Source organism: Panthera pardus, unplaced genomic scaffold, assembly GCF_024362965.1.
Source record: "Panthera pardus isolate Hobbes unplaced genomic scaffold, ASM2436296v1 HiC_scaffold_23, whole genome shotgun sequence".
Taxonomy (NCBI): domain Eukaryota; kingdom Metazoa; phylum Chordata; class Mammalia; order Carnivora; family Felidae; genus Panthera; species Panthera pardus.
Genome location: NW_026526799.1, coordinates 2,070,073 through 2,140,111, shown reverse-complemented (window position 1 = coordinate 2,140,111; position 70,039 = coordinate 2,070,073). Strand labels below are relative to the sequence as shown.

At 54.2% G+C, this 70,039-nt stretch overlaps 1 protein-coding gene and 2 long non-coding RNA genes across 4 annotated transcripts in view; 1 reads left to right on the top strand and 2 right to left on the bottom strand.

Annotated features, from left to right (window-relative positions):
* Nucleotides 1–10,318, bottom strand: part of CFAP161 (cilia and flagella associated protein 161) — a 10,581-nt gene extending 263 nt beyond the window's left edge. Inside the window, exons 1-8 of the mRNA XM_019460433.2 lie at nucleotides 10,147–10,318; nucleotides 9,821–9,912; nucleotides 8,978–9,067; nucleotides 7,723–7,955; nucleotides 6,690–6,774; nucleotides 2,256–2,414; nucleotides 1,187–1,260; nucleotides 1–572 (exon numbers count right to left, since the gene is read on the bottom strand). The exon at nucleotides 1–572 is cut by the window's left edge and continues 263 nt beyond it. Of these exons, the coding sequence (XP_019315978.2) occupies nucleotides 377–572; nucleotides 1,187–1,260; nucleotides 2,256–2,414; nucleotides 6,690–6,774; nucleotides 7,723–7,955; nucleotides 8,978–9,067; nucleotides 9,821–9,889 (906 nt within the window). The 5' untranslated portion in view covers nucleotides 9,890–9,912; nucleotides 10,147–10,318 and the 3' untranslated portion in view covers nucleotides 1–376. The remainder of the gene's footprint in view (nucleotides 573–1,186; nucleotides 1,261–2,255; nucleotides 2,415–6,689; nucleotides 6,775–7,722; nucleotides 7,956–8,977; nucleotides 9,068–9,820; nucleotides 9,913–10,146) is intronic.
* Nucleotides 10,319–42,060: 31,742 nt separating this feature from the next.
* Nucleotides 42,061–53,036, bottom strand: LOC109273549 (uncharacterized). 2 transcript variants are annotated; one of them, XR_002083120.2, is made up of 4 exons: nucleotides 52,707–53,036; nucleotides 51,005–51,129; nucleotides 48,958–49,925; nucleotides 48,588–48,757 (listed from the first exon to the last, which is right to left on the bottom strand). It is a non-coding gene; the product is annotated as an uncharacterized LOC109273549 (long non-coding RNA). The 2 variants fall into 2 exon arrangements; XR_008416842.1 differs by lacking the exons at nucleotides 48,588–48,757; nucleotides 48,958–49,925 and adding an exon at nucleotides 42,061–42,203.
* Nucleotides 47,975–49,061, top strand: LOC128772687 (uncharacterized). Its single transcript, XR_008416843.1, has 3 exons — nucleotides 47,975–48,194; nucleotides 48,827–48,862; nucleotides 48,963–49,061. It is a non-coding gene; the product is annotated as an uncharacterized LOC128772687 (long non-coding RNA).
* Nucleotides 53,037–70,039: the final 17,003 nt, after the last annotated feature.

The following is a 70,039-nucleotide window of genomic DNA, read 5'->3' as shown; positions in this document are numbered from 1 at the left end:
GGGCCGGTGTTGGGGGTGGGGGGGCGGGTGACAAAGATCCCGTGTGGTTCTGATAGCTTTATCGCACACACATAGCTTTCAAAGGGAACACGCTGTCCTCGTAGAAGCTGCCGCTACATGGGATCTACAGTTCTTCAGGAACTAGTGATCAACAAAGAGTATCATCCGTCACCTTCAAATGCCACCTAGGAGCCATCTCCCCAGAGCCAGTTTCTTTCTGTGGCCCAGACCCCCACCACTAATTCAAGAATCTTCACACAGCCTTTGTTTTAATAGAGTGTTCAGGGACTTGTACGCCTTACTGAAAAATGGCTTAGGGCACGGCCAAGATCATCGATTTCCAGCAGAGCTACGTTTTTCCAGAGCGCGCCTGGAGTCACTGCGCCCCGGGGTCCGTGGCCTGCTCCAGGGCTGGGGGAGCCTCAGCCGGTGGCTTGGGCAGGTCCAACATGGCGGACGAGTCTTTCCTGGGATTCCCGGTCACCAACATCCAATGGTTGCTCGGCTTTTCGACTCTGTGTGAATCCAGATGCGTGTGGACGGCCACCTCAGCTTCCTTCCCGAAATAGGTACTGGGCCAAGAGAGAAGGGACACGGGTTGGAAACGGGGGTAACGGCCCTGGGTAAGCTGTCCACATCATCTTCCAAGCCCCTGGCTCAACAGCCTCCGCTCGGGGCTGCCTCTACCGTACGTCTTTGCTGGATGTTTGACCTGCTCGGGCAACGCCGAAGCGCCTGGGGTCCCATTATCGCTAAAATCCTCTTGGCAAAGGGGCGCCTGGTGGTTCAGGGTCCAACTCTTGGTTTGGGCTCAGGTCACGATCTCCCGGTTCGTGGGTTTGAGCCCCGCGTCGGGCTCTGTGCCGGCCGTGCGGGGCCTGCTTGGGATTCTCTGTCTCCCTCTCTCTCTGCCCCTTCCCCACGTGTGCTGTCTCTGTCTCTCTCGAAATCAGTAAATAAACTTGAAAACAAAATCCTCTTGTCAGGGAAAAGCTTGTGGGACACAAGGGGCTCCGGTAGGATTTGCCGCGCCACCAAGTGAGTCCTGGGTGACAATATTTCATCATCAAAGGACTTCTTGCGTCGGGGGGGCGGGCACCCTCGTTAAACCGAGCTGCTTTGCTCAGAGGCACAACCTCCACGCCCATCGTGGATGCGAAACCCTGCAGCAAAGTTCCTTCCGTACCTCAAGAAAAGATGCCTGTGGACTGCTAGCCCCCGATTCGTGCGGCAGTGATAGATGAGGATCTTTGCATTTGCCTTTAAAGAGGAAGAGACAGTGCTGTTTGCATTATGAATTAAGGCCTCCGAGTCCTGAAAAGCAAAAATTTTGGTAGCCCGGCCAGGGGTGAGGCGCCAAGCGGGGTCTGGGTCAGCAACGGGCCGGGCGCCCCGCTTTCACATGAGCACAGCCGGGACCGCGGCACGACCACGCGCGAGCCGCCGGCAGCCAGGCACTGCTCCCGCGAGCACAGGGGACGCACTGGCCACCTACTCCTCCCCACACCTCGTCAGGCAGCCGCCGTCTTCACCCGCGCTCCACGGGGAAGGAAAATGAGACGCTAACGGTTGAGATCATGGCAACGGCGAGCGATTTCAAGGAGAGCAAAGCCGGGCGGGGGGCGCGTCGCCGGGGACCCCGCGTGCATTCTCCGTGCCAGAGGAGAGACCCTGGTGAGCGCGGGTCCGCCTGCAGAGCCCCGCAGGGGGGGCGCACGGGGCCGGGCGGGCGCAGGTGGCCCGTAGCTGGGGGCCCCCTCCCGCGAGGCCACCCCGCTGGTCACCCCTTCGAGTCCCTGCCCGCTGGGGTTCCGCACGCTCCCAGCGACTCCCAGCAACCCCCACTCTGCGTCCGCGGGAAGCGTCAGGAGCCAGCAGCAAAGCGCCTGACCCAGCGGACTCGCCTTCCCGTCAGGCCCGTGCGTGGGGCCCCAGTCCCGCAGGGCCCGGGCTCCCGAGAAAACGTCAGCAGTGGGAACAGGAAGGATGGCCCTGCAGGACCCAAGCTTCCAGGCCCTGCAGAAATTTTCTTCCTGGAAGGAAGCAGGTCATGACCCTCACCGTCCCGGGTTGGGGGCTCTCAGCCTGACTCGGGGGCGGGCGCCCAGCCTGTGTGTGTCTACAGCTGGCAGGGGCTGGGCGGAGAGAGCACACAAGTCACTTTAGGCCCTGGCGCGCTGAGAAGCCCCGATGTACAGACGGGAGAAAATCGCATCCTCGGAACAGCGCCCGGGTCTCCCCCAGGCAGAGCTCACCGGAACGGGGGCGCCTTCGTATTCCAGGCGCAGCTGGGGGTCCAGGAAGGTGGCCTGCCAGCAGCTCAGGTAGGAGACCTCATCCGTCAGGTACGCCTCCTGGAGCAGAGATCTCTTGGACGACTTCTGGAGGGTCCTGTGGTCACTGGATAAATACAGCTGAAAAGGACAGCGCACAGATGAGCTACGTCACGCTGCTCGAAAGGCTGGGGACACGAGCAGCTCACTGGCCGATGTCAAGGGCGTTCAAAGGCAGCTTCGGAAAACCCCGTTCTTGCCGACTTTTGAGAATACTGTTTTCCTCTGCCGTCGAGACGCCATCTCAGAATGCTGAGGCCGCCCGCATCAGTTCCACTGCCTTTCCTTCCTTTGAATTTTGTTCGTGTTTATTGATTTTTGAGAGAGAAAGAGACAGCATGAGCAGGGAAGGGGCAGAGAGGGGGGAGACACAGAATCCGAAGCGGGCTCCAGGCTCCGAGCCGTCAGCACAGAGCCCGACGCGGGGCTCGAACTCACGGACCGCTAGATCACGGCCTGAGCTGAAGTCGGACGCTCAACCGACTGATCCGCCCGGGGTTTTCCTTCCTTTGAATACCAAACCCTCTGTCTCCTCCTGATCCGTCCCCCTCTCCTCACTCTCAGGACCTAGGCCTGGACCACTATTTTTCTTCTGAGAAATAATTATGCATGAAACTTGTCCCATGAAGCCAAGTGTCCTTAAAACCGTCACTGTCACAGCTACGTTTACTGTGAGCCTCGGAGGGGGGCCCACGCCCCCATGGAGCTGATGTCCACACTTGGGATTTATTTAGGCCGCTCTCTGGCCACCTGTAACTGGGTCAAGAAGCAAGCCATCCTGCAGAAAACTCCAAAACGTTAGTTGTTTGTTAGTCCTTTACTGATTCCCCTTGACCCTGAACCTGGAGGCCATCTCTGCAGATTTCGGTAGGTTTTCATGTGCAAAGCTGTGCCGTGAGGCGCTACGGGGAAGGCAGCAACGGGTTGCCATCGTGAAGGTGTTTCCTGACGAGCAGGAGAGGGGACGGAGGAGGTGAAGGGGAAGCACCCGTGAGGCGTGGTGGCCAGAAGGGACGTGCAGAGCTGTAGGCGGGCACACGTGGGGACACGTGCTCTCCCAGGGGCTCATGAGAGCTCTGAGGAGGAAGCAGTGTGGTGCCGGGAGCCCGCGGGCAAGGTTGACCGCGTGTGGACACGGGACATGTCACAGAGGGCCTTAAATGCCACCGTGGTGGCAGCACTTACCAAGCCCGAGCCCCTAAAGGATCAATCTGGCAGCATGCATCTACCGTGGTCTGAAGTCAGGACAGACCGGAGGGGTCAAGCCACAGGGGGCCTGGATTGAGGTCCCAGCACTGGGGATGAAAAGACAGGGCCAGGAGCACTGCAAAGGGAGAACCGTGGGCTTGACCACAAGCTAGATGTGGGCAGGGAAGCCGGCCGGGCCCACACAGGCAGACAATGCCGACGTCAAACCACAAACCCCGCTTTGTCAAAGAAAGATGATAACGACTCAGGAACAAGTCTAAAAGGTGGCGATTACCAGATTTTTTTAGGAACGCCCCGGAAATACTTGCTAATTCAAAGACAAGGTGCAGAAATATGAGAATTGAGGAAGAGAGGCAGTCATCATCCCTGGAAAGAGAAACAACTGTCTGCCCAGAAGTCATAAGAGAACCAACTGGGGGGCCCCTGGGGGGCTCAGTCGGTTGAGCGTCCGACTTCGGCTCAGCTCATGATCTCGCGGTTTTTGAGTTCGAGCCCCGCGTCGGGCTCTGCGCCGACAGCTCAGAGCCCGGAGCCCGCTTCGGATTCTGTGTCTCCCTCTCTCTCTGCCCCTCCCCTGCTCGAGCTCTGTCTCTCTCTGTCTCTCAATAATAAATAAACGTTTAAAAAAAGAGTAAGAAGAGAACCAACTGGAAAACCACTGGAAGCGATAGGAGTGAGTGATCTCATCAAAGGCGAGCATGAACATCAATGACTTGGTCACATTTTTGTTGCAACTACGGTAACACCCAGTGCGAGACACCAAGAGACAACCTTAACGGGGATAGGCGTCAGGTCCACTTGGGGAGAACCACAAAACTTCACTGAGAGATGAGAAGAATAAATGAGTACACGGTGGGGCATCTCAGAAGAGCATGCGTGTCATAGAGCTACTAAATCCGTGAACTTGCGCAGTTTTACAGGCCGATCAAAACCGCCGCGTGATCTTTCTCCCCATCCGGGGGGGGGGGGGGGGGAGGGGCAGAGAAACTTGCAACAGTAGCTGCATCTAACTGAGACGTTCATTCCTAATGCGATGCAGACGAAGAGGTGTGACGAGAGAGAGACAGCCCTAGAGCTGTCCGAAGGTAGAGTATAACCCTCGGACAAAAATACACAACTTGAGCTCAGAGCGTCCAGATAGGAAGCTGAGAGAGCTCGTGGACGTATGGGGACTTAACGGGCGCTACGCAAGGCATGTGTCAGTGAGGAAAGAGTAATTATTCAAGAAATAACACAAATGTGGCTCTTCAGTCACTGGGGGGGAAATCACATGTCTGCACGGAACCCTGTATCAGAATAAATCTCAAGCGGCTAAGGAGCACCTGGGGCGCCTGGGGGGATCAGTTGGTTGAGCCTCCAGCTCCGGGTTCTGGCTCAGGTCATGATCCCAGGGTTGTGGGATCGAGTCTCACGCGGGGCTCTGTCCTGAGCACGGAGCCTGCTTGGGATTCTCTGTCTCTGTCTCTGTCTCTGTCTCTCTCTCTCTCCTGACCCCTCCCCCACTCTCTCTCTCTCTAAAATAAAAATAAATCCATTAATTAAAGAAGAAAAAACTCCAGGGCACCTGGGAGGCTCAGTCAGTTGAGCATCGGACTTCAGATCAGGTCATGATCTCGCGGTTCGTGAGCTTGAACCCCACGTCGGGCTCTCTTCTGTCAACGCAGAGCCCGCTTCGGACCCTCTGCCCCCCTCTACCCACATGTTCTCTCTCTCTCTCTCTCTCAAAAACAAACCTTAAAAAAAACAAAGAGAAAAGCAAGAACAAATCCCAGCACAAGGTCAACTTGAGCCATCAAGAAGTCGATGCAAGTTTCTCTTTCTATAGTATCTCTGGGGCAGGGGCAGGAATTGCAAAGGGAAACACTGATCCGTTTATTCAAAAATACGGTAAAACAACTACCATTTCAAAGCCAAGTAGCCAAAAAAGATAGATAGATAGATAGATAGATAGATAGATAGATAGATAGATAGATAAAATAAAATAAAATAAAATAAAATAAAATAAAATAAAATAAAATAAAATAAAATAAAATAAAATAAAAATAAAAGTCACGTAGCAGGTGGCAGGAAACATTACCTGCAAAATGACAGAACGTTATCGTCTGTGGAAGGGCAGGTAATAAACTCAAATCAATGCACAGGCGGAGAAGAGATAATTTATAGGAGACAAAGGAGTTGGGAGAGTTAAGGAGAGAGTGGAGAGAGAGGTAGGGAACAAAGGAGGGAGGGAGGGAGGGAGGGAGGGAGGGAGAGAACAGACTATAAAAGAAAGTAAGCCAAAATGTTAGGAATGTTAATCTCTGCATAGGACAACTGTGACTTACTCCCCTCCTTCAACGATTTGGTATTTTCTCTACTTTCTACGTTTCAAATCAGGCTGCAGCTGACCATCTGTGCTGTAGGGGTTCGACTGGCAACGCTGATTTTTCTTGGTAGCAGAAGAGCCAGTAATGCTACACGATACAGTGATGGAAGCTGTGATTCGGTGAGAGACGGTGCGGAGTACCCAGTCCGCCCCTTAACGGCTGAGCGACCCGGGGCAAAATCACCTGACCTTGTGCCTCGGTGTCCCCATCAGTAAAATGGGCGTAAAACGGTCCCTAGCTCACAGACTTGTTTGGATATCGAAGTGAGTTCATACAAGTGAGGCAGTTAAGCATGTAGCAAGGTGCAACAATCCCATGTTATAGACGACAAAGACTCAAGAAAGGTCAACAACTTTACCCAAAGCCCCACCCCATAGATCGACATTTCAGCTGGAGTTAAACCCACATGTAGCTGGATCTAATCCCCAGGGGAAAGGGAAAAATCAAGTTTAAAAAAAAAAAAGGAAAAAAAAAAAAGTTATCAGATAACACGCCTTGCTGGCCTTGGTGACATTGACAGGTGTCAGATGATTATTGATTAATCCAATCATTTTTTGGTTTTGCGTCAGCTGCGTAGCAAAGGAGGGTTTTCTCCCTTCCTCCTTAGCGCCTGAGGGTATTCGCTTCGTAATTGGAAAAGCAACGAGGCAAGAAGTGACCCCCCCCCCCCCCCCCCGACACCACGTGTGCAAAGCTCCAGGCTGAGACCGGGACGAAGCCAGAGACGGAGCAGACGCCTGCAGCGTTCCCTGTCCCCTTCAGCCGGCGGGCCGCGACTCACCATTTTGTCTTCAAACCCTCCCGTGGTCGCGAGGCAGAAGTCCTGTCCGTACCTGAGGACCTGACCCGTGGCGTTTCCGTCGGCCCTGCACGTCAAGAATAAGCATCGCGTCAAGTCTCTGCAGTGCGATCCCTGCCACGTTCTAGTTCTGGCGCGTGCAACTCTGCTTATAACCCACGTTCTCGCTAATGCGTGTCCACACTTTCGAGATGGCCGTTTCCGTGGGCCCTCAGATCCGGCTGGCACCCTGTCCCTGTGTCCCGCCACAGCCAGAACGCACGACGCCCCTTTATCTGTGGGCCCAGAGCACGTCACGCTGCCCTGCCCTGAGGAATTCTGGTCAGGTGCGCGGACAACTTTAGAAAGATCCAGGGTAACACGTTGATTCGAACACACCTAACACAGCCTTCCCCCTCCACCCTCCGGGACGCGGAACTTGTGCGTCTCAACATGAATGAATTACCGGTATTCAAAAGAAATCTGAAGACTAAGAGGTCGGTCGGGCTACATTTTCGTAGTAGAAACATTGCTATCCTTATTTCACGAGCAAAGTGAAAGCAAGGCTTTCCTACTGTAATCGTGGCTCTGCTCTGAGGATTTAATCGCTCATTTTGAAAACGTCAGGCACATGTTTGGTAAACAGTTCATCACAAAAGAGCAACGCCCCTTGCACCGAGCTATCTAGTTTCGCTCTAAAAGCAACAGAGTGATTAAAAGCCACAGAAACACCCATAATGAGCTCCGAGCACCCCGAGAAGCTGTTAGGAAAACCCAGTCCAGGCAGAGTGTGAATTTAGTTCCTTGAATCCAATACCTCGGAAGGAAGCCTTTATCATCGAACACAAATTAGCAGTTGCCCTGAGGTTTAAGGTGAAGGGTGTGTAAAGGGCCCCAACGGCGTCCTCAGCGGGGGACGGCAAGGCGGGAATCCCAGAGAAGGTTCCCACCGCCTTGGCCTCCAGGCACCCTGAAGCTCTGCGCGCAAACATATTTATGGCAAAAACATTGGCGCGGACAACGGGAGCGTCTCTACCTCAAAATGGTGAAAGTGTTTCTGCCAACCGGGATCCTGGTTTGAGCTGCGCTCAGGCCACACGGCACCTCTAACTCGTCGCTCAGACGCGCTTTAATTTCATCGGGGGTCGCGCACAGGCTCAGGTCCCCGCCCAGAAACAGGCGGGCCTCCACCTCCGCGTGGGCGGGGTTCACGAGCATCACCTTGTCGCCACAGTGAACGTACCCATCCTCCGAAACGGAAAGCTGCATCTACAACGAAATGGGAGTTTTTCAGACTCACCTCACTGCCACCTGCACCCTCCTTCCTTCACTGTCTAGGACCCATTTCGTTGGCGGTGATACCACTCGGACCACTTGGGTAATAACCGCTCTGGCTCCCTCGAGTTTTCCATTTCCTTCCTTTTTCTGCCACCGATCCCCTCCCACGTCGCCAAAGTCTCCCCCCCCACCCAAATCCCCAGTGAGGTAGAAAAAGCCGATGAAAAACCACTCAGGCTGACTCCACCACTAATGGATTCAAACTCACTGGAAATGCCTTCAGCACCAACCAAAGGGCGTTTTACATATTCCTGCACTGATGTGTTCATTTCTTCGTTCGGAAAACGAGGGTAAACATAATTAAGGGCAGATTTCTCCTCTGTTCCTAAAATCTTAGGGAATTTTAAACTGTGGTTTTCAGATCTAAAGGAAAAAACACAACCTGATATTTTCCAAATGATAATTCATTTATGGAACGTTTGCTTGCCTGACTCACACTTAATTCAGTAGAATTTTGAAAACAGTGCTTGAGTCTAAAATTATCAGTCTCAGTAAGAGACTCTTTTTTTTAATTGTTTATTTATTTTTTGAGAGAGAGAGAGAGACAGAGTGCCAGTGGGGAAGGGGCAGAGAGAGAGAGGGAGACACAGAATCCGAAGCAGGCTCCGGGCTCCGAGCTGTCGGCACAGAGCCCGACGCAGGGCTCGAACTCACGATCGGTGAGATCATGACCTGAGCTGAAGTGGGACATTTAACCAACTAAGCCACCCAGGCGCCCCAATAAGAGACTCTTAAACACAGAGAACAAACTGAGGGCTGACTGGGAGCGGGGCGGGGAATATGGGGGATGGGCCTTGAGGAGGGCACCTGTTGGGATGAGCACTGGGTGTTTGTATGTAAGCGATGAACCATCTACCCCCAAAACCAAGAGCACATTTTATGCACTGTATGCTAGCCGACCTGACAATAAATTATATTTTTAAAAATTTTTTAATAAAATAAAATAAAATTACCGGTCTCAAGAGATTCTCTTTGAGTCTCCTGTTTCTCTGTATGAGAAGCTGTCCTTTAGCTCTCTTCTCCAAGAAGTCCTTCATGAGCTCCTGGTGAAAGAGGGAGAGAACGTGACCCAGAAGGACAACAGGCCTGAACGATGCAGATGGTGGTGGCCGGTAGGTCAGAAGCACATCCAGTTGAAAGGGCAAAATTTGACCAAAAGAAATGTGAGCATAATGGGGAAGGGTGGGAATTCTCTTAGCATTTTTTTTTTTATATTTTTGCTGCATTGTAGAATGTTTGAAAAAAATGAGAAAAGCACAAAACAGAAAGAAAGAAAAGAAAAAGCAGCATCACCTTGGAGGACTCCAGCCAGAGAAGGTCCTGAGTAACCTTTGGAGGCCATGTGTCCCCGGCTGAGGTCTCAGCAGGTTGGTCGGTGATTGTCGCTGAAAGCCCACCGCCCCACCCTCTGCACACACATACAGCTGGATGGACACGCGATGGCCCAGGGCCTCGTCTGAGCCAGTGTTAGTAACAGGGACACCACGGGGACACCTAGGAGGCAGTGTGTGACGGGTGGGGGAGTGCCAGGGGGCAGTGCGTCCACGTAGAGCCCCCTCCCCGCCTGGACGGCGGCCTCTGGAGCCCCTGAGTCTGTAAGGACGGAGGGAGCGTGATGGGCTCTGGACTAACGCGGAGGCACCGAGTTCGGGACGTGTGACCGGGTCAGTGGGCGGCAGGTGAACTTTCTGGGCGTTCGGAGATGCGCGGGGTGAGCGGTACTGGGCGCCTGCAGGGTGAGGAAGGAGCCCGGGACGCTGGACTTGGGGCGGGGAGGGGGGGTCCCCGGGACGTACCTCCTCCAGGTAGATGTCCTCGTTCCAGTTGCCCATCCGCACTCGAGGACCATACAGGTTCTGCGCCATGGCGCCCTCTCCTCTGTCGGCCCCTGACACCGGACACCGGCGGTGTTAGCGTGCCTCGTAGTCATGGCAACCGCCCCCCCCCCCCCCCGCGATTGGCCAGGCGCGGGGCCTGCTGGCCAATCAGTGACAGCACAGGAGCCAGGGGCGGGGAGGAGTGAGGGTTGGAGGCAAGGGCAAAGGAAGGATGGGGGTAGGTGGGGGTTGGAGGGGTCGCCCTCCCCACCCCCTGCATCTTCCACCCCCCAGGGGAGATCTACCTGAGCTGGGCTGCAGAGCAGGGGGGAGGAGAAACTCCAGCGGTCAGGCCTCGTGGAGTTAAACACGTCAAACCTTTTCTTTCTGCGGGCTCCGGGCGGGCTCAGTTCGGGAAGGGTGGGGCTCTTGATCTCAGGGTCGTGAGTTCCAGCCCCACCTTGGGCGTAGAGATCAAGATCTTGAAAATAAATACGAAACCATTTTCTGATGTGGGGACCAAAGGCAGAAGGAAATATAGATGAAATCAAATTGCCTTATAACCTGCAGCCCGCTGACAAATACTTGAGGCGGGCAGAGGAGGATTTTCCTTCTGGAACTCTCCGCTGTCCTAACGCTAATGCTTTGCTAGAGGGGAGAACTGCCTTGGCTTGACAATAGCCAGGCCTCCAGGATCCTGTGAGTCTTTCTTAGCATATGAAAGTCCTTCTGGACGCTTCACCCTGTGTTTACCTCCCCCAACTCCCAAGTATATAATCAGTCTCTCCTCAAGGCCCTGTCTGTCCCCTGGTCCTCTCCCTTCGATGAGGGAACAGAAAGAAAGCTGACACCCCACCCACCCCCCCATTCCTCAGGGGGGACACGTGTAACATTCCTCAGACCCTCCCAGATGCCCCAGGACAAAGGAAAGAAAAAGAAAAAAAGCAAACAAAGGGTGAACTGATAGAGATCACAGCCCTGGGGAACCTGAGTCCCCATCAGTTTACATATGTCTTGGTAAATTACATGAAAAAGGCAACTTTCCCGTAGCCTAAGCTCCGGAAACCTATAGGCCGTTTCCTGGAGCCCAGACATCACCCTCCCCTCCACGGTGATGTGGGAACAGAGACCAGAAGGAAATGGCAGGTGACATTAAATTTCGTCAAAACCTGCAGCCCCTTGAGATACTTGAGGCAAATACGTAGAACCTTCCCCACCCCACCCCCCCAAGCCCCTGCGGTCCTAGTGTTAACTTCTCACAGGAGGGAAACCAGCCTCAGCTGGACAACAGCAGGGCCCCTGGCATCTTAGCACATCAAAGTCCTTCTGGAGGCTTCCCTTAGGCCTTCACCTCCCCAACTGCATAGTATATAAGGAGCCACTCTTCACCACCCCAGTGCAGCTCTCCCGCCCGCCCGTCCTGTCCCCTTGCTTTCATAAGGTCGCCTTTTTGCACCAAAGACAGTTCAAGAATTCTTTCTTGGCCGTTGGCTCCAAACCCCCACCTTTTCCACATCATTTTCCTTTTCCTTTAACTTTTCGAATCTGAATGGAAAACACAGTGCAGGTAAAGGATCCGTCACTCGTCGCTCGTTGACACAAAGAGGAGCTTTTGGATGGAAACCCACCCCCCCACCCCCCCCCCACCCCCGTCTGTCTGGTGGCTGCAGCAGCAGCAGAGTGACCTTGACCCTCAAAGGATGCATCCTCAGTGCAGAAATTTGGAACCCAAATAACATCGAAGGAAGCGGGAAGGCAGAATTACAATGTCACTGCCTCAGAAGTAGGAAACGTGTCATGTTAGCCTGTTTCTGTTCACGCGGTTCTGAGGCAGGACAGCGCTCCCTGGGCTTCACGGCATCCCTGCCTCCCCCCTCCCCAGTCTCCAAGTGACCGGACAAGCCTGTGGTTTGCAAGAATTCCTGATAAAGCTAGAATAGGCCGGAGCCAACGTTTTCAAAGATCGTGACCTGAGCCCAAGTCGGAGGCTCAACCGACTGAGCCACCCAGCCCCCCGCCCCCCTCCCCCCCCACCCCCGCCAGTCTCCATATAACTTAATGAAGTTGTAATGAGTCGGTTATTTGGTAAGAACTTACCCCAGTGCGGCTGCGCCCCCCCCCCCCACCCCGCCTCCGGGGCCCCGCTCTCATCAAATATGCTGCGTCTCTGCGCATTATGGGCGCAACAGTACGCTATGCACATCCTGCTTGTGAAACTGCTTTTTAAATGAGTCAGGAGGGGCGCCTGGGGGGCTCAGTGGGTTGAGTGTCCGACTTCGGCTCAGGTCACGATCTCGCACTCCGTGAGTTCGAGCCCCGTGTCGGGCTCTGTGCTGACGGCTCAGAGCCTGGAGCCTGTTTCAGATTCTGTGTCTTTCTCTCTCTGACCCTCCCCTGTTCATGCTGTGTCTCTCCCTGTCTCAAAAATAAATAAATAAACGTTAAAAAAAAAAAATTAAATGAGTCAGGAGAAGACCTGGGCAACGGACACAAGTGGGTGATGATGGACGCAATCCTTGTCGCCGGTGCTCCCTGCTATCGCGCGTGGGTATGAAAGAGCGGACCTACCCCGGCCGACTCTGTCTTGTTCTGTGTCCTCCACCTTGAGTGACTATGTCCCCGACACGGCCCCTTTCCGGGAAAATCGCAGAAACCTCAGACCACGCCTCCTCCCCTTGAGTAACCTCCCGCTCACCCGATCAAACTTCCCAATCAAAACACGCCCGGCGACCTGCGTAACGGGACTCCGGCCCTTCCCCAGCCAATCGGCCGAGGCCACGACCCTTCCCCAGCCAATCGGCTGAGGCCACGACCCTTCCCCAGCCAATCGGCTGAGGCCACAGCCATTACCCCACCAACTGCCCCTAGACCCCGAATAAAACCTTTGTGCTTTTGAAACTCATTCTCTCTCCCCGGCATCTCCCCACTGCGTCGGTGCAGGTAGGCGATTGAGCTCGAGCTAGCTCGAATAAAGGCTCTTTTGCTTTTGCCAAAGAGCTCCCTGGTGGTCTTTGGGGATCGCGAATTCTGGGCATAACAGGTACAGGTCACTGCCTGGCGTTGCTACCTGTGACCTGATCATCCTCTGTGTTTCTTGTAAGGCGGGTCTGGCCACACGGTCTCTCAGCTTCTGCTCGCCTCCTTAGGTTGCCCTCTGTGCTGTAAGGGAGCTGACCGGATGTGCGATCCGTGGGGACGCTTTTGTCTTTCATTCACCGCCGGCTGACCTCCTCTGTTTCCAATGGGAAGTCAGCCGTCAGTCTTCAGGCTGTCCCTGTGCCATCGGTAAGGCTGGTGTGCGGGCTCCTCTGCTTTCCAGATGCGCTCTGCGTCTTTGGCTTTCATCACCGATTACGGTCTGGGGGGGGGGGGGGCGGATCTCTAGGCATTAGTCCCTCTTGGAACGCACTGAGCTGCCTGAGTGTGTAGACTGGTTTCTTTTTGAATCAAATATGGGATTTGCCATTATTTCTTTGAATTTCTGTCTCCTCCTTTTTACCTCTCCTCTTCTCCTGGGACTCCCATTACGCAACGTGGGTGCACTTCGTGAAGTCCTACATTTCTCTACGGCCACATTCATTGTTCTTCCTTCTTTTTCCTCTCTGGCCCTCAGATTGCATCATTTTCTATTGCTTTATCTCCAAGTCTGCTTACGTTCTCTTTTCTTTTTCTTTTTTTTAATTTATTTTTGAGAAAGAGAGTGTGTGAGTGGGTGAGGGACAGAAAGAAAGAGAGAAGACACAGAATCCAAAGCAGGGGAGCAGGCTCCAGGCTCTGAGCTGTCAGCACTGAGCCCAACACGGGGCTCGAACTCGTGAACCATGGGATCATGACCTGAGCTGAAGTCAAACACTCAAGCGACTAAGCCACCCAGGTGCCCCTCTGCTTACTTTTTCTTACAACAGCTCAAATCTGCTGTTCCACCTGTCCAGTGAATTCATTTCGGTCACAATGTTTTTCAGTTCCCGAATTTCTGCCTGGTTCTTTTTTATCATTTCTTTATGAGTGTTATGGATTTGATGAGATATTGATGTCATACCTTCCTTAAATTCTATCATATGGTTTCCCTTAGTACTTTGAACATTTTTTTTTAACGTTTATTTACTTTTGAGAGAGAGAGAGTGTGTGTATGAGCGAGTGCAAGTGGGGGAGGGGCAGAGAGAGAGAGGGAGACACAGAATCCAAAGCAGGCTCCAGGCTCTGAGGCTGTCGGCATAGAGCCTGACACAGGGCTCAAACTCACAAACCGTGAGATCATGAGCTGAAGTCGGACGCTTAACCGACTGAGTCACCCAGGTGCCCCTGAACATATTCTTAATCACTTTGGAGAGTTTCCCTGATAAGTCCAACATCTGGACCCTCTCAAAGCCTGTCTTCTCCCCCCAAATATGACTCACATTTTCCTGTGTGTTAGCAGGTTTCATAATCTTTTGTTGGAAGCTAGACATTTTCGGCAATGTGCGATAGCAATTCTGTGCATGATCCTCCACACTTGGTGCCTATTGTTGTTTGGCGACCTTGGTTGGACTGGCTCATTGAGACCTGTCTCCCCTCCCCCAGCAGTGTGCAGCCCTCTGATGTCACCATTCAGGGGTACCATTCACGAGGGCACTGACTCCCCCCCACAATGATTCTTAATATGATAAACAAAGTACCATAACAGGGCATCTCACAACTTACAACACAGATGGATTTAAAGGTCAGATAATAATAACAAAATGCTAAGGAGCCTGGGTGGCTCAGTCAGGTAAACGTCTGACTTCAGCTCAGGTCATGATCTCGCGGTTCATGAGTTCGAGCTCTGTGCTGGGCTCTGTGCTGACAGCTCGGCTTTGGATTCTGTGTCTCCCTCTCTCTCTGCCCCTCCCCCACACTTGCACTCTGTCTTGCTCTCTCTCTCAAAAATAAACATTTAAAAAAAATAGTAATAACAAAATGCTAAACAAACATGCAAGTTTTTTTCTTACTTTTCCAAATGTTTACTTTCATTTTTGAAACATTAGAAAATACTTATTTTCCACATAATTATTTTACATTTTTCATTCGTAACCCTCCAAAACCCTCAAAGCTAAGGTTAAAACAGAGATACACTCATGCCTTTCTGGCCAGTATAAAATTGGCTCAGTTTTTATTTAGCCATAAATATCTCCTTGAAATCAGGCCATCACTCCTTCCCTTTTCCAGGTACTATGATTTTGACGTAGACCAGGTATATACCAGAAAACATATCTGCTATTTCTTTTCATGCTTTGATGAGACCCTTGGAAAAATTTAATTGGAACCTTTTGTTACTTACTTGTGAAACATCTGGCGGGAAAAGAAAAGCCAAAGAAATACTTGGACGCGATCATGTTTAGAAAAGAGAAGTGGGACAAAGTTCAGCTATTAGGAAAGAGAACTGAGTTATAGTCTTAGGAGCCAGTAAGTCCTGGGGTCCCAAGGATAAGCTTTCGAGTCCTCCCTGGATGACAAATATCGGAAGTCATCAAGGCATAGTAAAGAAAATCACGGGGTTGATGCACCTTTCACTCTGCTCGTGTGAGCATTTCTGTCTCGGAGCCTCGGTTCTTTCACCAATAAAAACAGGTTAAGGCTTACCTCCCCAATAACTCTCCAGGAAGCATTTCCCAGATCCTCTGCAGTGTGTTAATAGATCAGAGTGGGGAAGAGCTCTGTTGTCAGTATGTTTAGGAAATGCAGGTCAGAGGGGTGTCCTCATAATAGCCTGCCTTGGAACCTCAGACATCATGGTGTCATAAACCCGCAAAGATGTGATGACACACAGTATTGCCCCAGCTGAATTCAACGTGGAAGGCTTTTTAAAATATTTTTAACGTGTATTTATTTTTGAGAGACAGAGAGAGAGCATGAGCAGGGGAGGGGCAGAGAGAGAGGGACACACAGAATCCGAAGCGGGCTCCAGGCTCTGAGCTGTCAGTGCAGAGTCCGATGCAGGGCTCGAACCCACAAACTGTGAGATCATGACCTGAGCAGAAGTTGGACGCTCAATTGACTGAGCCCCCCAGGCGCCCCTGCAAACATGGAAGCCTTTTTAAAAGAATCAGCTGGTAAGACCAATACTTTAAGACGGACTCAGAGATTTTGTGAGGCTCAAATGACACAATAATATGAAAAACAGGTAGGATTTGGCCATGCTCTTGAAAGAACCAAGGAAAGATGGGGATGGGGGAAGGGGGTAGGGGAGAGGAGTGGGGGTTGGGGAGGCAGCAGGATGAAGTCAGCACAGAAACAGGGACTCAGGGAACATCTAAAGGACCAGAGAGGACCATGGGGCAATGAAAGTGGATGGAGGGAGATGGTGAAGGGCCCCCGGCACCACCGTGGGGGACAGGGATTTTCTTGCATAAGTGGCAGAGAGCCACCGCAAGGTCCTGAAGTCGATGCCACTGCCGGCGGAGGCCAGGCACACCTCAGAGACGTGCAGAGTCCCTTCCAGAACACTGCAATAAAGCGAATGTTGCAATAAAGTGAGTCACAAGAATTTTTTGGTTTCCCAGGGCATATAAAAGTCACGTTCACACCGCACTGCGGTCTATCAATCACGCAACAGCATGGTGTCTAAAAAAAACAACGCGCCGACCTTAATTTAAAAATACTTTATTGCTAAAAAATGCTAACCATCATCTGAGCTTTCAGTGAGTCACAATTGCTGAGCACAGACCACCATAACCAATATAAGAATGATGTCAGGAGAACGTTGGAAATATGGCGAGAGTTACCGAAATGAAACACAGAGACACAAAGGGAGCGGACGCAAAGCTTCAGTTCCTAAGAAATGCGAGATCTGCGCGGTGCGGGAGAGCGAGGTGTGCCCGTCGAGCTGGTGGGGGGGTTTGCTGGGGCCACAGGCTGTTGCACGGACTTGGGGCCAACAGGCCGGGCAGCAGGCAGGAGGCCCAGCCGGGAAACAGCATTGTGATGAACGCATGTAAGTGTGGTGGCAGCAGCGAGAACAGAGGCAGAACCGAACGAGGAAAGAGCCCGCGTGGCTACGGTCACCTCTCGGAAAATGCGCATTGGGGAATCCGTTCAGTTCATTCGACCCAGATGGGTCGCGTGCCGAGCTCCGTGCTCAGCATTCAGGACACGGAGATAATGGAGACACTCCTGCTATTGTGGCTATTGAGTCAGAGGAGACGACTGACCAAGTGTGCACGTGTAAGGCACGCTGCCGAAGGCCCAGTGAGAGCAGATTCCTCCGAAGGGGTATCGGCAGGTGTTTTCCCGCTGAACAACGTCCTTCCGTGAGCTAGGCAGGGCGACTGCGCAATCACTTTCTAAAGCCTCGTCTTATCAGGAGTCTCCAGTCCTGTCCCAAGAGCGGAAGGGGTCTTCTGGTCTTTTTGTCTCCATCTGCTTTCCTCCTGGGTGCGCCAGACCCCTGCGGAAAAGACCCCCCACCAGCGCCCCTCTAACTCTCCCCGGCCGGACGTGAGCACAGAGCCCAGCGTTTGGCACAGGGATGGATCCGAGGGACTCCTTCTTCTCGTCTTCTCCTCGTCACCCCTGTGCCAAAGGCCAGTGCCCCTCCATTCAAGCTACCTCTTGGGTGATAGACTTTCGTGTAGTCTGAAGTCCGGGCAGCAGAAGAAATTTCCTTCCGTGTACAATCCTGGCTTCTGTAGAGGGCGGACCCTGTTGGGAGGAAACCCTTCCGTTCTACGCAGCACGCTGGTGGGGTTGGAAGTACCAAGGTGGACCCAGGGCTGGGTGTGACAGCAGGGGAGGGAAGGAGCCAAGTGGTCCTGCCTAGAAGAACAGGAAGAAAGCAAGTTTCCAGACGGGGTGGAGCATTCTGGAAAAGCAGCTCGAGCCAGAGGGAGAAAAGAAGTCCCCTGAGACCCATGAAGTCTGGGGAGGACTTTGGGCTTCTCAGGGGCATGAAGGGGGACGTCGAGCCACCTGTTCCACATCTCAAAAGAGCGGGGATGCCTCTGATATTTAGGTTACAAGAGCATTCCTCTCTTAAAGTCACCAGAAATTTACATCAAACTTTCTTCCCCTTTTTAAAAAAAAAATGTTTATATATTCCTGAGACAGAGACCATGAGCGAGGGAGGGGCGGGGGGGGGGGGGGGACAGAGGATCTGAAGCAGGCTCCTCACTGACAGCAGTGAGCCCCATGGGGGCTTAAACTCACGAACCGCGAGATGGTGACCTGAGCCGAAGTCGGACGCTCGACCAACTAAGCCACCCAGGTGCCCCTTCCTTCCCCTTTTGAAAGCAGGGAGCCCCCTTGTCCAACAAAAGCAAGACAGACCTCGGTTCCACAAAATAGACAAAAAGGGGCAGTCTTAGGGTTGACTCGAATGGTGAGCCCCCGAACTCCACTTGGCCCCGCTGGACGACCCTCAGAGTCTGCAGAATGTAGTTTTAGCGTCACGGACCCAGGTTGTCCCTTGATTTTATAGATGAGGCGGTTGGGGCTTGCAGAACGGGACTCGACGACACAGCCGAGAACGGGGCCTCGAATCAATGCCTCCCGCATTCTGCTCAGCCCAGGACCTGCTTCGCAGCCCTCAGCGCCCCGCCCACGGGACTACTCGCCTGTGCCCCCCTGCCCCTCGGCCTGCCTTCCTCGTCAAAAGAGGGGACCTTTGCAAGCCAAAAGCCAGTCATTCTGGAGGCATTGCAATCATTCCAACACTTTGGGCACAGAAAATGAGCTCGTTCCAGGAAATCCTCCAAGATACCGGGTAAATGCGCCCAGGAGGGAATCAGGAGAAATGCACATTTGCCCAGACCGGCCGCTTTTCCAGCGTCGTTCATCGGATGGGGAAAGACAGGGTGTGTCTTTCCACAAACAAGGAAACAGAAGTGCAGAGAGGTTGTGGGAAATTCCCAAGTTCGCATCAGAGCCGGAACTGAAACCCACCACAGAGTGCAGGGAGAGAGGCAGAGGGGGAGAACGGAGAGAAGACAGGAAGTATGGCCCCAGCGTAAGCTCACGGGGACCACAGGTCCTACACCGCTTCTATTCACACATCATTTCGTTCCGGCTTTGCCCTTACAAGGGCTTGGAAGATAATTCTAGGTTCTGGGGCCAGCTCTGTGATTTCAGACACAGGCTGCGGAGTCAGACATTCTCAGTTCAGGTCCCAGAACCAACCCCTCACGGGCTGTGTGCCTGTCGGGCCGAGTCACAACCTCTCTGTGACTCAGTCTCCCCGCCTGTAGTATGAGGAAATCCTAATGCCCATCTCGCGTGGTTCCGGTGATGCATGAGAAGATGCGTGAAACGCCCTCGGCATGGGGCCAAGGGCAGAGGAGGGACCCGGTAGATACTGCTGCTTACCGTTTTGCAAACACTGCCTTCTGGAGGGGCACGACCAAGCAGTTTTCTGTTTGCCAGACTTGCAATTTTCGAGTTCAAGGGAAACTTCATTTGTCTCATGGGAAAACGAAGACCCAGCCAGGGGAAGATAAGTGTCTAAGGTCACAGCTAGTGTTGTCAGAGCAGGCGCCAAGACCCAGAACTCGTCGTTTCTTCCATTAGACTATAAAGGTTCCAACTAAGATGCTGAAAGCTGAAGCATGTCCTCGATACAAAATTCACAAATAGTAATGGCAGTGACGCTGAGTACGAGAGCTCTATGCCCTCAAAGCACAAAGAAAAAATGCAGCACGAAGAAAAAATCCCGCAGGGAGTTCTTGCTCTACAAAGGGATCATCGTCCTGGCTCTTGGGGTGATATCTGTGGCTCAGTGGGGAGACCTGAACTTCTCGAAAACATAAAGCCAGTGCCAGGCTATGGCGTGGCTCGAGCCCCAAGACGCTCGGACCCCAAGTCCAGGGCTCCCTGAATCCTCCAACCGTTAGAGCCCCAAGTTACGGGCACGGCCCTCCTTGAGTTCCTGAGGCTCACCTTCAAATACCCACCCAAGGATTACTGGCAACTCCACGCCCCGGTGACTTCAGCCAGGACAGGGATCTTCTGTTTATCAGCATCTGACAAATACCCTGAGAATATCCAGGAAGCCCTTTTATCCGCAGCTGTTGAGACAGGAAACCATGGTAATGATTCCGGAAGGCAGTTTTGCATTATGATATCAAACGCCTTAAAATTAAGTGCCTGTATCTCTCAACTCCACTTCAACCATATGAAACTAAGGAGATGTGTCCTTTAATAGAAAAAACAATTTGCAAAAAACCCACAACCCAAATATCCGATACTAATGGGTTGTTTCAGTAAATTACGGAGCATTTATGTTTTGGAAAGTTATGCAGCTATTAAAAATTATGATATAAGAACATTATTGGGGCGCCCAGGTGGCTCAGCCGGTTAAGTGACCAAGTTTAGCTCAGGTCATGAATTCGCGATTTGTGAGTTCAAGCCCCGCGTCGGGCTCTATGCTGACAGCTCAGAGCCTGGAGCCTGTTTCAGATTCTGTGTCTCCCTCTCCTCTTCGGGCTCTCTCTCTCTCTCTCTCTCCCTCTCTCTCTCAAAAATAAATAAACATTAAAAAAAATTTTTTAAAGAACATTATTTAATGATCTGGGGACTTTTCACCATATATTAGATGAAAATGGGATTGCAAAATAGTTTATAATGTAAGACGTCTATTTTGTAAAAATGTGTATCCTAGGGAAAAACCTATATAGTTTATAAATTTGTGTGTATCATGTGTGTGTACATTTAGATGTGTAACATGCATGGGTGTTATATAATATAATATCTAATATTATATGGAATCATATGCATATATTATCAATAAGTATATAATCTATATACATTTAGGATCCTGATACATGTAGCTGGTGGGGAGGGGACATCAGACGTTCTGTATGAGCCTGCATTTTGTTGTAATCATAAACAAAGGAAATACTCTGAGAGCACTGGCCCGGTGCTAGTCCACACCTACCTAAACGGAAGCTCTGATCTGTATCACAGCGGCAGGAATCACAGACAGAATGTTTCAGGGGGGTGGAGACATTAGGACCGAGAATGGGAGCCAGTTTTCCGCCCAAATTCCTCCAAGCACCTCACTCAGCAGATGTCGGTGGCTTTAATAGAATCAGGTGGGACAATTTCATGCACTCCTTGGTCACTGTCGTGGGGAAGAAGAGCTTTTGAGGACAAGGTCTTTCCTGACCTTTCTTGGGGGGACTTTGAGTCCATCGTGGGGCAACTGTGCCCTCGTGTGGCTGGTCTTGAGTACAGCTTTCTGTCTGTACCAATGACACCAGGGTGAGACGGTCTGTGGGCTCGGGACAGGAGACCCAGTTTACAAATGTTCCCAAAGGGAGATGTTGAGCAGGGCTTCTAGAAATTATAATGCATCTTCCCTCCAAATGACGAACACTGACGTTGAGAGTCAGCCACATGTCAAAAGCCTAGTGAGCCATTATCCACTGCAACAGTCTTGTGGTAACACGTTTCCTATTAGATTCCAAGAGTGTCCGAATATTTGAGGTCCCCAGCACAACGCTTTTCCGGCTTTGATGTTTCATCGACTTGGATGTCCTTACTCAAGATGCACCTTCTCTGTGCAGTATCTACCCATTCATCAAGACTGACCCCAAGGCCACCTCCCCAACAGCATCCCCAGACTGCATTAAGCCAGGTCCCCACCTTGGGCTCTCATGGAACTTTGTATTTTCTCTACAGTCCCTAATGTACGCAAGTTTTCTTAGCAACGAGCGATTTGGACGAGTGTGAGCCCCGTGGGGACAGCAGTCTTTGTTTCCGTGGCACGTCCTTAGCACAGTGCCTGACAGAGCAGGTGCTCAGAGCACACATTACATCAGTGAGCGGCTCCGTAATATTCTTCCTTTCCAGCTCTCTTGGGACCAGACATGGGCCGGTCCTATACCAGCATCTTGCCCCAGTCGTGGACAGAAATGTTAGTCCCTGAAAATACCCAGCTGCTGAGTAAACACTGAGAGTGTCTGCACGGGGACTTGACAACTTCCCATCTGCTGACAGCCTTTGAACACCTGTCCACTCGGGGCTCACGTGGACACTTCAGCATTAGGCAAGCCTCAGTTTCCCCACACCGTGGGGGAAGGATGCTGTCTTCTTCCTCTCGTACTCAGAGCACGCTCTGAACCCAGGACAGGCAGAAAACTCTGATAAGCAGATTCCTCTGTTCCCGTAAGCTGGGGGGGGGGGGGTGCCTCGGGGCAGGGATCGTGACCCCATCCGGTCTGAAAGCCACGCAGAGCCCTCGATGGGTGTCGGCCGCTGCCATCCTGGTCCGACCCCAGGCTTGTGAACCAACGTCACAGCACAGCCTACTGACAGAGCTGTTCCCTTGACCAGACATTCGTGCAGACGGTGGTTACGGGCCCCGCCATGACAGTGCCAGAACAGACCGCCGAAGCACCTGCTCCCCAACCCCAGCCCCCATGCATTTGGCGTCCGAGGAAGAATCACTGTGGAACACGCAGAAATCTCCTCTCTCTGCTCAGTGTGGCACTCAAATAAACTATTTGTTTTTTGCTGGGGAAAAAATGCTGTTTTTCATAAACACCCATATTCATTTGATAAAGACTCTTTCAATGCCTGCCATGCGTCAGATCCAGAAGTCTCCTGTGGCCTTGAAATGGGCTTCCGGGGAGGCTCTGGAAATCCTCAGGAAACTATCACAGTTGGTGTGTAACAGAAGAACCCCTTGCAGACCCTGACCCCGCTCAGCCATTGCTGGGACCATCCTCCTTGGGGGTCAACAGACGTCAAGATAATAAAAGCCCAAGCCCTTTGGATCACCAACCCTATTGGTAGTTTTTCTCTAAGAAGAATACACAATCATAAAGTCTAAGTACAAGGGTGTATATCACACAGATGCTAAAAAATAGCCCAAAGATAAAATAAAATAATCTAGATGTAAATCCATAGAGATTATAATATAGATCTCCCGTGAAATATTACCCTGCCCTTTAGAAAAATGGGTGTCTACATGTATTTACATAAAGAGATGGCCGGGTGAACTGGATGGAAAGCCATCCCCCCCCCCCCAAAAAAAACACACGTTTACCTGGTATCTATGAGTGTGACATTGTTTACATATAGGGTCTCTGGAGATGTAATCAAGTTAAAGTGAGGTCATATGGGATTAGGGAGGGTCCTAATCCAATGACTTGTGTCCCTATAAGAAAAGGGAAATTCAGCTACGAACACACAGGGAATACACCAAGCGAGGAGGGAGACAGAGTTCTCCGTGCAGGGACACAGAGGATTGTCAGAAACCTCTAGAAGCTGAGACAGAGGAGTGAAGCATGCCCGCCTCCGAGCCTCCAGGATGAACCCGCCCTTTAAGACCTTGATCTCAGACCTGCAGCCTCAGCCGTGTGAGAGCGAACTCCCCTGGTCGTTCCCCGGCTGGTGGTACTTTGTTTCACTGTGATGTGATCCCTGTAAAATGTTATGCAAATTGATACCCATGTATGGAAGCCCAGAAGGATGCCTGGGTGAATGTCTGGCAAATCCATCTTGGCGATAGTCTCTGGGTAGTGGAATCCGGAATGGTTTCTCCTTAGTGCTTTTGTTTCATGCCACTTAAATTTTTTGCAACACTTCTTTTTCGAAAACGATAAAGCTGTGTTCGTAAGACAAATATAGAAACTTACCTACTAGCTTGGGCTGCGATCACAAAGTAGCGTGCCTCAAGCAACTGAAATTAATTTCTCATAGTTCTTGCGCCTGGAAGTTCAAGATCAAGATGCAGACAGGTTTGGTTCTGGTGAGAGCCCTCCTCCCGACTTGGAGATGGCCGTCCCCTTGCTATGTCCTCACGTGGCAGGGAGGGGAACCTCTGGTGTCTCTTCTTCTAAGGACACTAATCCTATGTTGGAGCTCCACCCTCATGGCCTCGTCATAGCTAATTATCTCCGCAAGACCCCACCTCCGAGTCCCATCCCACTGGGGTTAAGGCTTCAGCATATGAATTTTGAGGGGACATAGACACTCAGTCTGTGACAACCTATGTGTCCAGTGGTGGGTGGCCGGAAGGCACGAAGATAATCTGGCGATTCTCCGATGCAGGAAAGAAATCCTACGGTTTATTCTATCCGTATTCTTCAAGCTACGACAGCTGTCTGCAGAAGACAGAGCAGCAAGGAGTAGGTGAGCTGAAGGGCTCTGCAGGTAAATGGAGCTGGGTTCCAATCCCAGCGCACTGTAAACGCAAGCCACTTCCGTCTCAAAGCCTCAGTACCCTCCTCTGCAAAATTACAAGATAAACATCGGTCTCCCAAGGATGTCATAGCGGTCCAATAAGTCAATACCAAGAAGACTTTGCCGCGGTCATGAGCAGAGGATAAAGTTCTGCGAAGGAACACTTAAAGACACATTATTTATAGTTCTTAGAGGGATCAGGCCCTAAGCAAAACTTCTGCATCTGGGTGTGACAATGCTTCTGGGTCCCTGACTCTGTTTTCTTGCTTCTGGGTCCCTGACTCTGTTTTCTCACTTCTGCCCTGCTTTGTCGGGGGCGGGGGTGGGGACCCCCAAGGGGGTCGTGTAGATATATATACACATACATGTATCCATGTGTGTGTGTATATATATATATATATATATATACATACATATATATGTCTATGTATATATATGTCTGTGTGTATATATGCATACATTTGCTAAATATATACATATATATGCATGTGTGTATATATATGTATATATGCTAAATCTGACTTGTGAGTTTAGTGACTTTACTGATGGTGTTCAGATGCCAAGAGAAGAAGCAGATGACATCAACACAAGCTGCCGCCACCTTATCTGCCGCCGACAGATAACCCATCTGGACCCCCCACGTAGGCTGGTGGACACCCCGGGTGCCACTGTTTTATTCATGGTGAGCAGCCGTCCAGCCGGTCCACAAACCCAAGCCACCTTGGAATTCAACATTTAATGACACCTTACACCTGACACTGAGAACCACCGACCCCTTGTGACTTGGGGACACAGAGAACTCTAGAGTTCGTAGTGAATCCTCTCAGTAGGTTTTGACTTTTCCAGACTTCCAGATTGGAAGAGTGTTAAGATTTAGGTATAAAGACATTTCGAAAGAATTCTTTTCGATGGTTCCTCAGTGTGTGATCTCCAAACGCAATCATTCTAGAACATTCCACAGAAGGTTAGACTCGTGCCTTGTAACTCACGGGTGCTGCGTCCCTTTGGCACAGCGTAAGGTCCACTCGTGGGAGAGGACACCTCCCTTGTGGCTGCTAGCTTCCCTTTGTGTGTCTCCTACACCTTGAGACTTCCCAGATGAGGGCTATCTAGCCTCATTTCCTCACCCCACCCCCGCGGGAGACAGACAACCGGTTCCCATCGTCCTCGGCCCCTATCTGACCTCAAGAGCTGGTTGGCGCAGGAAGCAGGAGTAGGGAGCAGGGCTGAACTCAACTCCCAGCCTCTTGGCAACAGCATGTCTGAAATTCCGGCACAGTCTGGACTCAGCGACTCCTACCAGACCTTATACAACCACGCCCACTATTTGCCTCTCACACCTTGTCCAGAAACTCCAGCTTCCCCAACATGCACCTGCCCCGTAAGTTCTGTCCAGGATCATGGCCCAGTCACCTGTCACAGGATAAGGTGGAAATGACCTCCTGCCCAAGTCTGCCTGGCAAGTGTCTCCACCCCTTCTGTTCTTGGGCCTTGCCAACCCCAGTGGAAAGGGCTCCGCGTTCAGGACAGCTGCTCGGTGGGAGGAATCTACAGCAGCTGCACGGGACTGGCCCTGATGGGGTGTGACTCGAGCCAGCCAGAGCCCATGGTCTGCAACGCTTTTGTAAACAACACGACCGATCTACCCCGAGGACGGGCCCTCCGAGGAGGAGTTCCAGTTTGCCATGTCGTGTCCGTCTCTCCACACTTACTGTGGCGAGACCTTGAACTTCATCTCAACCTACCTCCTTCCACCGGGCGGTCCTGGGTCCCCACTGTCTCTCAAGTAGGGGCCGGCACTTCTGCCCGCCTCTGTCCCGTTAGGCCTGTGTCAGCCAGCAAGGCTTGCTGGGGGTCTCGGAGCAGAGCCCCCGCCGGCCCCCGGCCTGCTGCCGTGCCTTTCCGGATGCCACCCCGGCTTCTTTGCATTCGTGGAAAGTGAAAAACTGGGCGAGGGAGTTGGCTAAAATCTCCTGCCTGTGGACGCCTCCTGGCAGCGTTCGACCGAGCCAGTTCCCGTTCCTCGTGCTGAAATCTGCTATTTTCCCCGTGTCGCGGAAGAATCCTGACTTCTGCGACTCGATTGGGAGTCTGCTGGCTCGCTCTCCACCCGCGGGAAAGAACCTGATTCCACCGCGCGCTAGCTGTGTGTTTTGAACAGGTTTTTGCTCTTCTCTGTGCCTCGCTTTTCTCGTCTATAAAATGGGGATGGTGATACCACCAGCTTTGTTCCCTTGCTGCAGCAAGTATGTGAGCTTGTGGATTTTCATGGCGTCAGGCTCCTTGCACTAGGTGCTCAATAGATGTCATCTGTCATCAGCACCGTCGTCATCGTCACCATCACGACAGGCTTCCTCCATCCTTCCTTCCTCCGGCTGCCGGGCCCGCAGTGGCCTGCAATACTTAGCCTTGCAGCCCGAGCACCTCCCTAAGGGTCTGTCCGGCGCCCTCTCAATACCCTCCTTTATTCCCACCCCTTGGGATGCTCCATGCCCGTAGCATGAACCTCTTGCGGTCAATCCCATCGATCAAGTTCTTCCCTTCTAAATTAGTACCCAGTGTAACGACCCAACACCATCTGTGTTTCTTGCCCCGTCACCTGCCCTGGCCCATCAGCCCTGGGTCTCAAGGTTATCTGCAAGCTAAGCCGGTCTTCCTTTGGGTTTGCCTGCCAAATACAGCAGCCGCTGTCTCCAGAAGCAATCCAAATGTCTACATGATTGTGAGCCAGTTCTGCACTGCACTCTCCAGACCATTGCCTCCCATGTTCCCCGAAGGAGGCCTTGCCCAGGAGCTGGCCGAGAGGACCTGGCCGTGGCCTAGTCCTACCCCCTTTCCAGACCCAATCTCACCCCACGCCTCAGGTGCCAAGATCACGGCCACTGTTTTCCTGACCACCCCCCCGCCAACCCCCGACCCCGTGCGAGAATATTCTGAGTACCGTCGCTGTTTGTGCCGATGGATCTGTACATCTTGGCTCTGTTCTCCTAACAGTTTGGCTGCCATGTGATAGAGCTGTTCTCTGGCTCAGTTCTAGGGGGTGATGAGATTTAGTAGCAGTTAAATGCCGATCTCGGTTCAATACGCATATGGTGGTTACCATCCCCCAAAGTACCCCCAGAGCTGTACCTTTCACCCGGGAGGGGGAGAGGAGGGAGCAACGTGCAGCGGTGTGGGGAGGGGAGTCCCTCAGGCACCTGCTGAGATGCCTGGAAAACGTGCTGTCGTTGTCTGTCCTTCTCCTGGCTTTGAAGGACGCCATTGATGTTCAAGTGGCCTTGCAAAACATCCTTGCCAATTGGACCACGAGCAAGCAGACGTACTGATGGAGAACGTGGGGCACAGACCAGACAAATGGCCCCTGACGCTGGAGGCTGGACATGCACTGGCATGGCTGTTCTGCCTTCAGTGGACGATCGGCTTCCACACCGGTTACAAACACTGTGGCCCCCGAACTGCCTCAGTGGCCCTCTGCTACAATGGCTTCCCCAGTCCCTCCCTCTCAGGTCACCCGACATCATCCCCCTCCACCACCACCATTCCTCAACCACTAAGGATAAAGACTTGGCACAAGAGGGGGTCCCTAACACCTCTGCCCCCATAACGACCTCTGCTTCTTTCTGATTGGCTGGGACAGGTGGTTAAATGTCATGGCTGCCAATGCCAGCTGGACCTATTCACAAAAGGAAAGCCAACTTGATCAGAAATTTGATCATGGAATGCTTGCCCCGGTCAAGCAGCATCATGAAAAACAAAACACACAGATCTGGGGATTTTCTGGACTCCTTCCTCAAGCCAACCAAGAGGGTAGCCAGATCCCTGAGGTGCGAGCACAGTCGTGACAGCCAGCCCTCAACCACGGGGGGAGGGAAAGAAGGCACTACCCACCTCCAGGACCTCCCAAGGAGATCGCGCGTGAACGTTTGGGGGGGGGGAGTTATCTGGCCAGGTCAAACCTCTTTTTGTTAAGAGTGAGAACTTTTAAGAGATAAAAAGTGGAGACATTTTTTTTTTTTAATCTCAAGGATAAAGGGAGACGCCTACCCTCATCTAGGCATATAAACATCAGGGGCGAGGGAAAAGCAATGAAACCAGCCTCAAGGAAACTCTGAGGGGCGAGGTCGGCAACGCGAGACTTCAGAGCCCAGCAAGTTGGTGTTTGTGGTTCAAGCAGTAGAAAGACATTCTAAGGCATAAGTCAGCGCAAAACATGCCTCTTAGGTAACTTTCCTTGACAATATTGGGCAAGTGGGCTGTAAACCAAGTTAAACCACTCAGTAATAGGGAGACTGAATTATGGAAGGACTTGCTCTGTATAAATGGGGAAAATACGTATATTGCAGAAGCGTGGGAATACTTTGGGCACAGAACTCAGACAAAATAATCACACGGACAGACACTGACAAAATCACGCACTTCAATAACTCTTGAAGAAAAAAGGACTTATTAATAATGAGCATTATTAAACCTCGTCCAAAAAAAAAAAAAAAATCCCAGACTTATACCCAAAACCTGGAAAGCCGGCTGAGGTGGAAGAAATTAAAATGGGAGATTTTCTCCCCCCTCACGACAGCTTCTCTCAAATGTTTGCAAAGTGCTTTCCACACCATACTCCCACTGCTGTAGGCACTTGAATCCTGCACACGTCCGCGGCCAAGATCACCCCCACTTCCTAAGTGACAAAATGGGTGCGGAGAAGTCAATTACTTGTGCAAATAAAAGGAAAAACCCTTTAGAAATATGACAGGCCAAGGAGGATGAGGGCAGCACAGGGAAATAAACAGGATTTAGAAACATTGAAATGACACTATGGATAAGCTTGACTATCTATTTTGTCTCTCCGTCTTCGAGTCCCTTATCTGTAAAAGGGGCAGGAGTCCTTCCTGCCGCAATGTTCTGAGTGCGCTAAGAGGATGCCTCCTCTCAACAAACAGCCCGCAGGTTGGGGCGACTGGGGGAGCTTTCTGAATCTCCAGAGCCTGGTTTCCAAGAGCTGAGATGATCACCCAGGGATCCGGGACCCAGTCGGAAGAAAGGACCCAGATTCCCCTGTCCTCTCAATTACAGAAGTGAACTTCGCTTCTCTGGCTGGAACACGCTGGAGGTCCTGGAAGGAGCTGCTGGGATCCCTCGGAGGGTCCCCAGGTCCCGGGAGAGTCTGGCAGGGAGAAGCCCTCCTCCTGCACAAAGGAAAGCGGGCTCTCCTGGCCGGTCCTCAGCTCCTGACCTCGCTCTCCCTCCCCTGGCCAACTCGTTCCCTCTGGGGTAAAGGATTGGGCAGGGCCCCTCTCTGGTCATCTGCTTCTGGAGATAAGTCCTTGATGACTCTCTGCAGAACCCCATTCGGGAGATACATTTCCTATTTGGGAGGAAATCACACCCCCTCTTCCCCAGGGGGGCCACCACAGGTCCGCCTTGGCAATGGTGGGAAGTGACCACACCCACCCTTCCCAACCCGGGGGATTCCAGCATTTGGAAGTTCAGAGCTGGAACGATAAACATCACTGCTCACCCCTCACTCCCTCATTGTTCCTCTTCTGCAGCAGAAAAGGAACAGAGAAGCCGGCCGCGCAGAGATCCACCCGTGTGCGGGCGTTCTTAGGGGACCTGGGCTGCGACTGTACCCGGGGGCGCCTCCCTTCGATTCTCACCAGCACCCTGCCCGCCCCTGAAGGAAACACAAAGCAAAACTCTGAATCTCATCTCCGAGGTGGGCCCCGCTAGCCCGACCCCGCGAACCCCTTCCTCCGGCATTTCCAGAGATGGAACAAGGCAGGGAAACCAGAGCCAGGTTTGGGTGTGGGGCCCCGGGTTTCTTGCTTCTGCGGGGTCTCTGCGAACAAGTGACTTAACGGGTCCATTGCCCCAGCCCCTGACCCCAACGAGGGCACAATCAGTTTTGCTCTGCCTGCTTCATAGGGTGGTTGGGCAAAAGGACAGATCGGGCCCGATTCCGCTTCCAAATTGCAGAGTACAAGAACGTTATCCTCAGCTCCCGGTGCCTCCGCTACGTGTCTGACCTGCCAGCTGAACTAGATTCCCAATGTTTTTGCCAAACGCGCAGGGCAGTGTATTTTTCCCTTCACAAGACTTTGTGCAAACTGTTCCCCCGTCAGCAGTGTTCCTCCTCCGTTTCTGCCTTCGAAATCTGTCCCGCCCTTCCCCGCGAGCCTCCCTTTCTTCCAAGAAGTCTTCCCCGTGCTGACGTCCCACGTCTACTTCTGAACGCTGCCAGCCTCTCCCCCCGCCGCCTGGTTTCGGCGCGGACCCGGCTGTGCCGCACCTTCAGGTCTGTTCTCCGTCGGCCTATCTACCCCGTCGGCCAACCGCAAGCCGCTCAGGGCAGGGTGGCCACCTGGCGCGCAGCCCGGACTGGGGACTGGCGGGGGTGACGGTAAGAAGTGGGGACGTCTGTGCCTTGCACATGTGCGTGTGTGCGTTGAGTGTCTCTGGGGGGAGGTGCATCTCACTCTTTCCCAAAACGTCCCAAAACTTCTAAGGAAATTTGACCAGCTGAACAAAACTCACAGAAGGACAAGGGAGGGTAAGAGAGAAACACTAGGTCTCGAGCCACCTGCGATGAGCTGTTTACTACAGCCCAACGCTGGATTTATCTCTGAATTTCCTGGATGAAGGGGAAACAGGCTGGCTCGTGTACTTTTCGTTGGACAATGACTTTGGAATCAGATTGGAAAGAGAAATTTTTCCTGGCACCGTGTTCAAGGAGAAATTTATCAAGCGAGCCCTTACATAACAGACATGAGGTAACACAGCAGCATCTCCAACGAGCTTTTTGCAAAAGCACCCAGATGTCTTCAGACGGGCAATTCTTGTGTTCGACCGCGGCTCGGAGACCAGGGATTTCTGCAAGGAAATGAGACCACGTGGCCCATATCCAGGGCTTTCTCCGCAGCTGTAGAGACCTTGAGAACGTCGGAGGAAGAAACGTTGGTGTGAGTCTGTTTAATATCAGATCCCAAAGACCACATCTAGGTTCATCCTGGAGATTGTGGTGGCCAGCGTGCCCCAGCGAGGGGTGTCCTGGAGCTGGGACAAGGGTCACCCTTCAAGGGGCAGACCGCAGAGGGGCTGGTACCCACTGAGGCAAGCAGGGCTCTGTGTTCAAGTACAACCAGTGTCTGTCCCCCATGGGACCCCATGCTGAATGATGTCAAGGGATCCATTGCTCATCAGACTCGGAAGAGGTGTGGGAGCCTCACAGATGTCATGATGGGCAACGAAAAAGACTTGAGGAAAGACAGTTAGTTCGTGAGAGAGACACCAGGCCCCGGGTCTGGCTCACGACCGAATGCTGGGACAACCAAGATGGCAGACGGAGACGTCTAGTCCCACAGGTGGGGCTGAACCGGAATATGGGAGCCCTGGGATGTCCAACTGCGAGCTCCAAAGGCAGGAGAGAGGTGGCCACTGACCATCTCAACCGACCTCCTTACCTACACTGGGAAGCACGGAGGCCCAGGGACAGAAACCCGAGCATAAGTGCTCTCTTCCGTGCCTACCACTGAGGAGATCCAGTGGGTCACTCGTCTCCACGGAAAAGACCCCTGTGGGGCCTCAAACGTGCCCGAGGAACAGCCATGCCCCCCATGAGTCAACCGCTGAGCTCCCTCCAGGGTTCTCAGCCTCAGATTTTTATGTCCAGAAGGAACCATCTCTGTCTTTTCTCTCTTTCCTTTTCGTGCCTTTTGCCACTACAGCAGCTCCTGAAATGCCAGCTCGTCCCTGTCACTCACCCGACTCCAGAGGCCCGTCCCCTTCTCTCCAGGTTGGGAGAGACCCCAGAATGGAGGTCCCGGTGCCCACCCCAGGCCTGCACACATCCGGCAAGATTGGCGAAGAGCCACTTCCTGCTGTCCTCAGCGGCAGGTGGCCACGGGAAAGGAGAGGTCAGGCGGAAGGAGGGACAGCCGGGATGGCGGAGGGAAATGTCGTTCTGGACCCGCTCCCCGCGCGCAGGCTGTCGCTCCGTCCGGGGCGGCCCCGGTGTGGACGCGGTGCAGCCCGGCAGGGCGGTTCTGTGCAGCTCGTTCCCTGAATCTTGCTCAACAGGATCCAGTTGATGACTGAGTCTCATCCCGTAGGACACGAGAGCCCTGCCGGCGCCTCAGCGTCTCATCCCCGCCCCTGCCGCCGTAGTCACTACCGCTAACAGCAACGACGAGAATGGCCTCGTGGGGAGGAGCGGCCGGGCCCCCGGGCGCCAAACTGTGTTGTCCCCCGAAGAAAGTACGCACGTTTTCGTTCAGCTGGAAAGCCCACAGCCTCAAAGGAACGAATTGGCCGATTGAGTGACTTTTTAGAAATTCTTCATCACCCACCGGAGCGCACAAGGACCGTCTTGGGCGCCTACTGCGCGCCCACCCGGCGTCGGGCGCTGTGCCGTCGTGCCGCACGGGGCCATGGCGCTCGGGCAGGTCCGCCCCTCGCGGTGGAAGACACGGCTGCGACAGCGGGGATACCGACGCAGGGCGGCTCCCAGGGAGCTACTGTCGCCTTTCCGTGGTGGCCCAGAAAGGGGAGGCACAGGCCAGACGCCCTCTCCGCGCGCCGGCCCAGAGGAAGGAAGCAGGGGACCCCCAGCGGTGCAAGATCCCTGAGGCAGACCCCACAGACACCCGCGGACCCCGAAATCGTCTACACGTGTCCAGTGAGACCTGGGTCAGGCAGCCTGCTCGGGCTCCTCGGAGGGGCCCTCCTGCATGCCCACCCCGCCCCGCCACTGTCCCCGCATCCTCCCGGCACCCCACCCATTATCTCTGTTCTGCTGATAAGGGAGAAGAGGCATCAGCCCTCAGGTGAGTCACTCAGGATCCTGGTCACTCAGCGACAGAGTTGGGACCCCTGCTCTCTCCTGGCGGGCACGGAGGTCTCGGCCATTACTGCAAGACGACACCTGTGCAGAACTCACTTCCTTCTTTCGGGAGTGTCGTCTAAAAGTGGAATGGACGGCTGTCTTCGGGGGACAGCAGCAAGACACTGACGATGGACCCAGTAGACCTGGGCAGCCCTTCTCCCTCCCCGTCCTGCCCCGTTCCAGGCCCAGGGCTGCGTTCCTTGTCCTCTTGCCTGCTTCCTTCCTTCCTGTTCCTTTCACCTGCTCTCCGGCTCCGTGTCTGAAAGGGTCCCCGCGAGACCAGACACCCCACCCCCCTTTCTGCCTTCGGTCCCCGGCCCGGGGTCATCTGGCGCTCACGTGACACGGGCCGCTGTAATCGTGAGCGTTTGCAGGACGCCGGGCGGAGGGAAAAGTCAGCTCACGGAGAGGCCCGGGCGAGGAATGACCTTGATGTAAGCTGCAGCCTGCTTCTAATTTTAGCACCAGCGAAGCTGAACTTCCTGGAGGTTTCGGATTGCCCGGCCCTCCCCTCCCCTCGCCCGGCTGACACCACACATGTGGAAGAGATTCAGATCAGAAGAATCCCCAGATCAGGCCACACCCAGGGCTCATCCGGTCAGCCCCTGTCTCGGAAAGCAGGGACAGAGAGTCTCGGATCACCAGAGTGTAGCCACCTCCTTGTAAAACTCCTTTAGTCTAATAGACTAGGCCAGAGGTACAGAGAGCAAGAGACGGTGGTTGATAACGAGTGGCCTGCAAGCCCGGGTCTCGAATCTGGGTCTTCTCGCATTTTCTGCCAGTTACCTGTCAGGTCCCCCTGTCCAGGTTGGCACTGTAGCCTGAGGACATACTCTTTTCTTTTTGAAGTATGGACCATGCAGGAATATTTCTTTTTCTTTTTTTTAATGTTTCTTTACTTTGAGAGAGAGAGAGAGAGAGAGCAGGGGAGGAACAGAGGGAAAGGGAGAGACAGAATCCCAAGCAGGTTCCGCACGGTCAGCACAGAGCCCAACGCGGGGCTCGAACTCACAAACCGTGAGGTCAAGACCTGAGCTGAAACCAAGAGTCGGACGCTTAACCGACTGAACCACCCAGGCGCCCCCACGCAGGAATATTTCTAAATAATCTCCCCCACCATTTATTTTTAAATATCTATTTAAAACTTCCCTCACGGAGAAATGCACATATCTTACGTGCATGCCTGATGAATTTGGAAAGCACACACACCCCCGTCAGGATGGGGAACTCTCCCGCGACCCCAGAGAATTTCCCAATGCTGCTCTCCCAGTCAGTCCCCAGTCTGTGCCCCCGGCAACCACAGCTCCAATGGTTTTTCTGGTTCTTAACTTCCCTGTTTGAAGTGGGGTCCCTCCCTGGCTGGTTCCATCTGTCCTGTGGGAGCCCCTTCTCCCTGGGCTGAGCGGGAAGGACCCTCGGCTCTGGGTGTCCATCCCACGAGCCCACGATGTGGAAAAGGGACTCAAAAAAGAGGCCGCAGAGGTCTGTGTCGTGTCGTCAGGTTACCGGTCACTCGTTCAGGCTGGCTCCCTGCCCTGAGTGGGACGTGCGTGTCGGGGGCTCCTTGATCCCATCCTTCCCGATCTCCAGGGACAGACCCTGCCAACCTTCAACCACTTCAGTGACGACCTCACCCTGCAGCCAGCCTGAACGGTTTTCTCATGGCAGCGCGTGTCTGTCCGGGGTCTCCTCCCCAGGGAAGGGGTCAGTCGGTAGACAGTTACTCGGTGAGAACGCTCCCTCAGTTGAGTGCCGGGCACCCGCCGGGCAGGGGTTTCCAGTCTCCTTTCTGAAACATTTAGCACTGAACGCGCTGGGTCTTATCACCTACGGAGCCTGACGCACAGCTCCGCCCGTCACGGCCTCGTTCTTGAGACTCGTCACCGTGTGTCCTTAGCAGCCTGGTTTTCCTCAGTGGAGAACGTGTGTGCATTAGCGAGTGGTACCTCCTTGATGGCCTCTCTCACCCGGCCTCTCCGGGGGTCTCCTGTGCTGTCTCCCCCCCATGTCCCTCACGCCCGGGTGCTCCCTTCCTAAAGGTGCTGACCCTCAGAAGACCCAGGACCCACCTGTCAGGCGATCGTGACTCTGTGCTCCCTGAGTCCCCTTTTCCGACCTCCTCCTTTGTCTCTGTCACAGGCTTGGCTTGGGTACCCAGCTCGCCGGACGGTACTCACCACAAAACAAAGGAAGAGGCAGTTCCTTAAAGAAAGTTTTCCATGGTCTTTATGCTGTTTTCTGGAACTGTGATCCATCCGCAAAACACCCTGTTCCGTCCATCGCAGGCTTCGCTGAACCCCCATCTTCCCCAACATCTTCGACGCTTTTCGCCTGGGCTCCCCAATCTGGGCGAACGGTCCTCTCCGTTGCCTCGAGTAGGAGAAGGAGAAGGCTCCTTTCCTCGCCTGCGTCCTGAAGTCTGGCCCTACGTCACCAGAACCTTCAGTGGTTCCACGAACACGAGCTTTTCATCCACAAGCAGAGCCTAAGTCCTGTGCGTTCGCTCTGCGCTCAGACGCTGAAACGAATAACCACCCCTTGTAGGGAAACTGCGCCCCGGAGCCCGGGGCTCCAGGAGGCAGGAGCTCAAGCTCCTGACTCTGCTGCCCCGAGAGCATCTGAGCCCCTCCCTGGGCAGCAGCGGCCATCACGTGGCACAGCGCTGCGATGGATCCCAAAATAGAACTAATGAGAAGGATTCATGGGTCATGAGTGATGGAACCAGAGCCAGGAGGGATCTTACAAATCTCCTGGCTCAACTCTTTCAAGATTGTAAAGGAAAAAGACTGAGGCGTAGTGATTTGCCCGGGTCACCCAGCAAGCAAGCACCCAGACGCATGTCAGGTGGATTTTACTCCAGCCACCGGGCCATCACCGAGGCCATCAGCCTCGGGTCTTCCGAGGGTCAGCACCGTCAGGAAGGGAGCACCCGGGCGTGAGGGACATGGGGGGGGGGGGGAGACACGCGGTGATGCCACTAGACATGCTTGGTACCTTTCCGCTTAACCTGAAGCGACGAACGGAATCTTCCGGAAAGTTAGAGATGGGAAAAGGCAGCTCTAGTGTATACAGACGCCCGGTGGCCGACGAGGCAGAGGTTCCCGGGGGAGCCAGTGTGGAAGTAGGCGCTGCACCGGACAAGGGCGTCCTGCGTCAACGTCCTGGGAAGGCCTGGCCTGGGCGATGCCCAGAAGGGCACGATTCGGCTCAGGCCAGAAAACTCAGCTTTGGCAGGGTTGGCAGGTGGGTGGAAGGGGTTACGGCTGTCCCCGCCTCTCGTTCTGGAGCAAACGCCGTGGATGCCAGTGGCTGGGAGAACAGAGGTGCTAGGAGGTGCACGTGAGCGGGCGTGCGTTTGGGCGTGCGTGAGCGTGCGCAAACGTGTGCGTATGTGCGTGTGACGGTGTGCGTGCGAGCGTGTGCTCCTGCGTGCGTGGGTTGGGGACGTCAGAATGGGCGGGGGAAAGAAGGAAGTGAGCTGGGAGGTCCCAGGCAGCGGACGCCCAAAGCACGCGGAGTCTCTTTCCTTTGGGAGCAAATGCGAAGTCAGCCTATGGCAGCACTGAAGAGAAAGGAAAAAGAGAGAGCAAAACCCCCTGTTCCCACTCTGCGTGTAGCAACCGTCCTGCCGCCTTCCAGGCATTGTCCAAAGGCGGACGTGTTTGCACGTTGCTGCTCCCGCGCACGCATCGTTTTGTGATCGAAGATTGGTCACCATGGCGCTCTGAGCGCTTTTCCTGCCAACGGACACACTGAGGACTGGCGCACCGTCGCGCTCTGACTGTGTCCTGAGGCCTGGCCATCTGAGCTGCCCGACAGATGCTACGTAGTAAAACCATCGGGAAGGTCCAGCTGCTTCTTCTTAGGAATTAGTTGACTAGGACAAATTCCCAAGAGTCGGGATCAAGATGGCTCTTGATGTATGGCCTCAAAAGAGTCAAACGCAAGACAGTCTGGCCTGGGACACCCTCACCTGCGTTGAGGACAGACCCGGAGCCCTGTGGTTTCAACAAGGCCGTAAAACCTCGAGGATCCAGGAGGATGGAGTCCAGCCCCACCAGCACGGCCTTGCAACAGCCAACAGCAGATGACCAAGGGCAGAGCCAGGCTTGTGATGCCACAGCTTCAGCCAATTAAGACACCGTCTTTAAGAGAAAGGAACACGGAGGCGCCTGGGTGGCTCAGTCGGTTGAGCCTCCGACTTCGTCTCAGGTCACTGATCTCACGGTTGGTGGGTTCAAGCCCCACGTCGGGTTCTGTGCTGACGGCTCAGAGCCTGGAGCCTGCTTCGGATTCCGTGTCTCCCTCTCTCTCTGCCCCTCCCCTGCTCACACTCTGTCTCTCTCTCTCTCAAAAATAAATAAACATTAAAAAAAATCTTTTTTAAAGAGAAAGGAATACGACGTCACTAAACAAGAACTAAGTATGAAAGTGAGCTTTTCGAATGAGGGAGGAGAAAAATTCAAAACAGATCGCAAAAGTTTCAAAGACGTCAATGCCACAAATTCGCAAAATTCAAAAGATAATTTTCACTAATTAACGGACGCCCCTCTGTAATACTTTTTCCTACCTCTTCGGTTCCATACTTTGCGATGTCCTGTTCACATGATGGCCGTGTTGAGTATCATCGTATGTGGCAACAAGAGAAATTTAACTCAGTCTTTCCTCTGGCACGGCCAACCAAAATTGCTTATTACTATGAACAGGTTAAAAATTTCCTTCCAGCTCCACAACTCATTGTTAGCAGAATCACATAGTTTTACAACTGCTATACAGTTTGGGAACACCTCCGTCAGGCGTCTTTCGTATATAAAAGCAATTCATCTTCCTAAGTTGATAACTGCGTTTATCATAAATTTATTTACTTATTCTTTATTTAATATCATTAGAGAGAGAGAGAGAGTGGGTGTGTGCACACGAGTGGGGGAGGAGCAGAGAGAGAGAGAGAATCCCGAGCAGGCTCCACACTCAGTGCAGAGCAGGACGTGGGACTCCAGCCCATGACCTTGGGATCATGACCTGAACCGAAATCCAGAGCTCGATGCTGAGCCACCCGGGTGCCCGTCTCATAAATTTAAACCAGAACTGGTTTTCCTAATCTGGGTGGATCCCTTGGAATCTACTTTATGTTACGGTTGGATATAGACAACCATCTAGGCTGAGTGGGAATATTTTTCAAACCTTGTTTCTCTACCAATACCACGCACTTCCCATGCTGGCCGTGCTCTGTGTCCCTACGGGTGGTGACGACACAGCACCGATGAGTCTTCCTGAAGGCCGTTCCTATACGGATATGGGGAAGGACAGTTTCACTGGACGTGGAAGTGACTGTGAATCACGTAAATAGGTCCCACCAAACCCAAAATAGATGTATCCCTCAGCCTATTCCAGACCCAAATATACCTGCAGCCACTGCTATGCCTGCTGACACAAAACGGAAACGAGCAGAGGGGAAGTCCGAGTGGAAAGACACCGTGGTCTTAACCAAACGTGGTTAAAAATACCTTGTTTGTTCACATTGTAAAACAGCTTATGACCATGGAACGCGTTTGGAGGGCCCCTCCCAGGGCCTTGGGAGGGGTCCACGCGGGAGAGGCCCCGACGAGCTCTGCGCACCGTCTAAATTAATTCAGACCTTGGTTTGATCCCGTGAGAATCTTTCATCACCTGAATCGCAGCAGGGTGTTGCGTGGGGCTTTTCCACCTGTAATGGGTGGTCCCAGATACCCGTCACAGGGAGTGGGGAGCTGGAAAGAACGGGAAACAGGCATCTTATTTCCGGTTACATGGCTGCTTGCACAGAGTAAGCAGTGACACGCTTCCAGCCTATGGCGGGACAGGGGGGAGAGAACTGGGGAGAAAGAACAGGTGGAAAGTGGGGTAGCAGGGTCTGAATTCCCCAGTTTGGAGAGTCAAGGCCGCGTGAATTTCCCATGGGGAGGCGAACACCACAACAGTAGCCAGGACTGAGACTTCTTACCCATAAGCCTCTCCGAAGGGATGGCCAGCAGGTGAGGAAGCCTCTCCCGTGGGAAGTTCTGGAACAGACCATCCAAGTGGGAGCTTCTGGGAATCACAAGAGGTCACCCCAGGCAAGAATGGATCTCCTACATCAGGGAAGTGTGCTGGGCAGAGGCACCTTCCAAGAGGGTCCTCCTTCCACAGGACTCACACGTGGACCCCACAGAGGAGGCTCCGCCCGAGCACCTGCTACCCAGATGGCTGCGATGGAGACAGAGCAACAGAGGAGGGGCTGTATCAGCATCAACGCCCAGCGCGCCCGGAGGAGAGGGTGACCCCCGGGAGGGAGAGCAGGGCTGTAAAAGGCAGGCCGGACCCGGATGCAGTGAGCACTGAACTCAACATCATCACCAAATTTTATTATTTTCTCAATTATTTTTTTTTTTGAGGGGGACATAAGTGAACGATGGGGCAGAGAGAAAGAGAAGCGGAGCTCACCGGGGCTCGTGCTCACCCGACACGGGGCTTGAGCTCACGAACCACGAGATCATGACCTGAGCCGAAGTCAGATGCCTCCCCACCGAACCACCCGGGCGCCCCATCACGACTCTGCCTGAGATGCCACGAAGGGGGAAAGACGGGAGACTCAGCACAGAACAGTCGTGGGAAGAGTGTAGAGGTTTTAAAAAAACTTCGTCTCTGCAACAAGTTCAAGCTGTTCCATAAATTATTCGTGAGCTTGAAGAGTTAGGAAACTAGATTAGGAAACCCGCATCCTTGCCACGGGCTCCTCCGTCCCCTGCCTCATCCTGTGATGCGCTGGCCCAAAGCTGCCTCTATCATCCGTCCTCTAATGAATTCCCCAGTCGGTGGAAAATGTTTCTCTCCAAATCTCTGCTTTCTTCATCAGAGGGACAGTGGTGAAACATAATGCTCGTGAAAGTGGGTGCTTTTAAATGCATCGTGTAGAAGCCTTCCAAGAGGAAAGGAAGCTCAAATTTGCAATGATTTTCTTGCTGCACTTTGGGAATCCTCTGGGCCTTCTCCCTGGTGAGAGGCCGTAGGAGGGCCCAAAGAAAGGAACATTAAGCCAGACATTGGCACTCCTGGCCCCAAGTCCCACCCTGCCCACTGTCAGGTGTAAATGTTGGCCTCTCCCGGGAACCTGCCCCAGTCTTTCAGGACCCCCCTGGGGTTTCTGAATTAGCGACAAGGAGACCGAGGTCTCAAACCTGGGTCTTTTGCCTCCAGATTGACTTTGCACATACACTGGTTCAGACCCAAAACCACTGTGTGGGTCTCTCCTTTCCCAATCCGTGGGCTCTGAAGGATGATGGCAGCATCTGTATCCCCAGCACCTGTCAGCGTCCTTGGCATCGAGTAGACACTCGGAAAACGTTAAAGAAATGAATGTAAAAGCCGCGTACTGTGAAATGGAAACCGCGGGCCCCAGGGTTCTCTTAAGTGACCCCCATGATATCCAGTGATGAGCCCCACTTAACCTCCTAAGTAAGAGAAAGAGAGAGAAGGAAGGAAGAGAGAGAGAGAGACAAAGGAAGAGGGAAAGTAAAGGGAAAGAAAAAAGGCAGAATGTGAGGCACAGGGTCTCTCGTGGCGCGTGTGACCAGGGACAGCAAGAGTGTCGTTGACAAAACTGTATCCACCACTGGTAGCAGGGGAGGAAAAGTTTGCTCCAAAAGCTGGCTGCAGCTTGAGCCATTTCCGTGTGTTTGTTAAGGAGCCAATGACTGTGTGTGTGTGTGTGTGTGTGTGCACACGCGCATGTGTGAGAAAACACCAATGGGACTCCCTCTGCGGGGAGAGGTGGCCTGAGTAGGAAACCAGCAGGGATTTGGACTTGTCCCCTCGCCGATGGCAGAAACGGGCGCAGGGTCCCCCCGGCCTTGGAGAAGAGGGGAGATGGGAGAAAGGTCTCCTTGCACAGACTGGGTCCCAGCTAGGAGGCAGCGATCCAGAACCTAGAAAAAAAATCTAAAACCAGAATCTAAAAGGGGCCCGGGTGGGGGTGGGGCAGTTATTGGCTCTCCTGAGTGTTTCCAGTTTGCATCCGATGTCCCCAAATCTCTCTACACACGAGGGACATCAGTGCTTCAGGAGGTGTGAGAGGAGAAGCCGTGCCACTCTTCAGACAGAGCAGCGACAACCCCCCGGGGAGAACTGTTGACGGGGGGGGGGGGGGGGGGGGGGGAGTTGCATTTCGCCAGAGAGAAAAGAAGCAGGGAGAGGAAGGGGTGGAAGGGGGGGACCCTGCAGGGCGGGCCCTGGGGAAGGGGCTCCTCTGGAGGCAGGCGGGTGGGACGGGCACCGGCTCGGATGGAGAGGGGTTCCGGGCTCTCAGTGCATGGCTTCGATCTCCTCGGTAAGTGGGGGGCCGGCGGGCCTCGCCTGAGAAGGGGAAGGCCAGTGGCTGCCAGACGGAGCCCACGGGGGACGCGCTGGATGGCGGGATGGCCACAGGACTGCGTCCGGCCCCGAGGCACGTCCAGCCACGGCCATGGACTTGAGCGGTCGGTCCTGTAACCTTAGGTGGCCGGAGGCTGGTGCAGGGAACATGGTGGTTAGAGAACCAGAGAGGCTGGACGGGAAGGCAATAGGGCCCCCCGCGGGGGGGCTTTCCATCTGTGGTGTGGCCCGCTCGGTCCTTCTGCCCACTGCCCCTCCGGGCCCCCAAGGACAGAGACGAGCACGAAGAGGTCTCCAGAGACTCTTGGGATCTCGCGCCGGAGGAACAGAAAGGGCCAGGCTGGGTGGGCCTTGTTCTCCAGCCCCCGCGGCCAGTACGCAAACCGTCGTGGATAAAAACATCCCGACTCCGTCTGGCTTCTTCTAGAGGATGCCTTAGGGGTCCCGCAGATGCAAGAAAGGATGCCCTAGGTCACCTGCAAATGGGCAGCTACTCCAACCCATGCACACCCGCGTGCGGTACTCCGAATCTTTTTGCTGCCGATGCGGAGTGTGGGAAGGGTTTGCTGCGTCATCAGGCTGCCCGGCTGTCATCGGGACGTCCCCCAGCCGTCCAGCTTTGCGGGGTTACGCCATCGTGGAACATCCGGCTTAGTTTGGGCTCCCCCGGAAGGAGGTCCTGCCACAAGGATTGTGTGCAGGTGTTTTACAGGGGAGGTGAAGAGAGGGGCTGGGGGGCGAGGCCACAAAGGGCGGGAGCCTGCCCAAGGTGCTTTCTCAGGCCGGCGGTCACCGACAGCTGCGAGGACAGAGCAGCGCTCCGGATGCGACCGCGGCCATCGCTGGCTGAGGGAGCGGCCCTGGAGCCCCCCACCTCTAGAGAAGAGCCCTCCTGGGTCTGCAGAGAGGAGGCCTCCTTTCTTCCAGACAAGTGATTCCGTTCATCGCCATCACCCATAACAGCGTCTGCCAAGACCAAGGCCTGAGGTTAGGTGTTAATTTCCCTGCCTCCAGAATTCCAGCGGGGACGGCCCAACCCCCACTTCCGCCTGGGAAACGCCACGCACGTGAGCGGTAGCAGCCGGGACAGGTGAGCTCTCAGCGGCACCCACCCCGCCGATCACGGCCGGTCGCTGGAACGAGGTCTCCACGCGCCTTCCGCGGGCAGCTGGCGGGCCGTCCTCCCCCTCCCGGCTCCCAGCTGGCCTCACCCTCTCTCTGACCTCCACCGGCTGGGAGGCCATGGGACTCCGTCCTGGGACGTCTTCCCCGTCGATAGTCACTCGCTAGTGGACCTTGTCCGGTCCAGGGGCTGGATATGACCTGTCCATTCTCCCAGAGCGAGCCCTGTCTTCCTGGGCTCCTGCAGGAATCCTCCCGCTTCCGTTCTTGTCCCCCGAATCTCCACCCCTCACCCAGCTTCTAGAGTGCTCCTTTTAACCCTCAGCCAGGTTATCCCACTGGCCCCTTCAGACCGTACAGTGGCTCTCATCCTGATCAGGGTCAAAGACAAAACTTCTCCGGATGGTCCACGGGGCCTCGCCTGGTCAGACCCGGCTCCCTCTGTAAGCGTCTGCTGTGCCTCCCTCCCTCACCCCAGTCCAGCCACACCGACCTTTCAGAGGATTCTTGAACTTGCCGGGCTTTCTTCTGCCTCAGGACCTTTGCATATGCTGTACCTCTGCCTCGAACACCCTTATCCCAAACACTTACACTTCCCACCCCTTCATTTCCTTCCAGTTTCTGCTTAAATGTCACTTTATCAGAAAAGCTCTCCCAGGTCCCTGTTTGAACTGACGTAGGCCGCCTTTCCCCACTCTCTACCCCTTTAACCTGACCTGATTTTTTTCCCCACTTAATGTGTTCCCACCCGTCATGACATCATGCACGTGTGCGTGTGTGTGTTACTTTGCTGTCTGAACACTGTGTCTACAACCGCCGGACCCACGCCCGGGGACACTGAGGCACTCAACAAACATGCATGAGCGAACACGAGTCGGTTCATCTACATGCCAATAACTACAGACAGTTTTTTTCCTTGCGACACGGAATACAGACAGGACCAAACCGGGTGGAACATGTGAGGGAAAAGCACGCCTAGCGGCAACGGCCGGCACCTGCTGCGGACTTCGAAGCCCTCCACGCTTGCTCGCCAGGGGCTGCGGGACAGTCTGTGGCTCCGTGGCTCTTGGAGAGCCCCGCCCTCGGGACCGTTGCAGAGAACGCCTGATTCTCAAGGCGGAGAAGTGACGAGACAAGGGCAGCGGACGCCGAGATGCGCTGCCCACGTCCCCCTTCCGGGCGGAAGGACCGAGCCCCCAGCTGCCGGGCATGCCGGCCGTGCTCAGCCCTCTTCTGAACGAGGCTGGGCTGAAGCCAGCCACTGTGCCCAAGGCCACGGTGCCGGCCAGGGTGGCGCACATGGAGTGTTGTTAGATGCGGGGGCGGGGGAAGCTCTGATGCCCACGCCAACTCCCGGCAAGTCGGGAGGTCCTCCTTGCTTTGGACGCCTCCGGGGGGCTGGCAGGGGCTTCCTGAGACTGAACCAACGCCCGGTTTTCCCCTGTCCACCTGCTTCCTTCCCTTCTCTTCCACCAGTGTCTACCCCCCAGTCCCCTCCTGCCCGCTGGTCTCCTTCTCAGAGACCCCACCTTCGAAGACAAGCCCTCAGAGGCCCCGCCGTGTGTAGGCCGGGCTGGAGGCCAGCGGCTGGAGGTGCCCAGGTGCTCCCCTGGGCACAGAGTAGGGGATGGGGTAGACTCACGTGCCCGCCCCGCACCCCGAATCCCGTAAGCTACAGCTAAGTATCCCAGTGCATAAATCCCAAAAGCAGGATCTTGGGTTACAGAAAGAAAAGTTGCAGAATATATCCATAGAATAGGATTTCTTCATCTTTTCTTTTTGAATTTGTTTAAATGTTTTTATTTATTTTTGAGAGAGACAGAGAGAGAGAGCATGAGTGGAGGAAGGGCAGAGAGAGAGGGAGACCCAGAATCCGAAGCAGGCTCCAGGCTCCGAGCTGTCAGCACAGAGCCTGACAGGGGGCTCGAACCCACGAACCGTGAGATCACAGCCTGAGCCGAAGTCAGATGTTTAACCGACTGAGCCCCCCAGGCACCCCTTATTCATCTTTCCTTTTTAATACATGACATAATACTCTATACTGTTTTCAGGGGTAAAATAAGATAAAAGCATAGAAACACGGGCTGGGGGGCGGGATGTCCACGGATTTCATGGTGGGTTCGCTCTGAGGAGACTAAGGCAGAACAGAAAGGGGGTTTCAGGGACCTTTGACTTCTGACATGGTAAAAATCGAAAGAGAATGTGCCCAGATGACAAAATCTGTTCAATTCCAGTAGCAGGCTATACGAGAATGCGTTAAATTAGTCTCTGCACTTGCTCTGTTTCTAATTTTGTTGTCAAAATTACAAAAAAATTTTTTCAGAATCAAAAATGTTAAATGAAATCATGAGATAATCAAAATACCATATAAGTAAAGTTTAATATAAGAGCTTTCTGAGAATAAATGCAATGAAACAATATCACAGCAAAAGATCAATTTTGAGGGTAAGGGCACCTGGGTGGCTCAGGCAGTGAAGCGTCCGACTTCAGCTCAGGTCATGATCTCACGGTTCGAGAGTTCGAGCCCCGCGTCATGCTCTGTGCGGACAGCTCGGAGCCTGGAGCCCGCTTTGGATTCTGTCTCCCTCTCTCTCTGCCCCTGCCCTGCTCGTGCTCTGTCTCCCTCTCTCTCTCCCTCTCTCTCAAAAGTAAAAATAAACATTTAAAAAATGTTTTTAAACAGTCTGAGTGTAGAACGAAAACAATCTGAATTTAGTTAGAAAACAGCCAATTGCAAACTTGCGATAAAATGGCAAAGGATTAATATTCATAATTCGTCAAGAACTAAGAAAAAATCAAGTCTATTTAGAAAAAAACCCAATGGGGCGCCTGGGTGGCTCAGTCGGTTAAGCGTCCGACTTCGGCTCAGGTCATGATCTCGCAGTCCGCGAGTTCAAGCCCCGCGTTGGGCTCTGTGCTGACAGCTCAGAGCCTGGAGCCTGCTTCGGATTCTGTGTCTCCCTCTCTCTCTGACCCTCCCCTGTTCATGCTCCGTCTCTCTGTCTCAAAAATAAATAAATGTTAAAAAAAAAATTTTTTTTGAAAAAAGAAAAAACCCAATGGACAAAAATGAGAGTTTTCACAAAAGAATAAGAATAAATACATTTAAAAAATCAACCCCCACTACTAATCCAACAAATGCCAGTTAAAATATCTTTTGTTGATCCATCAAATTGGCAAATATTTTCTTTCTTTTTAAATATAAGTTATTGTCAGATCGGCTTACATACAACACCCAGTGCTCATCCCAACAAGTGCCCTCCTCAACGCCCATCACCCATTCTCTCCGCTCCCTTCTGGCCAGAGTTGGAGGGTTCAATCGGTAAAGGTACAAGGGAAATCATCATTCACTCAGGGCAAGAGTATACAATGGGTGAATCTTTCTGGAAAACAATCTGTCCATGTGTAATAAGAGCCCAAAATCTGTGTGTCCTCCTTGAACTACCTCTAGAAATCTAGCCTAAGGAAATAATAGGTCACGAAGCAAAGACTCACTCAAGGATACACGGAACCTTGTTCCATACTTGCTGCCATGGAACATTTAATGTCACGAATTAGAGAGGGTTGAATGCCCACTGCTGAAACAGGTAGTTTTTGTCTGGGTCCACACGTAGCAATGTTGCACGACACCGAAGGTGTATTTCCAGAAGCTACAATAACGACATGTATGAATTGCGCACAATGAGACGGAGGGCGCAATGTGGCTACGTGTATCGCGTGCTTCTAACGTCGTGTGCATCAATGTGCCCATTTTATGCTCAGAAAGCATACACGTGAGAGAAATCAGGCTGCAAAATAAAACCGTGCAATCCCGGTTTTCAAAAGATACGTGCATTTAATAACCTGGAAAATTGTTAATGAAATCATGTGCATCCTGTCTGGACTTTTTTCCCCCTTCTCTGTCTACCCTACACTTTTATGAAGCCTAAAACTGAATTGAAGGGGGAGAAACATGAGTGTAACAATTTCCAGAAACCCGAAGCTCCCCTGTGAGTCAGAGGAAAACAAGGAATCGAGGTCCAGAGATTGGGGAACCCAAGCTCTTCCTTGTTAAAGCTCTACCATGGCACGGGCACCCACTTCTGGACAGAGTCAAGATGGCACGCGATAGACCTCGCTAAGCTATGTCACGTTCACGGCTGGAAGGAAGGCAGCGTCTGCACAACCTGCGGGTCCTCACTTGGGGGCTTCCTCCTCAGAGCCCCCCAGCCAGCTGCCCGACCGACCATCAGCCTCTCTGCTCCTGGGCCTGCGCTGTCCTCCTCCTCGGCATCCCGAAGTTCATGGGATGTTCAGGGAGAAGTTCAGGGAGACCTCGGCTCTCCCTGGTCACAGCCCCTGACCTCGCTGCCACATCACGTCCATGGGACTCAGAAAGAATCCTTCCTTCTTCTGATCCCTTGTTCTCTCAAGCTTCTACCTTTATAACCCTTGTTTGGTGCAAATATCCAAAATAAAAACCATGCCCACTAAAGCACTAGGAATCACACCGAGATTCTAACAGAGAATCTGCTCTGACATCTTCCGTGACAAATCAATGGCTGTCATTCTTCAGGAATTGGAGGTATGGAGCCAATGTGAGAGTCGTGATTCCCCGCAGCCCCTAACTCCTGCCCCCGCGGGGGCGTCCATTAGTCAGGAGCCTGTACATTCTCCAAACCCAATCCGAGGGAGCTCGGTCAGGTTGGTATGATCAAGTCCACAGCCGGATGGCGGCAAGGCGGCTTCGGAGATGACCGGAGCCTCAAGTCTCTCCCTCTTGGGCCCCTTGTGTTGGTTTTACTCCCTGCACACTCACTTGTCACTGCCACGGCACTCTGACACTGGGAGAAGCAGCCTGTCTGTCCCAGACCCCATCTGAAAAATCCCACTAGAGGACTTTCTGATTCTGGCTGAGATCATGTGTCCATCCTTCTGGCCAAGAGGTCAGGTTCTTTTGCCGGATGGCAGACAAAAGGCGTGAGCAGATGGAAGGAATAGGTTCCCACAACAGCCCCCTCAACGATAGCACGTGTTCATGCCCATCCTGAGAAGCTGGCCTCAAACCTCACTTTCTGGACACAGAAGCACCAGATCTGATTCCATCCGGTGAACACCCGAGGTTCTGGGCTCTGATTTGATCCAGTGAACACCTGAGGTTCCGAGCTCTGATTCGGTCTCGTGAACACCCGAGGTTCTGAGCTCTGATTCGGTCTGGTAAACCAAGCTCCAATTTGGTCTCGCGAACACCCAAGGTTCTGGGCCCTGATTCGATCCGGTGAACACCCGAGGTTCCGGGCTCTGATTCGGTCTCGTGAACACCCGAGGTTCTGGGCTCTGATTCGGTCTCGTGAACACCCGAGGTTCTGAGGTCTGATTCGATCCGGTGAACACCCGAGGTTCTGAGCTCTGATTCGGTCTGGTAAACCAAGCTCCAATTTGGTCTCGCGAACACCCAAGGTTCTGGGCCCTGATTCGATCCGGTGAACACCCGAGGTTCTGGGCCCTGATTCGATCCGGTGAACACCCGAGGTTCTGGGCTCTGATTCGATCCGGTGAACACCTGAGGTTCTGAGCTCTGATTTGGTCTCGTGAACACCCAAGGTTCCGAGCTCTGATTCGATGTCGTGAACACCTGAGGTTCTGAGCTCTGATACGATCTTGTGAACACCCGAGGTTGTGGGCTCTGATTCGATCCGGTGAACACCCGAGGTTCTGAGCTCTGATTTGGTCTCGTGAACACCCAAGGTTCCGAGCTCTGATTCGATGTCGTGAACACCTGAGGTTCCAAGCTCTGATTCGGTCTCATGAACACCCGAGGTTCTGGGCTCTGATTCGATCCGGTGAACACCCGAGGTTCCGAGCTCTGATTCAAACACCTGAGGTTCCGAGCTCTGATTCGGTCTTGTGAACACCCGAGGTTCTGGGCCCTGATTCGATCCGGTGAACACCCAAGGTTCTGAGCTCTGATTCGGTCTCGTGAACACCCGAGGTTCTGGGCTCTGATTTGGTCTGGTAAATACCTGAGGTTCTGAGCTCTGATTTGGTCTTGTGAACACCCAAGGTTCCAAGCTCTGATTCAATCTCGTGAACACCCAAGGTTCTGAGCTCTGATTCGGTCTCGTGAACACCCGAGGTTCCGAGCTCTGATTCGATCTCGTGAACACCCAAGGTTCTGGGCTCTGATTCAATCCGGTGAACACCTGAGGTTCTGAGCTCTGATTCGATCTGGTAAACACCCAGGGTTCCGAGGTCTGATTCGGTCTTGTGAACATCCAAGGTTCCGAGCTCTTATTCGATCTGGTAAACACCTGAGGTTCTGAGCTCTGATTCGATCTCGTGAACACCCGAGGTTCTGGGCTCTGATTCGATCTGGTGAACACCCGAGGTTCCGAGCTCTGATTCAATCTGGTAAACACCTAAGGCTCTGAGCTCTGATTCGATCTCGTGAACACCCAAGGTTCCGAGCTCTGATTCAAACACCTGAGGTTCTGAGCTCTGATTCAATCTGGTAAACACCTGAGGTTCTGAGCTCTGATTCGATCTCGTGAACACCTGAGGTTCCGGGCTCTGATTCGATCTGGTGAACACCCGAGGTTCCGAGCTCTGATTCAAACACCTGAGGTTCTGAGCTCTGACTCCGTCTTGTGAACACCTGAGGTTCCGTCGTCTCTGTTCCACCCTCAGACACTCACACGTCCTTTCTCAACAAGGAGTAAATCTACACAACAGAATCATTTTTCACAAAGTCCTTTGTCTAGAGGGCTGAGTATTCATCTAAACATAGAGTTAGTTGTAGGGTAACCGGAAGTCATGTCGTAGATCATGCAACACGCTCACCTTCCTTCCCTGGTTCCTGACCAACGGGGGCAGCGTCCCCACCCTGAAAAGCATTTATGATCTCTTATTGCTTTCCCACCTGCCTCCACAAACTTCCAAAAACGACGACAAATTATAACGATGGAAGATGCCAGAGTGGGGTGACGGGAATCCCAGCTCCGCTCCTCCGCCCTCCAGGCCGGTGAGAGAGAGAGAGAGGAAGCCGAGTGAGGTGGGAAGAAGCCTGAGACTCTGGAGTGACGTTGACCCCAGGGGGTCACCGCACAGCCGGGGCAAGTGCATAGAAAAAGCCCTCGCTGGCTGGGCATCCAGTGGGAAGGAGAGGACATCGGAGGGCCGTCAGATCAGCGTCCAGGGCCCTGCACTGAATTGGGGGAGGGGCTGGAGGTCAGAGATGGGTCTCTACCTCCCAGAAAACAGAGGCACACCCCTGCTTGGGAAGTGAGCCCTGCAGCGGTCCGGGAAACTATTTCAGATCAAAGGCAAGGCGCCCACGTGCTCTCTGATGTGTCCTCTCCCCACGCAGTGTCCTCAGGCCACAGGAAGGCCGGGGGACGCTGGAGCCATTCTTTCTCAGACTGCAGCTGGGACGGGAGGCCAACAGGCTCAGACGAGCCGGGAAGGGAAGCAAGTTTGGGGAAAAAAATGGAAGAGCCACTGCAAACAAGCACCAAGGCCCGGGACTTTCACAGGTAACTCCTCCAGCCTTCCAGAGAGAGCGCCATTCCGTGCCAGAGCCGCGGTCACCTGAACACAAGGCACCAGAAGGGACAATTGGAGGCATCACAGCCTCGAATGACCTCACAGGCCGGACAGTGACCAAAATGTGTGACGCTGACCAACCAAGATGATGGGAGTGCACGTTTGCGGGTGCCGGTCCCGGGGGGGCCTCGGGCGCGGCCGGTGCAGAGGTGACCGCCATCCACCCCAGACCGTCTGCCACGCGGACAGTCAGCCCCACTGAAACGACAGACTTTTCAAGAAAAGCTCAAGTGAGGGCGCCTGGGGCCTCAGTAGGTTTAGCGTCCGACTCTTGACCTTGGCTCAGGTCTTGATCTCACGGTTCGTGGGTTTGAGCCCCCGCATCGGACTCTACGCTGACAGTGAAGGGCCTGCTTGGTATTCTCTTTGTTCTTCTCTCTCTCTTCTCTCCCTCTCTCTCCTCTCTCTCCCTCCCTCTTCTCTCTCCCTCTCTCTCTCCTTGTCTCCCTCCCTTTCTCCCTCTCTCTCGGTCCCTCCCTTTCCTTGAAAATAAATGAATAAACTTTTTGTTAAAAAAAAAAAAAAGGAGAAAAGCTGAATTGTATGTTTGACCTCCCAGTTCTGAAACACCGATGGGCCAAGCAAACTTTGTCAGCTTCCTGGACGTGTATCACAACCCAGTGGTTTCAGACCCCTCCCCGTTGAGCCTGTACTTACAAATGTTGGCCCAAAATCTTTTCTACAAGTCAGCAAAAATGTTTTCTTCGTGACCAAGTGGGCCCCATCGTTGGAATAAAAACGTGGTTCGATATTAGGAAATCTATCAACACGCTATACCAACAGCTCAAAGGAGAGGAAGCGTAAGAATACGTTGCCTTCTAATAGGGAGCCTTGATTTTTGAAACAAAAGTAGCGCTTCGTAGAACAGACATGGCTCACATCTTGCACCTGCCGAGGACTTTTGATTGTCGGAGATAAAACTCAACTCAAGAAACATAGGAGGAGTTTTGTTTCGTTTTGTTTTGCTTTGTTTCTTGAGTTGCGCGTCTGAAAAGTCCACCTTAGGTCTGGCTGGAAACCGGAGCGTAACACAGGTCAGTCCTGACCAGCTTGCCACGACTCACCTTGGCCTCTCTTTTCACGCCGGCTCCGTTCTGTCCCGCTCCAGGTGGCTTTTTCCGTGTGGCCGGGAAAGACGAGTGCAGGGGGCTCTGGTTGAGTCCGGGCTTAAAGTGAACGTGGAGGCAGCCTGTGGGAGCAAGAAAAACAAACACAACGCGAGCCGCGAAGTCCCCAAGTGGTCTCCAATCTGCTCGGCGAGGGACACGTGCGTCAGGGGCTGGCACCCACAATATGCACACACCTCTTGAACTCCATAATGAGATGACATGATAAAAACTAAGCAAATGATCTGAATAGACATTCCTCCAAAGGAGACACGCAAATCGCAAATAAGCCATGAAAAGATGTTCCGCGTCATTAGTCACTGGGGACACGAGAACCAAAACCACAATAACAGACCCCTCACGGCCAGTAAAGTCAGAAAGACAGACAATAGGGGCGCCCGGGGGGCTCAGTCGGTTGAGCGTCCGACTTCGGCTCAGGTCATCATCTCACGGTTCGTGGGTTCGGGCCCCACGTCGGGCTCTGTGCTGACAGCTCGGAGCCTGGAGCCTGCTTCGGATTCTGTGTCTCCCTCTCTCTGCCCCTCCCCTGCTCATGCTCTGCCTCACTCTCAAAAGTAGATAAACATTAAAAAACTTAAAAAAAAAAAAAAAAGACAGGAGATTGGTGAGTGAGTCCCCAGGATGGAGGGCATGGGGAGACAAAAGAATTTGACTTTTTTCGTAAGCCATTCTGTATTTTTAATCTTGAAAACTTAGCCAGGAGCGTGTATTACTTTTATGATTTATCGAAGTGGCTCGATATTGTTAGCTCTCTGTCCTGACACGGCCTTTCTCCGGGGCCTTCCACGCTGGAGAAACGGAGTCTGGTGCATCTGGAATGGGACGGCTGGGTGGGGGCCACCCTGCCACCTGGGACGTCCCCGCCCCGGCAATGGTGGGTGTGTGGCTAAGGCCGGCTGCCCACGCCTCAGGAAGAAATGAAACGCTCTCTTCCCGTTCATGAGATTGTCCCGCGTGTCCTGCCTTGCCTCTTCTTACCGTCGGATGTCAAGGGCCAAGAGAGGGTGTGGGCCGTGGGGAAGGGGCCAGGGACGCCGCTCAGCCTTTGTTTCGTCCTGGCTTGGACAGGAGGAGCGGGAGAGTCCTGTGGCTCGGGTGTGGGCCAGGGGGCCCACAGGGAGGTCTGGGCCCCAGATCTGCACTGAAAATAAAGGTGACGATGCCTGGCCTCGTCATCTCTGTCCTAGAGGACTGGGTGTCACGGTAGATGGCACAGCTGACCGCCCAGTCCAAGTAAATGTGCCAAACACCTGCTGACCCTCGGATCCCCCCACCCTCCCCCACCCTCCCCTGTACCCAGGGGCCTCGCCGCGCCCACAAGACCCGGGACAGCCCGTTTTTGCTGCGGGGAACTTGTCACGGGCTTCTCGTCCTGACGTCTCCACGGCTCCACGTGCCTTCTTTTTTACTTTTTTACTTTTTTTTTTAATGTGTATTTATTTTTGAAGGAGAGAGAGACAGAGCGTGAGTAGGGGAGGGGCAGAGAGAGAGGGAGACCCAGAATCTGTGCTGTCAGCACAGAGCCCGACGCGGGGCTCGAACCCACGAACCGCGAGATCGTGACCCGAGCCGGAGTCGGACGCTTCACCGACTGAGCCCCCCAGGGGCCCCTCAGTGTGCCTTCTTTAACTCGACCGACCTCCGCTGGCTCCTCACCCCTGCTGGTTTCCCCTGTTTGATGCTCGGTCCCTCCAGCCTGAGCCCCATCCGTGAAGCCTGAACACGGCTGTAAGGCCAGGACGGGCACTTTCCCCACCTGCTGGCAAGGTGGCCTCCTAGCAGGCGAGCTCGCTGACGGGGGTCCCCGCTCAGCAGCACGTCCTAGGTCACACGGGTGAATACCTCCAGCTGCAACTGCTCCAAGAAGCCCAGGGCCGTGCTCTCCTTCGATGCCCCAAGAAAGAGGTTGGTCTAAATTCCTTCTGGATGCTGGGAGTCCTGCAGCCTTGTAGATGAGCCCCAAAATCCACATAAGAAGTGTCCCTTGACTCTCCCACACTTATTACTAAGAGATGGGCTGTGATTACTAGGGAGGACTAGACTCTTCCCTTTGAGGAGTCTCAGATTATCTGGTGGCATCTGTCCCCGGGGCCCTCACGTCTGCCCTGAGACGGCGGGGTGGGCCACGTGGTCAGAAAAGCTCTTCTCTATCCTGCAGCCTCACGGCCGTCTTTCCCAAGTCAGCGTGGGACTCGGGCCCACAGACTTCCCCCGGCCCCCAGCATCTGCTCGTTGGGACTTGACCTTCCACAAAGGTGTGACCTTCTCGACCCGCCTTTTCGCCGTCAAAGCCACCTGTGAACGGCACGCAGATGAGAGTACGAGCCGGTCACGGCGACGGTGCTCTGCGTAGGCCCTCCGAGTGAATCCGCTACTCGGGGTGCCGGGCCCGGGACGGCAAAGGGAAGAGAGGCCCGTCTTCCAGCCGGAGGCTGCTGGGCGGCGGGGCTCGGAGAGGGCCGTGCAGGGGCAGGGACCGGCCACTCGCCTCCTTCCACCGGAAATGGGTGAAGCCGGCTCGAAATCATTACTCAGACGCTCTGTGCCGTGAAGGAAATGTCTTCTGATAGCACAGAGCTATTGGTTTCCTGTTGTGAGCGGAGGGTTCTGGCTTGCCCGAGAACGCGCGGGGAGGGGGAGGGTGGCTGTCCCTGGAAGCCTGTTCCATGAAAACGCCAGCTCAGGGGCCTCGGGGACACTCCACGGGCCGGGCCGGGGGGAGGCTGGCCGGCGGGGGAGGGCAGGCCGGTCGGGGAGGCCGGGTGGAGGGAGCACCGGGGCGCAGAGGGTTGTCACCGGGTCTCTGCATTGTGCCACGTGCGCGAGGCGCGGGCGGCCCGGGACCTGCAGGTGACAGTCCCGGCTGCAAACGGGCACCAAAGTCGTGTGTGCGCGGTGCAGTGAGGGGCAGCCTGGAGCCGTGCCCGCGTGCCGGCAATCTACGGCCGAAGCCCGGACCAGACTTGACCCCTTTTGGGCTCCGTTTAATAATGAGGGGCGGGACAAGGAGTAGAGTTTTCTACGTGTTTCCACGTAGTCATACCTACTGGGCACGCGGCATGTTCCGGGTGTTCCCCAAGCATTTTCTCATCCACCTTCGCGATAACCCGTGGCAGGGTGTTTAGAAGGGACGGCAACTTGGGGACGGTCCCGGTGAGTAAGTGGCAGGGCGGGGCTGCAGCCCTCCTCCCCCCACGCTCACGTGCCATCCTAGACGCCCCTTCTTCCGTGAACGTGGGGTCGGCAGGCCTCGCCACAAGCCCGGGTCTGGGCCTGAGTCGCCCTCCGGCAGGCGCGCTCGACGGGTCACCGCGGCCCCCTGTGGGCGCCGCGGCCGCCGACCCGATCTGCCCCGCGGGTCCAGCCCCACCTGGTCCGTGCAGCGTTGTTCCTGCCCCCCCGGCCCCTGGAAGGTGACGGGGGGAAGCTCAGAGTCCCTCGGGGACCTAGCCCGGAGCCCCCCAACGCCACCTCGGAAGGCTGGCTGTGTGAGGGTCATGCTATTGGACAGCTGGGGAATTAAGACGTAGAAGAAACTCCAACGGTTCATGACGTACGAACGTTCCCCGCCCCGCATCCCAAAGAAAACAGTCTCTCCTAAAAAGTTACTGACCAGCGGGAAGTGATGGGCTGGCAGGTACCCCCATTCCTGGGTTTGGCCCCCTGAGTTCACCCCTCTCCTGTCCCTGCACACTGCCGTCCTCACACTCGAAGGCATAGCGACCTGCCTACAGGGGGCAGGTCTGAGGCTCCCAGTCCTGTGCACGCGTCCACTCCGGTGTGCGTGCGATTTCACACAGCGGTCAGCGACGGGCCAGATACTGTTCTAGACGCTAGGGATTCAGGACAAACGTTCACGGACCGTTCCTGTCTTGAGGAGGTGGCTCTCAGTAAGGGGACACTGTTTGCAGCTGATGCTGTAGATGGGCTCGCTGAGCACCTAATTCCAGCTCCCTCCTCCCAGAGGCTGGAGAACTAAATGCTTGCTCGTCGGCCCTCCCTTCTGGAACACAGTGCAGGTCAGGGAAACATAAACAGAAGCCTATGGAAGGGTGTTCTGGAAAAGCTTTTGCTGTCGCGTGAGAAGAGGGACGGACAGAGACACGACTTTCTTTGCTTCCCGCTTGGAAGGCAGACGGGATGCCGCAGCCACCCTGTGACGGAGAGGTGACAAGACGACCCCGTGATGGCGGAGGAGCCTAGAAAGTCCCCGCGTCCCCAAGGACCCTGTCACGTGCACTTGGCATTTCTCGCCGTGAGGAAAACAGCCCCCACAAGTCTAAAGTTTATTTATTTATTGTAGAGAGAGCACAAGTGAGGCAGAGGGGCAGACAGAGGGAGGGAGAGAGAGTCCCAAGCAGACTCCGTGCTGTCAGCACAGAGCCGGGTGCGGGGCTCGAACCCATGAACTGTGAGACTGCCACGGGCACCGGAATGGAGAGTCGGTCCCCAACCGACTGAGTCCCCCGGGCGCCCCCAGCCCCCGCGAGTTTAAAACACCGTCAGCAGTCTGGGCTCTGTTGCGTGACTACGTCCCTAACACGATCCTACGTGAGGAATCACATCTATGCGAGACGCTCTGTCGTAAGAGGCGAGAAAACCGAGTTCTGGAAGCACCGGAGAGACGCCCCCAGGAGCAGGGGGCATCGGAGCGAACCGCCAAGACGCACGGAGGCAGGAAGGGCGCCCGCAGCACGGCCACGCAGGGGCGGCAGGTGCACAGTCCCGGTGAGGACGCCACCGGGGAGCGAGGAGGCCGGAGTGCGGGCTGAGGGACAGAGACGGGGGGTCCAGGAGGAAAACACGGGGCCGAAGCAGAAGCCGGGTTAGACTTTAGACGTGGGGCCCTAGAGGCGCCCCTGAAAGCCGTGAAGCCAGACGACGCCCCAGGGTTTATTCTTGGTGCCCGGGGCACTGGGGTCTCACACGGAGGGACACCCAAACCGGCACCGAGGTGGTGGCCGCAGGGCGCAAGGAAGGGAGGGATTTGTAAAGCACCACACTTAATCCCCACCTGCAGACACACACACACACACACACACACACGCGCGCGCGTATGAGACTGGTGGAAAACTGAATAGGGTCTGGAGCCCAGTTAACAGGACCCGTGTCGCCGTCCCGATTTCCATGCTGTGCTCCGGTTACGTAAGGCGTCACGGCCGTGGGGGCCTGGGGGAAGGGCACACCGCTCCTTAGGCACAGTGTTAGCAACTCCCTGTGAATTTATAATTCGTTCAAAACAGAACGTTTAGCAGCCTCTCATTTCTTCAAAAATTCTACAAGAATCTAGGCTTTTCTTTTAGAAGGAGACACGTTTTGTAGAGAGGAAAGTCACGGAGGCAGGTGCCAAGGTGGCATCTACGAACTTCTAAGGATGAATCAAAATAGGGATCTCGAGGGGCCCCTGGGGGCTCAGTAGGCTGAGCGTCCAACTTTGGCTCAGGTCACGATCTCATGGTTCGTGGGTTCGAGCCCCACGTCGGGCTCTGTGCTGACAGCTCCGGGCCTGGAGCTCGCTTTGGATTCTGGGTCTCCGTCTCTCTGCCCCTACCCCCCCCCACCTCTCAAGAATAAATAGACATTTAAAAAAATTGTTTTTAAATAGGGACCTCAAGAATGGGGAAGACAGAGTTTAAAATACTAAAAGTCAGCAGTGACGTCATTTCAACGTGGAGTAGTCTTTTGAGATTGATTTCGATTTTCCAAACGCGTGTTGGGTTCTTTTTATCTCGTTCTTCTGACTCCTTGGCCCACCTTCACCCCCTTGGGCTGGTGGTCTTTGCATTTCTATTTTTTTTTTTAATTTTTTTTTAACGTTTATTTATTTTGAGACAGAGAGAGACAGAGCATGAATGGGGGAGAGTCAGAGAGAGGGAGACACAGAATCTGAAACAGGCTCCAGGCTCTGAGCCGTCAGCCCAGAGCCCGACGCGGGGCTCGAACTCACGACCTATGAGATCGTGACCTGAGCCGAAGTCGGACGCTCAACCGACTGAGCCACCCAGGCACCCCTGCATTTCTTTTTCAAGCATGTACATTCTCTTTGGCCACCGGCCTCCAGGGGCGGGTCCCAGGTCACCTGGCCTGCACCCGAAGCCACGGGGGTCACGGTCCCTTGGCCCCCCCCTCAGGTGTCTAAAGGATCCTATGAATGGGCTCAGAGCTGCCCCCGGGAGCCAGGGAGGCATCGTCTGATGGCTTTGCCCGCAGTGACCAGTAGCCACACTGGCCCCCGGCGTCCCTGTGTGTCCTCCTCCTGCTAACCCGGCCCACATCCCTTAGCCGTCCTGACCCTCTGGGGTTTGATCTGGCGTCACCCCTGCCCTCCGAATAAATGATCTCTCCTTCAGCAGGAGGAGCGACGGGAGGGGCGATTTATCCCACCCTGTGATTCCAGACCGGAAGGAGTGATTTCAGGACAGCAATCCCCAAACTGCGTCCTGGAACATACCAGCAGCCCTGGAGATAGCCATAGGCAGTGTGGGGCAAGTTCAGTCGGACGACCGTTACTGTAAATCATCTCAGACTTTTTCAACGCGCGATGTCATTGTAAATATGATGCCGCAAACGAATCTGAGGACCCTTATTTGTGGAAAACCTAATTTCGCTGCTCGGAACTCCAGACGTTTATAGAGCTACAGTTTGGGGACATGCTGCTCGGGGGGAAGGTGGCCCCAAGGAGCAACGGACCCCTTCGTGCCATCCCGCTCCCGAGCCGGGCCGCCGAGGGGACACGGCCCATCCCAGGGTCCGGAGCCAAGTTCCTTCTGTGCAAGGAAAGGGGCAGGAAGGCACCCAGGCCCCGGAGGGCGGGCCGCGAGATGGAGACGGGGAGCTGCAGGGTCCTGGGCCGCGCGACCTCCACTCCACTGCCCTGCGGCACAAAACCCGCGGGGAGAAGCGTCCGCTCGCCCCGGTTGCTGGTATTTCCAGGCAAAGAGCGAAGTAGGTGGGAGGGAGAGAAAACCGTGGAAGGAGGGCAGGAGGCGGACACGGGGATAAATATAGTCTCTTCATTCTGGACGCTCCCCTATTTCAGTCCCCTGCCGACTCGCTCTCTCCTCTCTCTCTCTTGCTCTGTCTGTCTCTCACTCTCTCTCCCTCCTCTCTCCCTCTGTCTCCCTCCCTCTCTCCTCTCTCCCTCTCTCTCTCTACTCTCAATCTGTCTCTCACTCTCTTTCCCTTTCCCTCCCTTCCTCTCTCTCTGTCTCTCTCTCTCTCTGCCTCCCTCCCTCTCCCTCTCCCTCTCTCCTCTCTCTCTCCCTCCCTCTCCCTGTCTGCTCCCCCATCACCCTAAGGCCATTTGATTCTAATTCCTCCCTGAACCGTCTTCTTAAAACCAACAAAACCTCACTCATCCCACATTTAGGATTTGCCTCGAAACATCTGAGAGAAAAAAAGAGAGAGAAACAGAAGACAGAAAACAGGTGAGGGGGGGTGACTGGGGTTCATTGTGTGACTCTGGGTATTTATTACAGTTTCATGATGAAGTAAACAAAGCAACGCACCCGTCAGGTTCTTGGCCCCACGGTGGGCGTGGCCTCGCCAACACCCGGAGTTTGTACAAGATGCCACGCGGCAAACGGAATTCATAAAACGAAGAGGAACCAAGAAAGAAAGACAAAGAAACAAGAGACCCGAACAGGCATGAGGCCTGGGCGCTGATTACACAATTGCGACATCTAAGCCCTGAGCAGCCGCTGAGGAACAGCCCTTGTCTCGCACCCAGCACCCAGCACCCAGCACCCAGCACCCAGGATAAAACACCCACCACCTCAGTACCCTCCGTACTCAGCACCCAGCACCCACCACCCAGCATGAAGCACCCAACACCCCGCACTGCCAGCCTCTTGCGGCCATGCCCCGGGGCTGACACGGTGTTCCCAAAGCCCGGGAAGTGTAAGTAAATGCTACAAACCTACCCGAGAAATCATTTGAATTTTTAACTATTCACGTTTCTGTCAGACCTGTTTGGTTTTGTGAATTTGGAACAATTGTTTAATCTTTTGTTGTGGTCCATGCTAACTATCCACAGTAGAGACCAATCTTTTATTTTTTTTAATGTTTATTTATTTTTGAGAGGGAGAGAGGAGAGAGTGCAAGCAGGGGAGGGGCAGAGAGAGAGGGAGACCCAGAATCGGAAGCAGCCTCCAGGCTCCGAGCGGTCAGCACAGAGCCCGACGCGGGGCTCGAACCCACGAACCGCGAGATCACGACCTGAGCCGAAGTCGGAGGCTTAACCGACCGAGCCACCCAGGTGTCCCAAGAGGGACCGACCAGTTTTGTCTCTAATTTCCAATTCAGAAATGCAGTGAGTATAAGTGACACTGAAAACCTTACATTTTAGAGTGACCTCTTTTGTAAGCTTGGTTTAACTTGCACTTCTGGAGTTATTGGAGCTCAGAACCGCATGAAGGCTTCTCTCTCTGGAACACCGTGCCATACAGCCTGAGTACGGCCCGATGTAAGCGTGTGATTAGTATGTTACTGGTGGACCCTCGACGGCTTGGCATTCCTACAGGTCGCGCAGACACGGGATCCCCAAACCCCGGGCCGGCCTCTGCCTCTGCCATCCGCCCTCGAGGACTGGGTGTGTTTGGGACAAAAAGGCAAACATCATCCTGTTTTGCCCATATTTCTCTCCTCTGACACCAAAGGGCTTTCCACACTCAGTTTCTGCCCGACCGTGACTTCCCGCCCTCCCTTCCCGGCCCCAAGGACTGTTGGGTGTCTGTCCTCTCCCTCCGAGGGGCAGAGAAGCCGTGGAGTCTTGCCTTCGTGGTAGAAAGCCTACGGGGCGGGAAAACACACAACAGTCCACAAGAGGGAAACCGGCCGTGTGATGTGGACGTGTTTCCCTTCTCCCCTCTCACAGGGGCCGCCTTCAGTCCGGAGGACAGCGTCTTCACGCTCGGAAATCCCTCCGGGCCAAGACGGCTGCTGGATGTGGGCTGACTCCTCTCCGATTCGGCAGGCTGAGCCCAGTGGCCACACGTGGTCGGGGAGGGGGGCTCCGCTCCCCTGGCCCCGGGCCCCTCGCCAGCCGGGGAGCCCCAGAAAACCAGGGGAGTGTGGACGTGTGAACAGGGGCTTGGTCGGGTGAAAAGCGCTGTCTCCGGAGTTCGCGCGGGCTGCGGACCCGACCCTGTGACCCACGTCCCCGGCGGTACAACGGTCACCAAGGGGCCGTCGTCGCCCGGTCACGACGCGCATGGGCTGAGACCATCCGCAGAGCGCCCGGACCGGCACACGGCAAGCCCACGATAAAAACGAGCTGTTCTCATCTCCCAGTACAGGTAGCCCTCGATGATACCTGTTTCGGTTCCCAGGTGTTCATCAGCCACGGACCGTACAGACCCTTCCAGAAACGCGCAGGAAGTTAACATCGACCCGCCATTGGGGAGTTTCGGGATTCCCCCTTCCGTTTCCCCTCAGCAAAAAAGACTCAGAGAAGAAGCATGGACCGTTTCTGATTTCTAACGTGACCCCTCCCTCTCCCAGTGCCCTCGGTTTCTGGAAGATTCCTAACACGGCTTCTGCTCTCACAGCTACGCTTCCCCTCGGGCCTTGCGGTATAATTCAGGTGGACCCGACGACTCGAATCCAGTTAACGCGGCTACCCCCCCCCTCCCCCTCCCCCTCCCCCTCACGTACCTTGGTTCACTCATTCAGCAAATACTCCCGAGCGGAGCCCTGTGTCAGGGCCGGGTCAGTTACACGCTGGCAAGACCCAGCTTGCAGTCTAACGTCCGAAACGTCAGCTCCCTGTGCCTGCCATTTGCCCCATCCTTTTGCCATTAAAGCTAATTCCCTGGCCGCAGAAAATGGAATCAGAGTAGGGGCTGAGCCACTTTGCCTCCTCTTGGTCCCCTGGTAATTTTACGTCATCTCCTCCGAGCCAGGGGCCTTTCCTGTCCTGGTCTTCTCCATCCGAAGCCTTAGAAGTCCCTTCTGATGAGTTCTGCCTTTCCTCCACCCCTCTGCTTCTCCCCACTCCGTCCCTGCATGTAGCCCTCTTTCCACCTTTTACATACGACCTAAATCTGTGCCTGGGGAGAGATCGGCTGGGTCCTCCGGGCCCCTCTCCCTGTCCTCTCACGCTGTGAACGGTATTAGTCAGGACAAGTCAGTTTTTGCTACAGTAACAAGTACCACCCAGGTCTTAAAGCCACAACTAGCATGGGTTTAGTTCTGGCCCGGTCAGCTGGTGAGAGTCAGCAAAACGGGCTGACCGAGGCTCGGCGTCTTATACCGCGCCACGGGAACGGGTGGCCTTCTGGCCAACGGGGCAGGACGGAGAGGACCCGAGGGTCTCCCACCAGTGAGTGAGGGCGGCCGCAGGGACTGATGCACACCGCTGCCACTCACACACCACCGGCCAGAACGCGGCCCCCACTCCATCCGCCTGCCAGAGGGGAGGGGGGCGCTGGGGAAGCGGCCCAGGCGGGAGAAGAGCAGAAATGGGGGAGCACGAGCTCCCACCACGGGCTGCGTCACAATAACACAACCACGCATCTTCCAGGCCCTCCCGGTCCTTAAGCATCACGGACCCTTGGCGATGCTCTGACCCAGCCTAGGGTCACTCCCATCCCCCGCTGACCCCCCTTTTCTAAACAGAGGCATGAGACAGTCACATACAGGGTGTGGGCACATGCCAGTGGTGGTGACAGGATATATGTTCTTTTGGCAGCAAAATGCAATGGGTTTATGAGCATGTTGTTCAGACCAAAGAGGAAGGAGATTCTGCAAAGCCTTTACCGAGTAAGGAATAATAAACGAGAATTACTTACGTGACATTTACCGTCGTTGATGGGAGGTGTGCTAAATGTTATTGGTAGCCTCTGAATTTAGTATTTTATTTCAGGAGAGCGCAGATATCAGAAGGGCTTTGGTGCAGGGTCCCCCGGCACCCTCAGCCCCGCCAAGCTCTTTTTCTGTATCAATTCCCGTTGGCGGTCCAGGATCACAAACCACCCGCCTCGCCACCCCCCGCCTTCGCCTGAAGAAGACGCGGTCAGGGCATCTGATTTGGTCACTTCAAATTCTCGACGTTCTTACCGCCCACGCCCCGAGCCTCCCCCCTCCAGCCCGGGGACTTCTTCTCTCCGCACCGTTGCCCTTATCCATCCTGAGCGGTCACAACCTCCAAGTTTACAGGCCATTCTTCACCTTTCGTGGGCTTGGTTACGTCCTCAATGGCCTGGAGAGAGGCATCTGGGCCACAGGCCACTTGGGAACAAATCCTGGATGAAAAGACGAAATGCAGACTGATTTCACACAAAGGAAGGCTATTCCTTGCACCTGCTGATATACCAGGCTCCTTTCACTCTTTTTAAGGAACTTTTTATATCGCCATCGCTCCACATAGCCATAGATAGAGATGTAGGCATATGTATTCATTTCTTCATGCACGGGTTTGGGATCTATGCTCCAGCCACGTGCACCGTAAGCAGTGATAAGGCCTCTCTCCTCTTGGGAAAAGCCAGTGTCAGTGAGAGCAAAGCCAGCACACCAAAGGCCGCAGGTGGGAACACGGACAGCACATTCCCCATGCGTTCAAGGCTCCAACTTTCGATCATTCCGGAGGCCTACTGTCCCCTCTGCTTTTTGACTCAACTCATTCTCAACCGTGAGCCAACCCCCTTCGGTGCCAAGTAGCTCAAGCTAGGTTTGTGTTGAGGTGGGACCGAGAGACCAAAGTCATTCTCTAAGGCCTTACCTTCTCCAGCCTGATGCACCCAGGCAAGCTAAGTGGGGACGCGGGAGGCAGTACGCAGCCCTGGACGTCTGTCACCACCTCCAGGATGACCTGAACGCACGCCCTGCTGAAGTCAGGCAAGAGGGCATCTCTGAGATCACATGCCAAGGCATGTCCACTAGAAGATTTGCCATACGGGAGGACGGGTGCATCCCACTGGTCCTGGGGCTGTCTGAGTCCGGAAAGAAAGGGAATGTGTGTTTTTGAAGAATCTACACATACCAGGCTTCGTGCATTTCCTCAATCGACAATCTGTGGGCTTACACGCACCGTGGCATTGGGACGGCGATCGTCATTTTACAGAGGAGGAAACTGAGGCTCAAGGTCGCCAGCTAGTGAACAGTAGAGGAAGGATTTGAACCCAGCTCTGCTAGACTCTAGAACCCTTTCTGTCCCGTCTCTGTGCTTCTGACTGTACCGTGCACACAGCTCCCCAGGGACCTTGTGGACCGCAGTTTCTGACTCATAGGTCTAGACTTGAGGGTTGGAACTGAGAGTCCACATTTCTAGCAAGTTCCCAGGTGATGTCGGTGGACCCACTTTGGAGAGCAAAACTACGGAAGGCAACATGGCCTTGAGGGCTTACGTTGAGAATTCTCAAGGGCCCTTGGGAAGTAGGAGCAATCTTGGGGAAGGACTCTGACTTTCCCAGCCCATGGAATCGGGAAAGGTTTGAGCTAATTTTGCACAGCTCTTGTGGGGTAGGGAGGCCTCCAGCTAACATCTGGGCTACATAAGTATTTAGTTTTACAGAACACAACTTCCTTTTTTCTAACATGCAAAGGAGTTTGCAATTCCTTTTTTGGTCTGCGGGACCCTGCTTCTTCCAGACCTTGTTCTTCACCGGCCCCGTTCAGCATCCCCCCCACGCCCTGGGAGCCGAGAGCACCACTGCCGGCCGGCCATCAGCCCCCACCTCCCTGCGTCCCTACCCCAGAGCTCGCTGTCCAAAATATTAAAATTACAGTAATTATGCGAATTGCTTTGACAGATGGAGCTGGAGACATGGATTAGTACAATGGAGCCCGCGTCGTCAATCCAGGGGGAGGAAGGGCAGAGAAAACTGACGTAGGGATCCTTCTAGCCCAGAGTCTGGGCAACCTAAAGAGTGTGCCGGCGGTGCTTGGCCTGAAGACAGCCCCAAAGGCGCTCCGGGACTGGAGGTGCTCTCCAGGACGGAGGTGTGCTCCAGGACCAGGGCGAAGGCGCGCTCCAGGAGGAGGGTGAAGGTGCACTCCAGGACAAATGCAAAGGCGCGCTCCAGGAGGAATGCGCGAATGCGCGCCCCAGGACAAAGGCGCACTCTAGGACGAATGTGCCCCCCCCCAAGGACAAAGGCACATTCCAGGACGAGGGCCAAGGCGCGCTCCAGGACAAAGTCGCCGGGAGCCATGTCTCACAAGCAAGTCGGACGCCGCCAAGGCCTTTTCTCAGGGGACTGTGAGCTCCGCCTGTGATCCATCAACAGCCGCAGCTTGACGCACACCCGCCGGCCTCGTTCACAAAACCCAACCTACCAAACCGGAAGCTCGTGTTCCGCAGCACCCGCCTCCCCGGGGACCCTGCGTCCGGTCCCGGGTGCAACCCTCAGGACAGGTGTGCTCGCGTGCGCTTCAGAGACGCAGCCAAGGCCGCCCGTGGAGGCCCTGATGCCGCGGGGTCTGCACCGGGAGCCCCTCGGTGTCCGCCAGTAACGGGGGAGGCGAGGGAACCGTGCTGTATTTGTACAGCAGAACGTGGGGAGCGCGCAAAGCCGACCAACAATTCGCGGGGATTTCACAGCACGCTGAATGGAAGACAAAAGTCATCTGAGGTTTTGGGAGTCAGAATGGTGGCATCCTTGGCAGAAGGGGGGAGGGGAAAGGGGGACACGGGGAAGGGGGCCTGGGGCGCTAGCTGGGCTCAGTCTCCCCATGGGGGTGCCGGTTACGCCTGTGTTCACCCTGCGAGGAGTCATCAAGGGGTAGGTATCCTCACGGTTTGCGTGCTTGTCATGGGTATATGTGACACTTGAGAAGTTTACTAAAAAAGGAAAGCCTAACAGTCCCCTCTAAATCAAAACCTTCTTTCTTTGAATGACTTCAAAGGAGCCCGCTGGAAGGTGCCCTAGTCCCCCCTCCCACACCAGCCTCCACCACAGCCTGGCTTTGCGGGGCCCCTAAGCCACCGGTGACTGTCCCCTCCCTCCCCACGTCCTCACCAGGCTCTCAGGCCCTGAGCCCCGTGGTGAGGTCGCTGCCTCGCTAGGCTCCCTGCCTCCTGTCTCCCCCAGCCAACCCCTTCCAACCTGGCTGTCCTCACTGCTGCTTTCCTCGTGACCTCCCTCCTCAGCCCTGGCGCCCTAAGCAAAGAGAAACCCTGGGTCCCCTCTCTCTGGCTCCTTCCTCCCAGAAGGACGGATTTCCTCAGCCTTCCCGGGGCAAAAGTCGGCCTTAGCCTCACCGCCTGGCACCGGCCGTCCCTGCTCACTTGCCCAAAGCACGCAGGGTGCTCCCCTCGCAAAAAGCGGGAGAGAAAACTTCCTGAATTTTTTTTCTTCCCCCCGCCCCATACCCGAGCCGGTCCCGAAACCTCACAATCCGCAGAAAGTCGGCTCAGCGGGGAGAACGCTGCCCACAGGCTACCAACGATGACAGAGCGTGAGCGTTTCCTCCGGCTACACAATGGAGAGGCTGAGTAATTCACCCACCACTGAATGACAGGGACTAAGATCACAGGGCTCGGAGGTCGGCTGAAAGTCCGCCGCCGGATTTGTCCTTCCTCTCGGGGGAAGCCTCCCTGAGAAAACCCTGCTTTTGCAGAGAATCAAGCTGGAGTCACGGCCCAGGCAGTTCCTGGCCTGCCGGGCCGGGCCGGGTACTTCTCGGCCCTTCCCCGGGGTCAGGCCGCAGGAGGGCCGGGGACGGAGTGAGGCAATCCTGGCCGGGCAGCCGCCGCGGGGGCCGGCAAAGCCCCGCGGGCCGCAGTGGAGAGGAAGCGGGGCAGAGGCGGCCTGTCAGTCTTCCGCGGCCAAAGACTACGAGTCCAAACTGGATTTCTGACCCAGCCCAGACGATCCCCCTGGGAACGTCGGCGCCGTCATCGGCGGGCCAGGGAAAAGCCAACGGAGCTGCTAGGAATGCACACGCAGGCGGTCCCGGCGATTCCGGGTCCGCACTGCGGTGACACCGCACGCCGCGTGGCCTCGGACCAGGTGCCTGAAGCCTCCGCGACGCCCCTGCCCGTCTGGAAGCTGTGATGACAACATGCGTGCTTCCTGGCGGGGTCGTATGAGATGGGGGCGTACCTTAGGGGCTCTGTCCCTTCGCACGCCCTCACGATCGGGATCCTACCAATATCCTGGGCGTCCAGCATCCTCTTTCCAAAGAGAAGCCCTTCCGTGCAGAGGAAGTGTGTGTTTTAGTCATTCCCATACTAGCGATGAATTAGCGCTCTGCTCCTGCGAGGGACTCAGGGCTCTCACTGGGCGGTGGGGGATGCGGTTAATTTATTCAGGAGCACAGAGCACTCCGAGGGTTAGGCCCGGGCCCCCTGGTCCCGCCACCCCGCCCCACGCAGAGGCTCTGGGTAGCAGCGTTGTTCAGAGCACGGATTCTGGAACCCCCCTGCCCAGGCTCAAATCCCATTTTCATCATTTAGCGGCCGTGACCTCGGGAAGGCTTCCGCACCTCTTCGGGCCTCGGTTTCCTCACCTATAAATTGGGGATGGTGATCCTGAGGTTATATCAGGAACACGAAGTCAGTTGTGTGTACGTGCTTGGAACCACGCCTGGAACACAGGAAGTATCATATGCGCACGTGTTGGTTACTATTAAGAAGTTAGAACCTGGGGCCCGGATCCCGAATTACCAGGAAGATGATGTCCAGGACACATTGCCGCCATTTCCAAACTCAAGGGCCGGCCAGAGTCACTGTTCCTCCCCACATCCGGGCCATCCCATACTCCTTTGCTGCCGACACAGGGAAAGGTCCGTCCACCCCGTCTGGGGGAACGGGAGTGTGGGGGCCGCTGAGGACGCCAGGCAGCAGAGTTGGCACATCTTCCTCGGCGAAATGCACCTAGGCTCCAAACCACCAGGTTTTACCAACGGTTTTGTGGGTCCAGGCCTCACCTGGCTCATCCTAGAGCACCGTGTGTGTGAACACGGGGACCTACAGCCTGGAAAAGACACCGGTTTGTCCGGACAGAAGCGCCCTGGGGTTAAGATGGGTGAGAGCAAGCTGTCTCCCCACAGACATGGCACCCGAGCGACGCCCAAGACGAGAAGCTCCTCCGGTCGCAATTGTCTTTCTAGAGAAATCTCACAAAATGCCCTTATCAGACCTTGACCTCAGCCTTCAGACTCAAAAGACAAGAATTAGCTTATTTTGCTCTTCTGTGCATTCTGGCGATGACCTCACTTTCCTTTCCCTGGGACAACACCCTGCCACAGCCCTTGTCCCCTCTTTGAACTTCCGGTTCCTCATCTGTACAAAGGGGATAAAAACCCAGACCTCCCAGGGCTTGAGAAGGTTTAAATGAAGTCAAGTACGCGCTGAGTTCGGAGATCCGGCCCGCATGTAGCTGGTCAGTCACACGGTTCCCGTTAGCATTTCTTTCTGAGCCAAACAAATCTCCTCGTTGCAAGGTGCCTCTTTCCAGAAGCTTTTCATTTCTCAACTCCTCTTTGCTCCAAGCCCGGACCCTGCTCCTTCATCAATAATTTGGTTTGTACGAAGGTGTCGTCTTGGGGTCCTAGGGCAGAAATAAATGGGGCTACCTCGCTGCCTCCCGGCGAGTCCCACAGAAACTGTCCCAGATTGCTGGACGTAATTAGACATTTAAAAAAGGAAAGTATGTACTCATGCTTACCCACAGCCTCCAGCTATTTAAGGGGCACAGAATGGCACCATTCGAAACGACCTAATCCAATGACCTCATTTAAAGATGAGAAGACCAAGGCCACACGAGGACAACTTGTCCAAGGTCACAGAGGAGGGTGAAGGCAGGCTCGGGTCAGAACCCTTCAGCCCTGAGTCCCAGGGAGCGCTCAGTTCTCCTCCTGGGAGTTCGGGCCCCAAACACAGGAAGGCACGTTGGAAAGCGTGTGCAGAGATGACCGTAGGTCTTTCTCTTTGGGGTCGGTCCTATTTGCACTCCTACCATACTCCCCGACTAGACTCTAAGGGCAGGAACCAAGTTCAATAATTTCTTCACCGATGCCCTGTACTCACTAAATGTGTGTTGCTAAGCCTAGAGACACTTTCTGTACAATGAGAGCGCTCAAACTCGAGCTGTTCACACGGTTTCTACAAATCCATCCTAGGAAGTGATCACAAACGTGGAGGGGAAAAACTCATTCATAAAGATGCCCATGCAAATACTATTTGTCAAAGTAAACTATTGACAGAAAACAACTAAAATGTCTAACTGTGATGAATGACCCATTATACTGTAGTATACTTATATAATAATATTGAATTGTATTTTAACGACATTTAAATTAACTTAATTTCTAGAAAATGGGGGAATGTTGATTTTATGAAATATTTTTTTAGTGTTTATTTATTCCTGAGAGATAGAGAGACACAGAGCACGAGCAGGGGAGGGGCAGAGAGAGAGGGAAACACAGAATCTGAAGCAGGCTCCAGGCTCTGAGCCGTCAGCACAGAGCCCGACGCGGGGCTCGAACTCACTAACCATGAGATCATGACCTGAGCCAAAGTCGGACACCTAACCGACTGAGCCACCCAGGCACCCCGGGAATGTTAATTTTAAAAAGCAGGTTACAAAATAACTTTTTTAGACAATGAGCTTTGTTAAAGAATATGTACAGGAAAAAAACTTGGAGAGATGCACACCAGAAATTAAAGAGTGGTTACCCCTAAGGCGTGGGTATCGGGGAGTTTCTTTTCCTTAGAACCTTGGGTGTTTTCTAAATTGTCTACAGTGGGTAAGCATTTTATGACAGAAAAAAAATCACTGTAAAAGTAACAATTGAGAAGCTTACTTTTAGAAGAGTATGTGCTTGGGTTCCTAGAACTCAGGGTACCAGGGAAGCCTGCAACAGAGAAATGTACTGCTTCCCGAGTGCTATATGCCCCTTTGTCCCCAGCTCTCCTACAAGTAGGGCACGTGATTACTTCTGACCAATCACCTATGACACAGAGCACTGGACGTCACTTCTAGGCTGAATGAATCATTGAAACCACTGGCCTGGTTCTCTTGGCCTTGAGTAATACACTCATATTAACTCAAGTGCCTTTTTTTAAAATTTTTTTTATCGTTTACTTATTATTGAGAGACAGAGAGAGACAGAGCATGAGCAGGGGAGGGACAGAGAGAGGGGGAGACACGGAATCCGAAGCAGGCTCCAGGCCCTGAGCGGTCAGCACAGCGTCTGACGCGGGGCTCGAACCCACGAACCGCGAGATCATGACCTGAACCGACGTCGGACGCTCAACCGACTGAGCCACCCAGGCGCCCTTTAACTCAAGTGCTTAACTGAAGGTAGACTTATTAATCAGATTATAAAAAGACAGGTCCCAGCTCCTCAGAAAGGCCTCTTTGCCTGGATTCACCTTTGAAAGAATTTTGACATAGTCTTTTCCAAAAGCGTCTGCATTAACTCAGTCTGGTGGCAAAAGAAAAGCCATAGGACTCAAAATGCTTCACGGGCCGGCAAGGCCAGCGCTGCTCAGACTTCGGTCTTTTTGAATACACGATAATTTTTTTTTTTTTTTTTTTTACTGTTGGAAAGACCAGAGGGAGATTCAGGACCGATTCTGCAATGGGATCAGGCAAGTCCGTGAAGGTCCTGTTCGCCATTTCACTGTCCCCTTCCATTCGCCACCCTTCCATTTCACTGTCTCCTTTTTCCCTTTTGCTCAGACGGGTGAGATCTCCGTCACCGACAGGCTCTGGTCCTCAGCCAGCCTCCTGGAGCCACTGATGTAGGTGACAATTAGGGCCAGCTCTGTATTCCCCAGGACATTACGTAATATCCAAAGCCTCCCCAGAGGCGCCAGAAGTGGACCCTTCTAAGCACGGCTGTGATCTTCAGGACCAAGTTGTCACAACTCACCAATCATCCCACCTGTCCAGAGGCTTGGCTTCGGCATGTCTACAGCGTCATTCACGTATTTCCCCAGTCTTCTGTCCTCAGCACAATGACAGGCCAGAGCACGTTGTTAAGAATGTCCATACACAAGGGGCGCCTGGGGGGCTCAGTCAT